Below are 71,076 nucleotides of genomic sequence, written 5' to 3'. Positions count from 1 at the left end.
TATTCATAAGCTCTTTTATGCAACTGTGTCAAGCTATCCCACCTCATAAGCCTTGCATGACCCTTGGTGTCCTTTATTTCTGGTTTTGACGGGTAAGTCTAGCTAAGTACATTCTCGTACTCAGGGTTTATCCCACCATCTTGCAGGTGGAGTTCTCGACCTGTTGATGATGGTGGCTAATCACCGATGGGCTCGGTGATTCTATAGTTACTTCTCATCTATATGCTTTTGTCGGATGATGTCACTTATGCTAGCAATATATTTGGAACATATATTATTGTAATCTTTTGAAAGCTATGTTGTTTTCACTAATCGGTTTTGAAACCCAAACTTGTACTATTATTTGTGAATTCATTTGAAATATTATTTTCCGCTGCAACCCTGCGTATGTGATGTGTATTTGCTTAATCACGCGATCTTGGTTGTGATGTTGATTTACCGAGGTCTTTCGGGACACTCGGCGGACTACCGGGTTTATATGAGTGAAAGTATGTGTGTGTCAACTTGTTAGCGGGGACAGCCGTACTTGATCTTGTATAAATTGGACGGTTCTGTTACACATGATACTAGCGGCATGGGTCATAGGCGAGCTAGTCCCCTCCTCTTGTGCCACCTACAGGTTGTCATGGACCACTAGAACGGCGAGAGATAGGCGGTCATATTCATCACCTTTGGCTTGAAGAAGCCGCCACGCCTCGGCAAGATCGGTGTGCAAACCGGTAGAAACTTCCTTGGCATCCAACCGTCGGGTCACCTCGACTCCAAGATCCATCTGGCATGCCTTGGCCTCCAGACATGCTTCGTCGCACTCTCGGGTCATCCGCTCGATCACTGCAGCATCCTGGTTCGCCTTCTCCTGCAACGTCGCGGACCTCTCCTCAGCCTTCAGCTTGAGGTCCTGCTCTGTCTGTAGCTCCGCCAGGAGCTCGCTGGCTTTGTCACCAGCCGTGGCATTCTTCTACAGTAGCTCATCTCGCTCTTTCAGAGCCTGGCGATCTCCTCCTCATCCAGTTTTGTCCTCGCCGACAAGTCCTCAAACATCCCATGGGCATCCTCCGCGTCCTAACGCGCCTGGACCTCCCGCTGCTGGGCGGCAGCAAGCTACACACCCACATCCCCTCGCAGCCGGGCCTCCTCGACAAGGCGATCCCATTCTGCCTTCTGTTCGCGGAGTAACTAGGATTCGTTCCGACTACGAGCAACATAGACCTAAAAAGATGACCGGTGTCAGAAACACAAAAATACTTGGAAAGGAGGAAAATGAGGAAGAACGAGCAAATACCTGACTAGTAGGAATGACAATTTCACATAGGGCCCCTCTGACCTGGTCTAGGGCATTCATCATTGTCGAAAGCCCGAAGTCGAGACTTTCCCGCTCCATGCTCTCGGAATGGTCGTCGAGCGTAAAAAGGGCCAATGTTGGGTCCTGAGCGTTCATCCACTGAAGCGGCGGCTCACCCCGTGCAGGGGAGCGGCTGCCTCCTGACAAGGGGGGCAGGGGCGGCTCCCTCCTGATCCTATGTGGCACCACCGCCACGCTCGATGACCCTTCGGCCATGTTCGCCTCCATCCGGCCCACCTCATCCGCCACGGCCTGGGCCTCCAATGGCATCAACTACGCCACCCCCTCGAACGCCATCATGGCAACATCCAGCCCCACCAGGCTTGGTACGGCCGCGGCCACTTCCACCTGGGTCTTCGATGGCACGGACTGCACTGTGCCCTCAGGCACCACCTCCGTTGGTGATACCAGACCCTCGGCCGGCTGTACCACGCTCGCCACGGAAGATGCCACCTGCTCAGTAACCACTGAAGGCATGGGCGCCACCACAGGCACCGTCGGATCAGCCAACACGGCTCTGACATCGGCACCACTCCTGCCCAAAACAGGGGTGACGCCAGGCAGCACCATCCGTCCCGCCTAAATGGCGAGGCTCTTCTTGGGCGCCAGCCCTAGGGAGTGGCCCATCCGTAAGAACCTACACAAAGGTAAAAGCCATTAGGTCAAAATAAAAAAAAGAGAGGGGGATGAAAACCAGGGAATCAGTGGCTTACACTGACGCCTTCAGTCGGTGAAAGCGTTTTGGGGATGGATCCCTAGATCCCTGCCCCGACTTGTCTGGGCGGGACCATTTCGAGCCTGCCCCCTGCTCTGAGGCAGGGGGGGTTCATCTCCACCATCTCATGGGGTACGGCACCAGAGCCACTCCCCTCCACCGTCTCATGGGGCGCGGCACCAGAGCCACTCCCCTCCACCATCACCTTGGGGTCGGCGGTGGTAGGCCCGCCTTCCTCCATCCACCGATCCCCGGCCGGCACACCGTGCGAAGCAGCAGACTCTCTGGCCTCCACCGACCTCACTAATTCACTTCCCTCCGCGTGGAATGGGAAGGGTCCCTGCACGGATGGGTGGACACTTGTTAGCGTGTCCTTGTCCTCCAGGACGCCCTAAGCCCATGACTCTAGAGCCTCTTCGATAAGGCGCCCAGTGTACCTCGGTAGGGTGGCACTCACATCATCCCTGACATAAAACCACTATGAGTGCCATCCCTTGTTAGAAGTCGCCAGACGCATGAATGGGTAATCCTCGACCGGGTATGGCGTAGATGAACACTGGTGCATCCCATCGGCACGTTCACATCCTTCCCCCCAATCTTCCTCTTTGACAAACTAACGGTGAAGAAATACCGCCACAGATCAAAATGGGGATCGATCCCCAGGAAACCCTCACATAGGGCAACAAACGCCGCCATATATTGAACCCCATTGGTAGTAAGATGCTGCAGCTCCACCTCATAATAATCCAGCAGCCCCCAAAGGAATCTATGCATGGGTACCGCAAATCCCTGCTCATGGAAGATGGCGAAAGATATGACATACCCTTCGGGCGGCGCCGGCTCACCCTCGTCGCCAGGTAGCAGCCACTCCTAGACGATGGACAGTGGACGGAGAAGGCCACGGCGGACGAGGCCCTCCAAACGCCGAGAGGTGATGCTAGATCTGCCCCACAACTCCATTAAAGCGATTGGAGAGAAGGTGGGCACGAGCTTGACGGCGGCTACAAGGTAGGCGCAAGCTTGATGGCGGCTGCAACATGGACGCGAGCTGGTCAATGATGGTGGTGCGAGCACAGGAGGCTAGGGCGATTAGTGGTGGATGTTTCAGACGCAAAGGCAAGGGAGCAAAATACAAAACCTTAGGGGCGAACCCCGTGGTTTTATAGGGGCGACAGACGTGAGAAGGGCAACCATCCGCCTCGATCTCTAGGCCTGCCACGCGCACTGCCACGTCACGTCGTGGGACACGCGCCCGCAGTCCCTATCCTCTCCCACCAAAAATCACGGTGGATGGTTCGCCTTCCCCTGGCGAATCCGGACTCTCTATCCACCTGGGAAATGCAGGGCACGAAGACTTCTTCCTCTTTGGCCCACCTAGGGCCCAGAAGCTTGGCGGCTGGCCCAACTGAGGATGGGTCCGCGAATGGTCCGAAATCAAGGACGCAAGTATTACCGGATCTCGGTCCATGGTCAAGCCCCAGTTAGGTCAGCCCTGAATGAGATCCCCACGAATGGGATACCACGACCTCCTTGAAAAAATATCTAGTTGATGAAAAACTAAGTCCTTCAGCCTTACCCGCGAAGGGTCCAATACAACCGCCGAGCGACCCTACTCACCCGAGGGCTCGGGGGCTACACCCATCGGGTGCGCTCGCGCGCACCTTCCGCCAAAGTAACTTCGGCGAAATCAAGAACACCCCCTAGGTGATTCTATCCAAATCACCCAGAGGCTCAGGGGCTACTATCGGGAACCTAATACTAGGGTACCCCAGGAGGTGGAACCAATAACCATCGAACGTTAAAAACTTCAGGACGGATAAGGGCGCCGCTACGTTCCTTGCTCGAATGACAGAAGTTTGGTTTCGTCTCGCCCGACGCCTTTAGGCTAGCCTCGCCCCACCCGAGGGCTAAGGACTAGTCTCCACCTCCGCCCGATGCCTTTGGGTCAGCCTCGCCTCACCCGAGGGTTAAGGGCTAGCCTCCGATCCGCCCAACGCCTTCGAGATAGCTCTGCCTCACCTGAGGGTTGAGGGATAGACTCTGCCTTGCCCGACCCCTAGGGGGTGGGCTCAGTCATGCCCAAGGGATAAGGACTGGACTCTATCTCACCCAACGACCGAGGACGAACCTCGCCCCATTCGATGTCCAAAGACTGGTCTTGTCTTACCTGATAACTTCTCCTTCATTCCCTCATGATCATGGGCACGGAGCAAGATTAGACGTTCAGGTCAACCGCGGCTTCAAGGACCATACCCTACGCCCCGGCAGGAAAGGTACTACCAGGGAACGACTAGACGGGTGCTTTAGACCCTTCCAGGTGCCGCAGAGCCCAAAAGGTATTGCAGGAGCGTGCTCCTCACCCTGTAGTGTTGTAGGCGCCGCCTTCAGCTCTGGGACACAGAACCTGACAAAGATATACAACAACCACTACACTCTAGAAAAAGGTTTGCGATCTCCACGAAGGACGGACATGCCATCGCCATGTTATGGACCCAAGGGAGTGGTGCCTGCTTCCTGACCTCTCGGGTCCACCAAATCAAGGGACCTTGCCCACAGCGCTACTCCAGACCCCGACCCCGTGTCCCTCCGACAGAGACTCATAGGAGCCAGGAGGCATGCGGAGCAAGACTAGGCAAGGTTCATAAGTCAAAACCACTATACTGCAGCCCATCCTACATAGGGCAGTATTCTGCAGACATCCTGACATTCTATAGGGGCATCAACAGTATTGTAGGCGCTTATCATCCTTCGCACTCATCAGAATGAGAAAAGAGGGCTGGGTAGATGTGAGCCATAAGACTAGGTAGAGTATGTATTCTAAGCCCTCACCCTTATAAAGCCAGCCCCTTCATCTATAAAAGGGGATGTGCTTTCTCCAAATAGAGGGATCGAACAACACGACACACAGACACAGTCAAGCTGCTACCAAGCTCTTGGCCTCCTTTTAACCCTTCCATCAGAGACTTGGGACCTGTCCCTCTCTCGATCGTTTGTATCCCCTATTATGAACCATTCACGGTGCTAATAACACGAGCAGCAACAAACTGGACGTAGGGATATTCAGCCCGAACCAGTATAAATCTTGTGTCCTTTAGCGCACCATCCGAGCCTAACGCACATTACTATAAATTTACTTGCCGGTGCTTGTACGAAACACCGACAATTATCCAGCCATTCTATGGCCCTGTTCGCTTGTCTTAAAATTCATACTTTTTAACTTGTTTTTTTAGCCAGAACAATGTTTTTCTCACAACAAATCAGCCGGAACAGTGTTTCAGCTTGTTTTTTCAGCAAAGCGAACGGGGCCTATGTGAGCACATGTTCTACTTTCAAGCAAGAGTTGAGCAAATAGTTCCATTTCATCACCTTTCATCTTTCAGTTCTTAGTATGGTGCTAGACTGTAGACAAGTCGTATTGGAACGCCGATGATTCATGAATAAATGTACCTAGCTGGGTATCCCGAAACACACGCCCTGCTTGTACTCTAGGCACAAGCAGGACCAGCTCATCATTCTTCTATCACGGGGTCTAGGTCTCCGTCCAAACTTGGACTCCAAGCCCCCGCTCTTGAGTCCCAGACTCAGTGTGGTGCTTAGATCTCCACCATCCCTGTCTCCAATCAGTTAGTCCAGAAAGAGCCGGAACCCACGACAAGAGAGCAACAAGCCTTCCCTGCGCCCATACCCAAGTATGTGCTTAGGATAATAAGTCTATGACTTGCCTAGAACCCAATGCAATGGTTGGTCCTTAACTGACACAGACAGGGAAAAAGTGTAATCAAGCTATGCTCCATTGGCCACAGAACACAACCTCTTACACCCACCAATACCCATACCATATCCCTGTCCAGTCTTCATTTTTCCTTTCCACCATTTATCATGAGTGATCATAATAATCACCTATTGTGAGTAACGGCAGGTTACTCACGCTACCAAAATCCTGAGTATAGCAGCTACTCGACCTATACTAGTAGGACTCATAGGTAAGTGTATCTATACATGTAGTTTCCATAAAATGTATGTAACATAAATGCATATCACATATATATATTCTATGATCATTCAAAAATAGGGGTTATGCACCGGGGCTTGCCTTGGGCAGGCGGTGTGTCAACAAAGTCAGCAACTGATGGCTCCAGAGCTCCCTCCTATACGAGAATCTCTTCCTCGTACTCCTTAATTATCTTCTCATAGTCATGTTCGCCCGTAGACACGAACTCTATCAACTCGTTATCTACATGCATGAAATGATGATGCAACACTTAGTAATACGGCAACAACAACTCTTAAAATAAAATACAGCTATCAAGCTACTAAGCTAGCTCTACCAACTGACATGCTAAGTTGCCTATTTCTACCACTAAGAGGTATGAAACGTTGCATGTATTGCCTTAGCAACTAAATTCATTCCTATTCTTAATATCGCTTTACTCTATATGTGATAAAACCAGAAGTACTAGCTACTCTATTTATCAACCTATTCTAAGGCTTCAAAAATTACAGTGAGTGCCTAATAATGTCATGAGTCTACTGTAAAATTTTTAGAGCTAACACTTCTACCATTTCATCATGAAAATTCATTCTCTAAATAATCCTAATAACAACAAGCATATTACAACAATTAAAGTAACCCTAAAGATACCACAGAACTGTATGAACTAAATACACTAAAAGCTAGATCATGAATTTAGGAAACTAACAAAATTTACTTTGTGATTTTTGGACACTTACATAATTTTATACTGATTATCTAAGATCAGTTCACAATGTAATTTAGAAAAGCATTAACTAATTTGTTAGAAAAGAAAAGGGCAAAATAGCACGGCGCGGCCCAACGCGGCTCATCCCACTCCCGCGCAGCGCGCGCACGCGACTGCCAGTGTGGCCCACGCAGAGCGTGGCCCAACTGCGCAGAGACAGCCCGCAACGTGAAGGCCCACACGCGCCGATCATTTTGTGAAAACACCCTTAGGCTACCTGGTAATGGCGTGAGCACTAAGCACACTATTCCTTCAGTCTACGAATATGCAAAACAGTCCTTGCAACACTCTATCTTCACATCAGGGGGTCCCTGACCTGGCCGCGCACGCTGGTGCGGCGGCCGATGGCACCGACGACCCCCGCCGGGCAACCAGGACCCACCCCGCCTTATCTAAGGAGCCGGTACTTGCCTAGGTGCGAACGCAAAACATTGGGTGATGAAAACGTGAGCCAGGACGTCGTAGTAAGGTCGGACCATAGCGACAGAGCTCCTACAACAAAACAGTGACGATCCAGTGAGCTACAACAATGTCGAAGCTGTAGGGGTAGCTTGTGAGCTCAAGGAACTCACCACAAACCCAGTCGATGTGGTGGTTTGGTCGGAGGCGGGTCGAGTCCAACTAGCCGCGTGCGCATGGACGGTGCGGTGGTGCACCGCGGTGGCAAGACCGCATCAGGAGCATCTAGGAGATGGCAGCAACTCGACGAGGGTACGTCGAGTGATGGGTGGGTCGAGGCAAGACTGGCGGTGCAACAGATTGACGCAAGCAGCTCTAGAGTCTGGGCTTTGCCGTCGACGCATGCCGATATGGTCTTATCGACCTAGCGGGAAGAAAGCTCCAAATTGGAGCATGGCACGGCAAGGATCACTGCACGGCGGGGTCGAGTGGCTGGCTGACTACATAGCAAAGCTGTGGGCAAGGTTAATTGGACTGAGGTGACTCCATCACGTCGAATTGAAGGTGCGGGTCCGGCGACCATGACGATAGAGGAAACAGGGGGAAACAGACATGGCTTGGCTCATCGTTGCTATGGTAGGACATGGCTGTCAACTCGTAGTTCAAGCGCGCACGTGCTATAGGCCGTTGGGGGATCAATGAAATACGCTCAGGAATTGTTGGCCGCACTGCCATAAATACAAGCCGACGGCGGCTCGGCCATGTGCGTCGTAGTGGCTGGCACTGGACTGGGGAGGCAGCAACGCAACATCACAGCGAGCGCAGATGTGATGCAATGGCTAGGCGGGGCAAGCCCATGTGCATGTAGACATGAAGATCGACAACAGCAGTGAATGTGCGACGGTGATAGCGCAGGCCGCACAGTGATAGGACGACAGCACAATGACGTAGGTGAACGTGACGCAAGCAGTGCGGGCGCACGTGGTGACCCAACACTCGTGATCGTGGCTAGCAGCAGTACGACGACACAGAGAGGTAGGCGGCAGCAGAACGGCTAGGGCCCGCCGGCCCCAGTGTCCCGCCGAGCACGACGATGGGCGTGAGGGCGTGCGTGAGTCACTTGCTTGGACGTGGCAGCGGCGATGCGGGGCCTGCACAGTGGTGTGCGCGCACGTCGAGCAAGCCAGCGCTGCAATGCCGAGCCAAGGCATGGTGACCGTGCCCCGATGCTAACACCGACCGGAAACATGCCATGCACGATTTTTAAAGCACCCCAAAAATCAAATCCATTACTTCAAACGGCGAACCACCTATTCTATAGTCAAGAGGGCATGTTAGGCTATCAAGACCAGCCATGAAACCACACCACTAATTAATCCAATTCGCCTACAAAAATTGCCACACTTGGCCTCGTCAAATCGTTCTCCGACATAGGAAATTCGACTAAGTCTAGATCGAATTCGCGTAAAAATCGATTTCCAAGCTATTAATCATGCAAGCTAGTGAATTCATTTCTCGATCGCAGGTATTTCATTGTCACCTACGAAGTTTGTACCACAAACTTTATTAAAGTTCCGTATATGCGTTCTATAGCATTTTCGCTTAATAAAAATTGATTTAAAACCCTAAGTAATATAACTTGAGGTGATCCGGTGAGTGGAGGCCGGCGAGGTATGCCGCCTCCCTAGCTCTTCCCCTTTCCCCTTCTCTTTGATTGGATCTTGCTTTGTTCTTCTCGGATCTTGTCTGATTGGGGTTTAGGGTTAGGGTTAGGTTGAGTTAGGGTTAGGGTTTGAATATTGTTCTTCTTCCCCGAGCTGTCTATGCGGGTTAGGGTTAGGGTTAGGGTTCGAGCGGCGTTCGAAAACCAAGACCTCTTTCCTACTCTCTTTTCTTCACCCGATTAGGGTTTAGGGTTCGATGAACCCTCTGCCTTTCTTTCTTTCGATTCGAACCGGATCTATCTCATCTCCTTCTAAATTGCTACTTCCCCTACTGGATCTACGCCTAGAGCAGCGGCTTTGATATCATTGTTATGTTCTTAGGATCATCTAGGTGCAGATTGGAGGGTGAATACATTACTGGCTTAGTTCAATTCGACCTATAACATGATACAGAGAGGGAGACAGTGAGAGAGAGAGGTGTAGGAGATCTCTGACCATTGGGTTTGGAGGAGCATGATCCGTCCATGGCCATGTCGGTGATGTAGGGCGTCGGGGAAGGAGAAACTGAGGAGTCCGGCGGTGGCGTAGACATCGGGTGGCGCAGAGGCGGCGGTGGACTTCCCGTCGCTGGCAGCATCCCTCTCGATCGGTCTAGGGTTAGGAAGTAGGTGGGGCGTCCGTCGGCTCAGATGAACTTCGTATCATGTGCCCTGGCCCCCACCTCACTCTATATGGTGCTGCGCGACGGGGGCCCACCAACCTTGGTTTGGTTGGATGCCCCCGATCAAGGCACTGAATCAAGGCCCGACTCGACCGTTGGGCCGAATCGGATGAGATCAACTCTAACACGGAGCAGTCCGTCATTCCACCGGGCTCCAGCGTCTCTCCTTAGCGCGGCGACCATGGTGGAGCAGGTCAGATGCCTTTGGAACCCCTTGTTTCGGCCACTGGGTGAGCTTGATTGTGGCAGATCCCATATCGTCTGGTATAAGTGCCCGTGTAGTACGCAGCCTTGTGGCTCGATCTATAGGCCGATACGCTCTTTAGCGACGCTATTGATTGGAAACGCAGAAGTAGAAATTGAACTTTCACCATAAGAATGGTTTGGCTGCGTGTTATCATGCTATGAAGAGTGTGGACTACGTGAATCTGCACTAGTCCAGACGTTGGTTGGGTTCCAATCTTGATATATGATCTGATGGGTTTGATTACTGTCAGTGCTAAACATCTTTTTCTCTTTTGTCTCTGCAGACGGAAAGGGCTTTCTTGAAGCAGCCCAAGGTGTTTCTCTGGTAATATTCAAGCGCTTATTTCTGACGCGCCTTTGTTTCATTCATTCAATTTTGGATGCGAGGCTTATGAGTTGTTTTGGAATTCAGTTCCAAGAAGGCCGCCAAGGGGAACAAGCCTGGCAAGGGAGGAAACAGGTTCTGGAAGAACATTGGCCTTGGTTTCAAGACACCCAGGGAAGCCATTGAAGGTCGGTATTTCTTTTCTTCTTCAGCCAAGCCGCTGGTGTTTATATTGGCTTGTTAGCTCATATAAAGCTATGGACTAGGTTAATGATTCACCAGTTCAACAATTCTGGCTGTTTCAACTTGTATGTCTCTTAGACATAACTACATTTAGTCCATTCTTAAATTATGATCGATCCAAAAACTTAGACATAAGTTATATTAAGGCTTTCAGAAAAATGCAATATAATTAGATTTAGGGAGTGTTCGGCTGGTCTTATCAGCCAGCGAAACTGGCTTATAAGCTATGGTATAGTATTTTTCTCTCTCAAAAAATCAGCCATACAAATCAGCACCAGCGGCTTTACAGCTAGCCGAACACTCCCTAAGCTTTGCAAATTGGGAATGGAATTCAATAGTAAGTTATAAATTATGATCCCTGTCTATAGCTATTAGGGCATCTCCAATGGTAGGAGTAAGTGCTAGCTCTTATGCCATTGCATATTCGCATCCTATGTGTCCCCACATGTTACATGTAATGTGTTCTTTATTCTATACATTCTCATTTCACCTATGCAAGAGAGATGGAGTAGGCGTGTCTTTCTTGCATTGGGGCGTGCAAAAACATCCTAGCTCTTCTCGTGCTCTAGCTCAAAGGTTTTTTGGCATCTCACTCCGTCACGTGGCATTGGAGACGCCCTTACAACTACTACATAGAAATCAGCTAGTTTATTAGACGGTTAAGTATGTTGCCCATATACCGACGATGTTAAAAAGGAAGCTTGTCTCTCTTGAACAATCACATTGGTGACCTGGAAGCTTTCACCTTGCTATGTTTAAAAGCTTATACTGGTTAAGTCTTCCTTGTATATTTGATGTTATTCATGCCAAACTATATTATATTATTATACATCACTGCTAGTGTGAACTCTTATCACATGCTCCATGGTCCATTTGTTGGGTGTATGCTCTGAATATCGAGGCTAATGCAATTTGTAGTAATTTTAGATGATGAATCTCTCTGTTTGTACGTGTAGCTGAGGCTGTCACATTTATTTTTCATTTCGACAGTGATGAAGTGATTACAGTTTTGTTTCAAGAAAGTTGTGGTAACCTTATAGGTTGTTTTAGGTGCTTGATTTTAGATGGGCTCTATTAATTCAGTTGTGATTTATATTTCCCTTATTTCTTTGTTGTTGCAGGAACCTACAATGATAAGAAATGCCCATTCACTGGCATTGTGTCTATCAGGGGTCGCATCATCGCCGGAACATGCCACAGTGCTAAGATGAATAGGACCATCATTGTTCGTAGGAATTATCTTCACTTCGTCAAGAAGTACCAGAGGCAAGCTAACATTCATTATTGGCCCAAGTTTGCTGATTGCCTCATGCCTTCATGCTGTCTGTTTGCTAACTGACCATTTGTTGGTGTTTGTGTAGGTATGAGAAGAGGCACTCCAACATCCCTGCGCACATTTCACCATGCTTCCGTGTCAAGGAAGGAGATCATGTGATCATTGGCCAGTGCAGGTAAAACTTGCTTTATCATTCCTGGACCTGCTTTTTGTAACGTTGTTACCTGGATGGCATGGTTTCTGAAATGCAATTGGCAAAGCTCAATATAATTTGTCCTACTGTTTGACATGAAATATCTATCTTGGCCCTTTTGGCACTCTGCTCTATTCGAATTTTTTTTTTAATTTTAACCCTTTTTTAATATAATTTTAAATCTACTGTCGTTTTTTTAACTAACACTTTTGGCCACGCCTATTGTCCTGGCGCGGCCAAATGCCTGTGCTGCGCCATACATGGTGGCGCGGGCCGCCCAGGGGGGCCGCTGACGTGGTGGGTCCTGCCGCGCCACCGACCATGGCACGGCAATGCCGCGCCCTTATCTGTGGCACGGCAGGAGCAGATACATACCCCCCGCGCGAGCCCGGCCGCCCGACGCCCGAACGCCGCCGCCGCCGCCAGCGCCCGCGCCCGCCCGGCCTCGCCTCGCCCGCTCGCCCACGCCGCGCCCGGCCACTCCTGCCGTGTAGCACCCTAGCCGGCCGCGCGTCAAGACCACCCGCTCCTAAGGTACCTCCCTCTCGATTTCATTTTTTTATTATTATGTAGTATAGTTAGTATTTTTTGTATCTACTATTAGTATCTTTGACCAAATTTATATAATAGCGTACTAATATTTATGAAACACAATATGTACTATTACATTAAGCATGGAGTATACTTTCGTAATAAACTTATTAGGAGATAGAAATATTGATACCGTTTATTTAGTTTTGATCAAACTTAAACATATTTGACTACTCGAGAAGCAAGATGTGTATTTATTTTGAGCCGGAGAGATTACTTGTAATTTTAGAACCAAAGTTTTATATGGATTGATTATGTATTTATTATCTAGTATAGTTAGGATTTTGGGTTTAGAGATTTAGGCTAGTTAGGTTAGTGAATTTGTTTGTGATTTGTTTGTGAACTTACTAATGTTAACTTGAATTTTGTTAATTTGAATACTCTAATGCTTTGTTTATCAATTTGTAATAGGATGGCCCCTCCCACGCAGCACCCGTTGTACCCCATTCTAGAGGTGGAGTACGACGACCAGCACCGAGCACACATCTTGAGTGACAACGACGTAGAGGTGTCATTGCCTCATTTGAGGCCCCGCACTCACACCAGGGCGCATCAGTGGGACGAGCGTTATACGCCGTACATATAGCGTATCGGCTTCTTCGAGCTTGTCCGTGTTGTCAACCACGGTCTTCCGCCCCTTGATCCAGCAGTACTTACTGCAGCTGTGGACAGGTGCGAGTGCATTCCTTGTACGTAAACTTTCTTGTAACAAATTAGAGGCAATTAACAGTCGTTCTATTCTTATAACAGGTGGAGGCCTGAGACCCACACGTTCCACCTATCGTGTGGCGAGATGACCTTGACGTTGCAGGACGTCAAGGCTATTTTAGGCCTTCGGTTGGGGGGACTTCCAGTGACAGGGATAGTTGACAACGATCACTGGAGAGAGCTGGTGACTCAGTTTACTGGTTTTCTTCCACCGGATGACGATGCTTCCAAGAAAATAAGTGAGTAATTCAAGCCTATTTAATACTTGCATTGCTTTACAGTTGGTATCGGGTCTCATTTTCTTTGATCAATTATAGGAAAAGTTCCGGTGTTTCGTCGTCCTGGATCACAGAGCGCTTTGAGTACTTGAACCCACAAGCTGAGGAGGCACAGATCGACAGGTTCGCTCGAGTGTGGCTCTGGCACTTTCTTGGTGCTTTCCTCTTCCCAGACACCTCGGGCAACACCATTAGCTGGATCTTCCTTGACATACTTCGCCAGCCGTGGGAGAACATAGCGGGGTATAGCTGGGGCAGCGTAGTCCTGGCATGGACGTATCGACAGTTATGCGTTGCCTGCCGTCGCACCTCAGGACATGCGAACCTTGGGGGTTGCTCCTACCTACTCCAGGTTTGGTGTTGGGAACGATTACCCGTTGGGAGGCCCCTTAATAATGGTTTACCGGTAAGTACTTTGGTTCATTATATTCTTCCAGGCAGTTAGATATGATGAGATTATTTGTTGCTAATTCATTATCGTGTTCAATGCAGCAATGGAACGGGCATGATACACTCCCTGCAGCTCTGTATATCTGGACGGAAGCACAGTTAGTTAGAGGGAATGCGTGGTGCAAGTATAGGGAGTATACGAACGGTCTCAACATCCTAACACAGCACCAGGTTATGCTCTCTATACTATCGTAGCAGTGTCTTCTTCGATGTACACTATACCACAACCTAACACAATTATGAAATTTTAGGTGTTTTGGTGTCCTTGGGATTCTCCGGAGCTCAAGGACTATCTGAGTCCTGTCACTAGGGACGAGTCACACGAGTATCGTTGTGATGTCCCTCTTATTTTCTTCCATGTGGTCAAGATTCACTTGCCCATCTAGGTCTGCAGATAGTTTGGAAGAATGACAGGCTACCCACCACCACTTTACTCCACCAATCAAGTATTGCACGGGTGCGTTATCGATTAATAACAATGCTACAATTCAGAGGTGTGTTTGGTACAACTAATATCGTTTTGTTGCGGGTTTGACCACAGAAAGAGGTACAAGACCAAGGATCGGTGCGTGACACACAGCTCGTACATCCATTTGTGGCAGACCAGGGTACCACATGTGGTCCTTGCGGGTCCTCCACACGACCAGCATACCTTCGATGAGTACCTGCAGTGGCTTCACAGGTCTACGAGGACACATATCAAGCCTCCGTACACTGACGTGGTGATTGACGAGGACTCGGAGGAAGATGTCATTGAAGATGTGTACAACATTACCACTAGGGAGGACACACAGCTACAGAGAGCCCCGCTTCAAAGATATGTGGTAAGATACTTGAGTGGTACAATTTGTTATCCTTTTGGTATTAAGTATGTATACTAAAACTGTCCAACCACGTTTCTGTACTCAGGTGACACAATTGGCAAGGCTATCCAACGAAGCAGCATTCTGGCTTCACGAGTCTAGAGGGCAGGGGCCAGGCGTTCACGCAGCTTTTGTGGAGGTAAACATAAACTTGTCCGTTTCGAAAATATGTCTTTATTGTATATGCGTTTGGCTAATGAACTAACTTTAACGTCTATTTATGCAGAAGGTGAAGAAGAGCTGCAGGAAGCTAGCTCAGAAGTTGAGCTGCATGGACACTCCTTACAAGGAACCGCCACTCCCGCGCGGTCAGGTGGCATGTCTTCAGCCTCTTTGAGGACACCAGCCAGCTCTTCTCAGCCGATGACGCAGGGTGCCACTTCCACGGTGCGTACACCACCACATCATAGCACTAGGAAGGACCCTACAACTGAGGACGAGGAGGAGGAGGATGACGACGACGACGACGATCCCCCGGGCTTCCACGGACAGCATGGCCAGTGGGACGAATGGCCGTAGGACGATATCGGCATGTCTCAGCTAGGTGGTGCCCCGTTTGGCACCCAAGGAGCCTCACAGGTACTAACAAAGATAGTTTGTTTCAATACGTATGCTCCATGAACTAACAATCATAAAGAATTATAAGTAATCGTGCGTATCATATACCTGCAGGGTACGAGCCATACGCACCGTTGATGCGACCATACCGATGTTGGCTACACTCCCAATGTGTTGCCAACAAATCCAAAGAGACAGAGGCGTCCGAGGGATTTTTACACTCCTGGGTCTTAGTTTGTTTAGGTCAAACGAATATTGGCATCCGAAACTTGCAGGGTTATTTGGTTATGTTATGTCAAACTTATGTCAAAACAATGAATATGTTATGTGACAGCTTGTCAATTTGCTTCTTATTTGTTTCGTTGAGTCGTGGCAGTACTGCCGGCGAGATTAAGTACCCTGCGTTTGGGAACTGGCAGTCCCGGCGTATCTGGACACCGGTGGCAATTTTTCATAATTGATTAGTTAAAATGGTGCATAACCGTATTATGAAGACGAAAAACTAATCATTGGCTTATCAAATTCTCTATTCAGCCATGAAAAAAACTCAACAAAATACGGGCGCGACGCGTTTCGATTCCATCCAGGTAGCTCAGGCCGACGGCAGGCGCAGCGGCCAGGTGGTGTGGCTGCTCGTGCGGTATGGTCAGTCCGGCCACGCCACGCAATAGGGCGCGGCACTGACGCGCTAGGGTCGGTGGCGTGGCACTGCCACACCATGGTTGGTGGCGCGATAGGACCCGCCACGTCAGCGCCCCCCCCCCCCCCCCGGCCGGCCCACGCCATGTCAGCCCTGTGCCGCGCCACCATGCATGGTGCGGCATAGGCATTTGGCCGCACTAGGGCAATAGGCGCGGCTAAAAGTGTTAGTTTAAAAAAACGACAGTGTTAGATTTAAAATTATATTCAAAAAAAGGTTATAATTAAAAAAATCGCTCTATTCTGTAAATGTACTTATGTTGTACTGTTTTAATTTCAGGTCACTGTCAAAGACTGTAAGGTTCATTGTGTTAGACTTTGAATAGAATATATAGGCATAGAACTAGTATGTCTACTTGCTATTGAATAGAATCATGAACCCTAGAACATCTACTAGTGCAGTAACAGTAGGTAGAACAAGAGAAAAAGGGAGGGGTACAAGATGGACATGTCAAGCCTAACACCGCAGAGGGAGTCGATCCAGAGGCGTCGGCCATCTCGTTCGTCGGTGAAGTCTGCGCATGGGCAGTGACGTTTAGGGAAGAGGTCGATGAAGTCGTCGACGTCGGTGGAGCGGGGCGGCGCGGCTGGTGGCTTTCCATCACTGGCTATGCCCCTCTAGATCAGATTAGGGTTTAAGTTTCGGTGGGGAGTTCAGCTCAGGCGAACCTCGTGTCTTGAGCCGTCGGCCCCCATCTCTATTTATTGCGCAGTGTGACAGAGGCCCTCTAGCCATAGTGGGTTGGGCGCCCCCGATCAGGGCGCGGATCAAAGGCCCAACTGGGCTGTTAGGCCTAGTTTGGGATTAGAGATCAATCTAATAATCTCCCACTTGATCTTCTACCATCTTTCAATTTCATATCATTTACTTTTGTTCATTCTATTACAGATTAGTGCATAGAGCATGTTTCATCGTCACAGTTAATTGCCGATAGATTTAACAGCTACAACACACCACTCTATTCTAAAATAGATACTTAACTTTGGGCCTTCTTTTGTCCAGGAATTATAGGCTTTCCCTTAAACCTGTGCCGGCTACACGTTCTCTGAACATGTTGGGTGGTAAGCCTTTTGTAAGCAGATCCGCGAGCATCTTTTCGGTACTTATATGCTCAAGACTTATGACATGATCCCGGACTTTATCTTTCACAACATAATACTTTATATCAATGTGTTTGGCAGCACCACTTGACTTATTATTGTGAGCATACTGTACTGCCGAATTATTATCGTAGTATAACTTAAGTGGTCTATAGATGTCATCAACCACCTTCAAACTGGGTATGAACTTCTTTAGCCAATTCACCTGCCCCGTTACCTCATAACACGCTACAAACTCGGCATACATTATGGACGATATAGTGACGGTTTGCTTTGAGCTTTTCCATGAAATAGCTCCTCCTGCAAGAGTGAATACATATTCAGACGTGAATTTTATATCATCTCCCGCATAATTAGAATCTGAATATCCCACGATATGGAGTGAATCAGATCTTCTATACGTCATCATGAGGCCTTTCATTCCTTGCAAATATCGCAAGACTTTCTTTACCAATTTCCAGTGTTATATTCTAGGATTGCTCTAGAATCTACCAAGTAACCCGGTAACAAATGCCAAGTTAGGGCGCGTACATACTTGAGCATATTGCAAGCTTCCGGCAGCTGAAGCATATGGAATCGCTTTCATTTGATCGATCTCATATTGGTTCCAGGGGCATTGAAAATCCCCATATCTGTCGCCCTTGACTATAGGAGCAGGTGAGGGACTACATTTATGCATACTGAATTTCTTTAAGATCCCTTCTATGTATGCCTTTTATGATAGTCCTAATACCCCTTTACTTCTATCTCGGTGAATCTTGATCCCTAGAACGAACGAGGCTTCACCAAGATCTTTCATATCAAATTTTGAGGACAAAAACTTCTGTCTCTAGTAGTAGACTGACATCACTACTAGCAAGTAAGATATCGTCCACATATAGGACAAGGAAGATAAACTTCCCATTCTTAAACTTTGCATAGACACAATTGTCCTCAACATTCTCTTTAAACCCAAAATCCCATATTGTCTGATCAAACTTCAAGTACCACTGTCTTGAAGCTTGTTTTAATCCATAAATGGATTTCTTTAGGCGGCATCCCATTCGTTCTTTTCCTTCCATGACAAAACCTTTTGGTTGTGCTATGTAAACATTTTCCTCCAAGTTCCCATTGAGAAATGTCGTCTTTATATCCATCTGATGTAATTCTAAATCGTAATGTGCCACTAATGCTATTATGATTCTGAAGAAATCTTTACATGAGACTGGAGAAAATGTCTCATTGTAATCAATCCCTTCTCTTTGTGTAAAGCCTTTTGCCACAAGTCGTGCTTTATATCTCTCTATATTTCCTTGAGAGTCAAGTTTAGTTTTGTAGACCTATTTATAGCCTACTGTTTTGGCTTCTTTAGGAATTATTTCCAAGTCTCAAACTTTATTGGCATTCATTGATTTCATTTCATCTTCCATGGCCACAAGCCACTTTGATGAATGATCACTTCTTAGGGCTTCTTCAAATGAGGTGGGATCATCCTCCATTTGAAATTCCTCAGTATTGTATACTTTATAGTCAGCGGGAATAGCTGATTTTCTAACTCTTTGAGACCTTCTAGGGGCCTCCACATTTGGCACATCTTCTGTTTGAGGCTGTTGTTGCTCCCCCTCATGCGTGACAATAGGTTCTACAAGATTCTAAAGAACAGGTTCCTCATCATCATTCATTATTGCCACATATGGAATAACAACAGGTGCTGGCACCATAGTATCTTACACTGTTGGTGCAGCGATAGCAGGTAGTGAGAAAAATGGCTCATGAATCATCAGAGTGGGCGCATACACCCGCTTCTCTTCAAAGTCAATTTCTCGAGCTACCATGCTCCCCCTCATCATTTCATCCTCTAGGAAGACAGCGTGTCTCATTTTCACAAACTTTGTATGTCTGTCTGGATAGTAGAAATGAAAACCTTTTGACTTTTCTAGGTAGCCAATGAAATAGCAACTCACTATTTTGGGATCTAGCGTCCCAATATTTGGGTTAAATACTTTAGCCTCAACAGGACTCCCTAAAAGGTCCTTGTGTGGTTTTGATAATTGAGTGACAACCTAGGTAGACTAATTGTGTTTATGTGAGATACACAAGTGATTAGTCCACAAATACATATGTGTGAGCAACATATGTCATGAAGGTGAAAATGGCTTGGAGATATTGCAAAGCTCACACATGTGATGATGAAGGAGCTCATTGCATATGAGACATGACATTGAGTCATGTGATCAAGGTGGAGAAGATCAAGACAAGACTTGGCTTGATGGACCGATTGCAAGCGTAAAGGGCAAGTCAGAGGCTTTGGAGCGATGGGCCGCATGACGGTGAAGCTTAAGCAAGACTTGGTGCCAATAGATGATGGCAATGGTGAAAAGCAAGTGAAGTCAAGATCGATGAACCAATATGATCATGTGATGATATGAAGTGGATCATATCATTGCTGATCATGTTGGTGCATGTGTTGCATCGACATTGGAGGAGATAGAATGGAATGCGCAAGGCAAAGGTATAACCTAGGGCATTTCATTTCACCGATCATAGGTGTGTAGAGAAGTTTATGAATGGGTTTAGGATAGATAGCCATACTATCAAGAGGGGCAAACTTATTTGCATATCGGTCATCTAGTGTCACTCGAGTGATCTAACCTTGCATCATTGCTAGGATTGAGTGGCGTGGCAAATTGAGTGGCTAATCCTTTGGAAAAATGATTGTAAAAATGCTAACACACATACACATGGTAGTGTACACTTGGTGCTATTGGCACTTTTGCTAAGGAGATGAAGTTGGAGTTGATATGGATCAACTCGGTGATGAAACGGAGGTGAGAAAGGTCCCACAGAGTGGATCAGACTCTGGTCACGCAGTGACCGAAAGCTAGGTTCCAGCGTCCAGTTAATGGTGACAGACAGCGTGCAGGCGTCGATCATCAACCGGACGCTGGCGCTGGAAGTGACCGGACGCTAGTTGTGTGCGTCCGGTCAAGGTGACGTGTGGTGATGTAGGCAGAGCAGAGTAGCTGGAAGTGACTGGACGCTGGTGCTGCATCCGATCGTGACCGACCAGACGCGTCCGATCATGTCTGGTACCTTACTGGAAATGACCGGACACTGGGTGTGGGGGTATGCCCCCCCCCGGTATCCTCAAGACAAGACATGGGCTGCACCATCAGAGGTGGCTCGGCCCACAAGATCAAGGCATGCACGGTGCTGCTTGGCGTGCACCGCAAGACATTATATAGTACCAAATAGGATACTTACCTTGTAACCTTGCTCCTCCAGACTATATAAGGAGAGGCAGGGGTCCCCTAGCGGATAGGATCCATCAAGATACACAGATCTATCTACTACATCTCAATACAATACACCAAAGACATAGGACATAGGGTATTACATCGATCAGACAGCCCGAACCTATCTAAATCGCTATCTCTGCGCCTTGTGTCACCATCTGGTTCCTGATTACGTGCACCCCCATCGACAAATCTACCATCGCGGGATGCCCCTCGGTGGACTGCCGACGATATTCTGTCGACACTAGGGTTGTTACGTCTGGTCAGTTCAAACTGCTGCGTCCGGTCAACAGATGACCGTTGAGATTGGGCGAATAGCATTTGAAGCAGGGGACACATGGCATGCATCACACGACCGAATGCTGAGGTCCAGCGTCCGGTCGATCGGACCAGAGCGTCCAGTCGTCCCAAGTTTTGCCCAGTGAAGAGGTAACAGCTAGTTTAGCCTGTGGGGCTATAAATAGAAGGTGGCCTCGGTCATGGCTAGAGTTAAGCACCTTAAGGGACATTGTGTCCATGCTTGTGGGTGCTTTAGAGCCCTCCATCTCACATATGCTTGATAGTGATCATCCGATTGTGTAAGAGAGCGATTCTAGTGCGATTGCATCGTGAGGTTGCATCGAGTGGCACTAGGTGATCGAGTTGCAAACCGGTGGTGCTTGTTACTCTTGAAGGTTGCCACCTCCTAGACAGCTTGGTGGTGGTCTCCGTTGAAGCCTGCAAGAAGCTTGTGTGGTGCTCTGGAGAAGAGCTTTGTGAGGGGGCATTGTGCTCGCCCCGTGGTAGCCACGAAGAGCAACTCTAGTTGAGCGTGTCATTGAGCTACCCTCATGTTCGGGGTAGGTTCTTGCGGTGCCCAACATGTGGGCTTGGCAGGTGATGCCAATTAGCCACCGAACCACCAAGTGAGTGGTTGACACAACGGGGACGTAGCGTGTTGGCAAGCACATGAACCTTGGGAGAAAATCACCGTGTCAACCTAGTTCTTCCCATTGGTTAGCAATCCCCTTACACAAGCTTGTGATTACTTTTATATGCATTGTGCTTGTGTAGTTGCTCTTGTAATTAGTTGGCTTGTGTAGCTCACTAGTTACCTTCTTGCTTGTGTAGCATAGAAGTAGCTCCCTTGCGTGGCTAATTTGGTTTGTGTAACCTTGTTAGTCACTTTGCTTAGTTTGTGTAGCTAAGTATTTGCGCTCTCTAATTTGGCATTGGTTGCCTTGTTATTGAGCATTGCTAGTGAGCTTAGTTGGCTTTATGCTTGTGCTTACTAGCATGTGTAGGAGCTCCCTCATTGCTTGAAATACTAGTGGCATAAGTTTGTGTGACCTTGCTTTTAGAATTGGTTAGATGAGCTCTAGTTAGCCCAGCACCTTTGTTGCTTAATTAGAATCTTTGCAAGGTGCTAGAGAACATTGATAGAGGGGTGTAGTCTTAGCTAGATTGATAGTTTTAATTCCGCACTTGTTTCGGTTAGCCGACGCGATTAAGTTTTAGAAACAACTATTCACCCCCCCTCTAGTCACCATCTCGACCCTACAAGTGGTATCAGAGCGAGGTCTCTCATTTGTGGTCTTCACCGACCCGAGAGGATGGCGTCTAAAGGGCTAGATGTTTGTGAGACACACATTTTTTATGGCATAAACCTTACACTTTGGAAAAATCACATGCTTGATCATTTTCGTGCAAAGGGACGTAAATTTTGGTGGATTGTCACTAGTGGTCTCACTCATATCTTGGACCATAGAAATCTCACCAAAGCTCAAAGAGTTCTCTATAAACTTAATACACATGCTTGTTGTTTTCTAATGGATGCATTGAGTTTTGATTTGATGAAACAAGTAAACTACATGGGAACCACTCGTGAGATATGGGAGTCCATCAAGCGCACCTTCAGTGATTCCTCCATATGGGATGATGGCAAATTCAAGAAGGAGGATGAGCCCAAGAAGGAGGTGCATGAGTGTGTCGAGCATAGCCACAATTCGGTAGTTGTGGAAGATTGCTCCACCTCATGGTCAAGTGATGATGATGATGATCACACCACAAGATCACTTGACAAGGGTGATGACAATGTCACAAGTGTTGCAAATGATGATGCTATCCCATGCACACTTGATCATGATGTTGGTTCATGCTCAAGCCATGATGATGATGCTACTACAAGCTCTCCTATGACACCACATTGTTTCATGCCACAAGGTGACACAAAGGTATCAAATGATAATGTGGTTGATCATGTTGATTCATATGATGAGCTTGTTAGTAGACTTGCTAGCATAACCATGTCTTTAGAAAATGAGAAAGCTAAAACATTGAAATTGGAAAACGAAAACTCGTTTCTAAAGAACTCTTGTGAAGAATATAAGAAATTACTTGATGCTTTCAAATCTTCACATGATGAGCTAAAATTGAATCATGAGACACTACTTGCATCTCATGATGAATTATTAGAACAACAAGCTTCTCTCATTAAAGTGTTAACAAAAAAAACTTAAAATAGTGAGAGCTCATCACATGGGTCAATTGATCAATCACATATTATTGCTAACCCTTATGATGTAGGCAAGAAGCATGTATCCACCTCTTGTGATGACTTATTAGATATGCCATGCTCTTCACATATAGATGCTTGTTCTACTTCTATATCTTGTGAGACTAACCTTTTGAAGGAGAACAATGAGCTCAAAAATGAAGTGAAGAATTTGAGCAATATGTTAGAGAGGTGCTACAACTCAAAAGTCACCTTTGAGCACATGTTGAAGACTCAAAGAAACTATGGTGACAAGTGTGGCCTTGGCTTCAAGAAGAAGATGACAAAGGGCGAAAGAAAGAGAGAAAGAAAGATGAAGAAGCTACAACAAAGAAAGCTCTCTTATACCATGTGCTACCGGTGTCATGAAGCGGAACATCTTGTAAATGGTTGCCCCAATGAAGAAAAGCTCAAGTTGAATAAAGAAGAAGAGAGGCTAAGGCATGTAAAGTGCTTCAAGTGCCGCACTTGGGGTCATCTCACCTCTATGTGCCCAACCAAGCAATTGGTGAAGCAACTAGAAGAGCCTCGACCAAAGCCACAAGTTGAGCAAGAGAAGACACCCCAAAAGCAAATCAAGATCAATCATGAAGATGGTGGTGACTTGATGATGAAGAAGAAGAAAACAAGAAGGGGTGGAAGGCAAGGCATCCAATGCAAACTCAAGATGCCAAGATGATGAGCAAGAATGAAGATGAGAAGAAAGATTATGCTCACATCAAGTGCTTCAAGTGTGGAAGTATGGGACACTTTGCCTCTAAGTGTCCTACCAAGCTTGAGAAGAAGGCTCAAGCAATCCATGAGAGGAAAGGCAATGAGAAGCACCACATGAGCAAAGAAGAGAAGGCTCAAGCAAAGAGAAAGTGCTACTCATGTCGGAAAAGGGGACACATGGCACATTCATGTCCCCTAGATGATATTTCTAAGCCTATTTCAATTGTTGATAATAATGTGCTTAGAAAGTATGATAATGGTACCTCTATGGTTGCTATTGCAAAATATCCCGCTACTCATACTAAGGTGTTGCCTAAGTATGTTGCACCTAACTTGAGAGGACCCAAAATTGTTTGGGTAGCATCAAAAAATGGATGATTGTTTGTAGGTACCATCGGCATTGGAGGCTTGGTTCAAATGATATTCATCTTGTTGATCATTTAGTTGAAAGCCAAGTATTGCTAAGTGATGATCATTATCCCAATGCCATGACAAATTGAGTGAAGTCCAAATGTGCTACAACATACAAGTGTCAAATTTAAGTTGTTGGTGATTCATTAGATATATTTAATGGTTTGCAAACAATTGAGTTGAAGCTTGCAAGTTGGATGATCATGAGCCAATCAAGGTATATCTCTTGTTGATCATTTCATTTGGGTGCGTATGAGTTGATTGAATTGGATAAATATGCAATGTTGCTTGCTATAAGTTGATTGAATGGATAATTGATTAGTAATCAAGGTTGGATTGATTTGTGTTGGATAAATTCATCAGATGACTTTTAGTAAGTGGTTTAAATGGATATATGTCTTATGGAAGTATTCAAATAAGTTAGTTTCAAGTTTGATTCATATTTGATGAAGTATAGCTCAATTGTTGAAATTTGTCCTATAATTGAGAATCTGAGCTAGCTGTGATCTTAGCCATGTTTAAGTAATCAAAACTTATTAGATTGGCATAAAAATTGGTGTACATGCTCTAGACTTATGTTATAAGATTCTGTATAATTTTCATGAGGATTGGATAAGAAATACTTTGGTTTTGGAGTGGATCTTGTCAGCTATAGTGCAGCAGTTTTCAACATGTAGCAGTGATGGAAGAATTGAAATCTAGTAGCAATCTAGAAGTCAAATGAAGCTCAATTTTTTAAAGCTGCTAGATAACTTAGTTATTCACATCTCCACCAAATTTCGTGGCATTTGGATTTGTACTTTGGGACATATGCATTTTTCTTTGAAGAGTACAGAATCTGCTAGAAAAGTGACAAATATTGGATTGATCTAGAGTCACTTTGATTGAAAGGTCCTCAAATTGGAAATATGTTTATAAGTAATTGAGGCATATAAGTTTAGTTTTGAGAAGATCTAGAAGCATGACAAGCAAATATTATAAGGCCATTTGATTGTGGAGTGTACTTTGCATACTTTTGGTACTCAAGATGAAGATCAAGATTAAACTCAAGTTGAAGATGAAATTTAAGTTCTAGATATGATTGGAGATCATTTGGTAGAAAGAAAAGGACTTAAAGAAGGAATCAAGGTTACTCATCAAGTTAAGTCCATCACTTAGATCAATCAATCAAGTTATTTCAAGTGAGTGTCAAGGATGGTTTTTTGGAGAGAGGTCACTTCTCCCTAGTGTAGGGGCTTACCGCCTATGAGTAGGTAAACCAAGTGTGGTACTTGGAAGGCTAACATGGAAGTGGTGATCCGAGGAACATTTGAGATGCTTAGTTGAAGCAATCAAAAGAGTTGATCAAGAAAAGCAAGCAACACCCAAAAGAGAGCTAGTCATAATATTTCAAGTGGTATTCTCACATTGATGCTCTCATGCAAGCATTGATCAAAAGATGAACCAAGCCAACCACAACAAGAAAGTGCACTTGATCATAAGTGGTATTCATTTCATATGGGTGAAGAATAGAATTCAACATGGTATCTATTGGTCTTCACCAAGCTTATAATTGGACTTCACATTGCTATTGGAGTAATGAATTGGAATCTATATGACTATCCTCTACTCCAACATAGCAAAGGTATCATTGTAATGTGCATGATCATTTCATCCCTTACTAGTATGCGGTTAGTGCATATAGTACATGCTTCATAGGATCATGCATAACAAATAAAATGTTTAAATTCATAACCTACCACTATTGCTTGAATTATTACTTGATCTAGTGGTTAGTATATGAATTTGTTCATGAGCTAGTGATCCTAAGTACTTGATCTAATTTGAATTGCTAATAAGTGGCAAGTACAACATTGGCAAGATAACTCTTGCAAGAGGTGTGAAGAAGTGTGTCATTGGTTCAAACTGGACTTGAAAGCTTAGGCAAATTAATTTAGTTCAAGTTAACCATAGAAGCTCATGATAGTGATAAGAGTACAGGCACAAGACAACAATGCAAATGGATATCTAGTTCATTTGTTTCAAGTGGTATCTAGACTCAAGCATTTCATCAAGAATCTACAAATGATGTCAAGATCAACTCACAAGTGATATCCTATAAGTGGTACTCATGAAGATAGCAAATGTTCAAGAAATGGTTTTTATTGATAAATCCAACAAGTGGTTCCATACTAGAAAATTCCTTCAAATGATGTCATATCTACACATGGTATCAATCATGCAAGACGATGGTTCCACAAGTGATCATCAAATAAAGAATGCATCCCTCACCTACAAGAGCTCAAGTGTATCAAATGGATGACCCATACTATCACATAGGGGGAGGTGTCCCACAAATTGATCTCTAGAAGCCCTACACAAGATACAAGTGGTACAAGTTACAAGTGGTATCTACAAGTGGTGTCATTCCAACAATCAAGTGATGTCCATCAAAAATGCAAGATTCAAGCATCAACCATCTACCACAAATGCATACCTTTGCATTAATGAGAAGCACACCTTTTATGGAAATTAATGTCAAAGGGGAAGAGATTGTACAAAGATATGAAAGCCTTAAGATTGAGATTGTACAAGGGGGAGAGATAAGATATAAAAGCTCAAAGAAGTAGAGGTTGGACATGGACATGGACATGGACAAAGAGGGAGCAACATTGAAGAAAAGAGATAGATCAAAATTCTTGGACAAGAGAAGCACACAAGTAGGGGGAGCAAGCTCATGAACTTTGATTGATTGCATTTGATATGTGCATATTCATGTGCTTGCTTGCATTGCATAAGCTTTCAAATTCAATATGCATGCTTGTGTGGTGTATGCTAGTTGTAGAACTTGAATGATGATTTGATAACTAGCATGCATAGGATGATAGCTAGACACTTGGTATGTTTTTCAAGTAAAGCTAGTACCTTGCTTTTAATGTTGATCTCACAAGGTATCTAGTGCTTTTATTTCCAAGTGATATCTAGCTAACCATGGTGCTAAGGATGAACTTAAAGGTGCAACTCCGGTTGGTACACGCTTCAAAGGTTTATTCTATACACCTTAGCATCATTTGGTAGTAATTACTCTTCCACAATTTAAATCTATGCATATGTGTGAGCTTTAAAACAAACACTCTAGCACATATGTAGGGGGAGTAATACTACCATTTCGGGTTTATGGTACTTGTCCAAAATCATTTTCACATGGTAAAATTGTTTGGGCAAGCAACATGAATCCAAAAGAGCTTAATTTCCATATCTTTGTAGAGTTGTCATCAATTACCAAAAAGGGGGAGATTGAAAGGTCCTTGTGTGGTTTGGTAATTGAGTGACAACCTAGGTGGACTAATTGTGTTTATGTGAGATACACAGGTGATTAGTCCACAGATATATATGTGTGAGCAACATATGCCATGAAGGTGAAAATGGCTTGGAGATGTTGCAAAGCTCACACATATGATGATGAAGAAGCTCATTGCAATGAGACATGACATTGAGTCATGTGATCAAGGTGGAGAAGATCAAGACAAGACTTGGCTTGATGGACCGGTTGCAAGCATGAAGGGCAAGTTGGAGGCTTTGGAGTGATGGACCGTGTGACGGTGAAGCTTAAGCAAGACTTGGTGCCGATGGACGATGGCAATGGTGAAAAGCAAGTGAAGTCAAGATTGATGAACCAATATGATCATGTGATGATATGAAGTGGATCATATCATTGTTTATCATGTTGGTGCATGTGTTGCATCGATGTTGGAGGAGATGGAATGGAATGCGCAAGGCAAAGGTATAACCTAGGGCATTTCATTTCACCGGTCATAGGTGCATAGAGAAGTTTATGACTAGGTTTAGGATAGATGGCCGTACTATCAAGAGGGGCAAACTTGTTTGCATATTGGTCATCTAGTGCCCCTCGAGTGATCTAACCTTGCATCATTGCTAGGATTAAGTGGCGTGGCAAGTTGAGTGGCTAATCCTTTGGAAAATGATTGTGAAAATGCTAACACACATACACATGGTAGTGTACACTTGGTGGTGTTGGCACTTTTGCTAAGAAGATGAAGTTGGAGTTGATATGGATCAACTCGGTGATGAAATGGAGGTGAGAAAGGTCCCACAGAGTGGACCGGACTCTAGTCATGCAGTGACTGGACGCTGGGTTCCAGCGTCCAGTCAATGGTGACAGACAGCGTGCAGGCATCGGTCATCGACCGGATGCTAGCTGTGTGTGTCCGGTCAAGGTGACATGTGGTGATGTAGGTAGAGCAGAGTAGCTGGAAGTGACCGGACGCTAGTGCTACGTCTGATCGCGACCGACCGGACGCGTCCGATCATTTCTGGTACCTTACTGGAAACGACCGGACGCTGGGGTTGCTGCGTCCGGTCAGTTTAAGCTGCTGCGTCCTGTCAACAGATGACCATTGAGATCGGGCGAACAGCATTTGAAGTAGGGGACACATGGCGTGCATCACATGACCGGACGCTAAGGTCCAGCATCCGGTCGATCGGACCAGAGCGTCCAGTCGTCTCGAGTTTTGCCCAGTGAAGAGGTAACGGCTAGTTTAGCCCATGGAGCTATAAATAGAAGGTGGCCTTGGCCATGGCTGGTGTTGAGCACCTCAAGGGACTTTGTGTCCATGCTTGTGAGTGCTTAGGAGCCCTCCATCTCACATATGCTTGATAGTGATCATCCGATTGTGTGAGAGAGCGATTCTAGTGCGATTGCATCGTGAGGTTGCATCGAGTGGCACTAGGTGATCGAGTTGCAAGCCGATGGTGCTTGTTACTCTTGGAGGTTGCCACCTCCTAGATGGCTTGGTGGTGGTCTCCGTTGATGCCCGCAAGAAGCTTGTGCGGTGCTCCGGAGAAGAGCTTTATGAGGGGCATTGTACTCGCCCCGCGGTAGCCGTGAAGAGCACCTCTAGTTGAGCATATCATTGAGCTACCCACACTTTCAGGGTAGGTTCTTGTGGTGCCCGGCGTGCGGGCTTGGCGGGTGATGCCAATTAGCCACCAAACCACCAAGTGAGAGGTCGACACAACGGAGACGTAGCGTGTTGGCAAGCATGTGAACCTTGGGAGAAAATCATTGTGTCAACCTAGTTCTTCCCGTTGGTTTGCAATCCCCTTACAAAAGCTTGTGATTACTTTTATATACATTGTGCTTGTGTAGTTGCTCTTGTAATTAGTTGGCTTATGTAGCTCACTAGTTACCTTCTTGCTTGTATAGCATAGAAGTAGCTCCCTTACGTGGCTAATTTGGTTTGTGTAACCTTGTTAGTCACTTTGCTTAGTTTGTGTACCTAAGTATTTGCGCTCTCTAATTTAGCATTGGTTGCCTTGTTATTGAGCATTGCTAGTGAGCTTAGTTGGCTTTGTGCTTTTGCTTACTAGCATGTGTAGGAGCTTCATCATTGCTTGAAATACTAGTGGCATAGGTTTGAGTGACATTGCTCCTAGAATTGGTTAGGTGAGCTCTAGTTAGCCCGACACCTTTGTTGCTTAATTAGAATCTTTGCAAGGTGCTAGAGAACATAGATAGAGGGGTGTAGTCTTGGCTAGATCGATAGTTTTAATTTCGCACTTGTTTCGGTTAGCCGATGCGATTAAGTTTTAGAAATGACTATTCATCCCCCCTCTAGTCGCCATCTCGACCCTACACTCCCCCACACACATAAGTGGTTTTGTGAGGGTACTCTTCCTGTCCACAACTCATACGGTGTTTTGAGCACCGACTTACTTGGTACTCTACTGAGAATATGAATGGTGGTTTTTAACGCCTCCATCCATAGGCTCAACGGTAAGGTGGAGTAACTTATCATACTGCGCACCATATTCATCAGGGTACGATTGCGTTTTTCAGCTACTCTATTCTGCTAAGGTTCACCCGGTGTAGAATATTGGGCTACTATGTCATTCTCCTATAAGAACCTTGCAAAAGGTCTAGGAACTTGGCCATATGGGGTATGCCGACCGTAGTACTCCCCCACGATTGGACCTGACTATCTTAATTTTTAAATTGTGTTGGTTTTCAGCTTCTACCTTAAATATCTTAAATTTATCCAATGCTTCTGTTCTTTCTTTAATTGGATAAATGTAGCCATAATGGGAGTAATCATCTATGAATGTTATGAACGAATCATAACCATCCACACTCTTTACAGGAAACGGACCACAGATGTCTGTGTGAATAATCTGTAAAATTCATGCGCTTTGTTTGACATCTTTCTTAATTTTCTTTACATACTTTCCTTTTATGCATTCTCTGTATTGTTCTAAATCTGAGAACTCTAATGGAGGAAGAATATCATTCTTAACTAGTTTTTCTATTCTCCCCCTCGAAATATAGCCTAAACGATAGTGCCATAATTTTGACAATGCATCATGAGCTCTCTTTCATTTTCTGTTTACATCCGTAGATGAGGATACATTCTCATTATCGCACGCAACATTCCTATCATCGTATACAACATTCACATCATCACGTAGTGATAACAAATAAAACTCATTTTATAAGATAGCAAGACCAACATGTGCATTATTAAATGTTATCTTACATTTGCCATTTCCAAAATGGCAATCATATCCATCAATGTCCAAGCATGAAATACTAATCAAGTTTCTCTGTAAAGAGGGAACATAAAGAACATCTCTAAGTAAAAGTGTGAAGCCATCAGCAAACTCTAGAGAAAGATCGCCAACAGCTTCGACATCTGCTCGGACTCTATTTGCAACTTTAACGTGTTTTTCTCTTCTTTGCGTAGTCCTCGTCGAACAGAATCCCTATAAAGAATTAGCAACATGAACAGTTGCACCTAAGTCAATCCACCAAGTAGATTTCAAATACTGTACATAATGGGATTCATTTATGAACGTAATAATGTTCTTACCTTTCTTTGCCATGATCATCTTTAAGTAGTCGGGACAATCTTTCTTATAATGTCCTATTTTCTTGCAATAGAGACACTGGTCTTTCTCTACTGTGAACTTGTTCTGCTGAGGCTGATGCAGCATGGGACCCTTTCCCTTTGGCTTTGAGGAGGAGTTAGCATTATTATTCTTTTTCTTGTTATCTTTCAGATAATTGATAGTGCCACCATTGGCAACTTTTATTCTCTCCTCCTCTTGCACACATATAGCCATGAGCCTTTTCATGTCCCACTTCTCGGACTGTATATTGTAGTTGACAACAAAAGTGTCAAACTCTTTTGGCAAGGAAGCAAAAATTAGATGAATAAGGAACTCTTCCTCGAGAGCTAGATCCATTGATTTTAGCTTGGATGTCAAATTGCTCATCCTTAGTATGTGCTCTCTTATGCCACCATTTCCAGAGTATCTCTTTGTCACCAGCTGCTTTATTAGCTGGGTAGCATATGTCTTTGAAGAGCCAGTGAACTGACTCTTTATTCTATCAAGGTACTCGGTGATGGTGTCACACTCTAGGATTGAGCCCACAATTGTAGGTTTAATCGTGTTCTTTATCACAGCCATACATTTTTTGTTGGCAGTGACCTATTTCATATGCTCAAGGTCATAGGACATCTTTTGGGATGCAAAATCTCTCTCTGGTTGCCCAAGCGGCATCAACCTCGTTTGTCTTCCTCACCGGTGCCACAGGCTTAGTGGGACACAGTGAGGTGACTATCTAGTCCACCTTAGCCAAGATGAAGGCCATGTCAATCTTTTTCTTCCACTCCATGTAGTTGTTACCTTTTAGAGTGAGGATCTCTTTGATACAACCCATCAAGTTGTATCCGCCTAAAAACATAATTCATAGAGTGAGAACATAAATATAATAATAACAATTGAATGTCTTAGTTCCAACGTTCGTTAAAATTAAAACATACAATTGTCCTCTACACTAATTCTACATCACCGCTGAGCAAAAATAGAATTAATGCATAACAAAACTCATCATAATATTATCATTAATCAACGTTGGTCAGAATAATAACAATATTATAATAAGCTAAAAAATATCCATTTTTCAAAATTAAATTCTCCCATTGGTTCGAATTTAATAATGAAAATAAAACTTTAAAATACGTAGCGGAAAAATGAACTCATTTCCTTGAATTTTACACACAGGAAAAATTCATTTTTCTGATTTCTTTTGAGCCATTTTCCATTTTTCAATTTTACTGAAAAAGAAAAAAGGAAAATTGGGCTCTCTCTTTACTGCTCTAGGCTCGAAGCCAGCAATTCAGCTCGGCCCACCACCTCTGCGCGGCACCCGGCCGCACCCAGGCCGCAACGTGGGCCTGGACCGGCAAAGTGCTGCGCCCGCGCGCGCCCACCTGGGCCACGAAACGGCCCGCTCGATCTGAGCCGTCCGCGCCGATCCGACGGTCGTCCGCACGCGTCGCTCGATCAAAAACACAACGGCAGTGGCTCCCCTGAAAACCTTAACCCATTCAGTTCACTCTTCTCTCTCTCTACGCCGCGCTCCTCTCTCCTCCCCGCAGCGCAGCCGTAGCAAGGCGAGTTCGAGCGAGTAGACGATGGAGGGCGAGCAAAGCCTCGGCGCCGTCGCCGGCCCCCTCGCCGGTGAGCGCGCTCCCCAGCGGGTGAGCGCGCCGCCGTCGAGCGGTCTTGCTGCGGCGCCCCCTTGGCCAGAGTCCGGCGAGCAACGCCCTCGGCTCGGCCTTCTTCTCTCCGTGCGCCGGCGAGCCACACTACGGCGGTGTCAGCAGCGGTCAAGGCAGGCCTCCCCTTCCCCTTCTTCCCCTTCTGATTTGTTCTTCTCGGATTCAACCAATTGGGGATCTAGGGTTAGGGTTTTGGGTTAGAGTTAGAGTTAGAGATTCGCTCTGTTCTTCTTCTTCCCGAATTGATTTTAGGTTTTAGGGTTCGGTTTCGAGTGGACTTGAAGTCGAGCCCTCCTTCACTTCTTCTTTTACCCAGTTAGGGTTGGGGTTAGTTCACTGTTCATCTTCCTCGATGGGTTAGCGTTCATTTCTCAATTAGGGTTAGGGCTTCAATCCGAAAACGGATCGAACCCTCTGTTCTTTTCTCAGATCCGAACGGATCTAATCTGATAGGCTAGATTTATACCCAAATGAGGCTCTGATACCATTGTTAGACTTTGAACAGGATCTATAGGCATAGAACTAGCATGTCTACTTGCTGTTGAATAGAATCATGAACCCTAGAACATCTACTAGTACAGTAACAGTAGGTAGAACAAGAGAAAAAGGGAGGGGTAGAAGATGGACGTGTCAAACCTGACACCGCAGAGGGAGTCGATCCAGAGGCATCGGCCATCTCGTTCGTCGGTGAAGTCTGCGCACGGGCAGCGATGTTCGGGGAAGAGGTTGATGAAGTCGTCGACGTCGGTGGAGCGGGGCGGGGCGGCTGGTGGCTTCCCGTCACTGGCTGCGCCCCTCTAGATCAGATTAGGGTTTAGGTTTCAGTGGGGAGCTCGGCTCAGGCGAACCTCGTGTCTTGAGCCGCCGACCCCACCTCTATTTATTACACAGTATCACAGGGGTCTCCAGCCATAGTGGGCTGAGCGCCCCCGATCAGGGCGCGGATCAAAAGCCCAACTGGGTCGTTGGGCCCAGTTTAGAATTGGAGATCAATCTAACACAATGTGCTCAAAGTCATACCCGCAGGTTCAAAGAGATGAGTGCATCGGCCGGGGCCTGAAAAAGCTTTGTTTAACTTTTTTGATGCTGCCTAGCTTTTTTTGGTATCTACTATATGTGTACACAGAATTCTACTTGAATTACATCCAGAGCTTGAAATCGTGAAAATTTCATAACCATGTGTCTCATTGCTTAGCAGGGTTATTTGGATCAGTACCATTGCAACTTTTCAATCCATTACAATTCACCATTTTGAAGATGTGTCATTATAATTTAGCCTCAAATCTGCCATTTTATACGCCTTTTATGATCTTAGGCCCACCTGCAACACTAGATAATTTTGTACAGACCAAGATACCCTTGTCTCATTCCTTCTCTCCGTCCTCCTTCAGCACATCTCCAGCATGAACGCCATAGAGTCAAGCTTCATCGCCATCCAACCTCCCCCGTCCCTCCAGCAGCACGTTGGCGCGGCGATCGTAAAGGTGTGCTTGTAGCTCGTGCGGCAGGACGTCAACTTGATCCCCGGCCAGTTCTCATACTGATTCAGTCATCGACGACGTCTGCTCCACCCTCCGGAAGATCAAAAACCTGCTGTGTCCGGCCGCGACGCGGCCTGCCGTGCCTCGTGGCGGGGTGCTCGGCCCCTGCGTTGGCGCCCTGCCACACGCGGCGCACGAAGCCGTCGAAGTCTGCGCGGCCGAATGCGCACGGGGAGACCATGGTCGTGGCCCGCCGCAGAATCCGCTTGCCGGCCGCCCCGACGCTGAGCTTGCCAGGCGAGCGACCCACCCACGCTCGTCAGCCCTGCGCTCGCCAGCTGCTCGTCCTACTCCTTGCGCCCGCCGGCCGCCAGCCTGCTGCTGCATGTGCTCTGGATCCACGAACAGCTGCGTCGGGGGCAGACGTGCAAGAGCCCTAGGTGGTCGAGCTCGCCGCCCCAGCCGGCCGGCTTGTCGCTCCCCGTGTCAGCCTCCCTCCGGCAGCCATCGCACCTCCACCTCGTCCTCACTGACCTGCAAAATGTTTTCTGGATCAGTAGTGATACGTTTGATACCTTATGTCATCCATCATGGCTTTGTCAGCTTTGCCGAATTCCAGTAGGCTAGTTGTGTTGGGCTGGCCGCATCATGCCGCAATAAAATCCCCTCAGATGAAATCCATGCTCCATGCTACCTTGTATAGTGAATGAACTCTGATGACAGCAACTTGAAAGTGCTTGGCGGACGCAAGCGGTGAAACCCAAGGGGCTGTTTGGTTCTCCACTAGCCAACTCTCTCTGGTGCTCAGGGCGTGTTTGCTTTGTAACCTGGAAAAGTTGCCTGCCCAGGCAAGGATCTCATGCGTTCATTTTCCTATGCCTGCGGCTGAGCGAGCTGCCTGGCCATAGTAACCAAACAAGATTTCGAGCGCCTGGGGCTCGAATGCGTGCCTGACGCTTGTGTTACGTGCGACGGTAAATTTTAAGTAAAATCATATGAGCCGGCATCCAGAGATTAAGATGTTGGAATCATCGACATACAATTTCGGTGCTTGAAACAATACTCACTATGCTTGTACATGACATGACTGTTACAAGGAAGCCTACAAAAGGCTAAAAAGAAAACAAATCGCATGAGGGGGGAACACTCTTGTACAAGATTTGTCACACCTACAATTGTCACGGTACAAAATGAGGCCTCTAAACTAACTCAGAAGAAACTGCCTATGCTGTACCGACTACCCGGATATGGAACGGGGATCCTCGACACAGTATAGGTTCATCTGGTGACTCTGCCTTTGCGCGAGCACGAAGAACGTCTGTGGCGTCGATTATAACAGAAGCAGCTTGGAGCGAGTAGTCACCCGGTACGAGGAAGTACATGCAAAAAGGATGTATCAGCCTCTTGCAACGGTGGAACTTCCAGGTGTATATCGCTAAGAACACCTACACAGAAAAAAGAACGTTAGTAGTGTACCAGACATGGACGCTGAATACTGCTTCAATGAATAACTTTCCCTGTTAAAGTATAAATCCAATGCCTACTCAATTGCCCCTAAAGTAAAAAATCTTTGATCATGCACAAGAAGTTGCCTTCTGTAGCATTGGTCATTTGCTGTCCTCACAAAACCAAAAATAAATCCAGATAGCGATGGAACGGAAAAATAAAGATAACTCACCAGCCCAGAGGACAGTTGCACTATTTTCATCGAAGCAATTCTCTCCTGCAACATCTTTGCATGAAATGCTAAGGTTCATCTGAATAATTTCCTTTGTGTTGTTGCGAATTTGAACTTCCATATGGGTCATTTCATGAGCAGATATAGGATCTTTGCACCTCAGAACACTGCCAGAATCCTTTGAAGAATCATCATTGATCACAGTTCCATTCTTAGCAAGTTTAAAGCTAAACGTCAGAGGATCTGGCAACAGTATGTCCATTATAGATGCTTGTAATGCCGCCTGGATAGCATCTTTAATATTCAGCTCACCTGAGCTATTTCTCCCAGAGTGCCATTTCACTTTTATTTTTGAAATCAGGTTGTTGATAGACGCATTTAGCTCTGCCTTGGCATTCCTTTCTGCTACGGCGGCAGCCCTGGATCCAAGAGGTTCATCACTACTACTTTCCTTTACAAAGAAGGAAGCATCAAGAACAGGCAATTTGAAGTTCTCAAGAGGTATGAGAACTCTGGCAGAGTAGTCGCGATCAATTCTAGTTTTGTGACAAGCAGCATCGCCCTCTGAAATTACTTCTTGATCCACATCCGCGTCATCCAAATGTACAGTAACATCAACATCAAAAACGACATCTGTAGGATTAAAAAGCTCAAGTTCCAGAAGGCGGAGCCCCCAGCTTCCTTTATAGGGATCGATCTTCAATAAGTTAATGTCTTTGCCACTGACAGGTTTTAAGTGTGTTTCAGTAAATCGAGCAGGTATTTCCATGGACAACAGGCGTGCTCTTACAAGACGCATGCCCTGCACAACACAGATATTCAAGGGAACAACCAGGCGTCTTCCAGGTGGAAGTGAAACATCTCCATTCTCAAGACTCGCAAGCAGGACCTGAAGTGCAATATACAAATTTAGTCAAGCTACATAATGACAATACTTTTGCCTATGTGACAAGGGGTGCATCCGTGCATGTACATCATATACAAATTTATAATGTGCAAAGCTCAGAAGAATATTGCCTAGCAGTAACCAAAGACAGACTAAGGTGTAATCAGGTTGGCTGTTTCAAAGCATTAATCACAACAAAGAACACCTACAGCAAAAAAATGTCCATGGGCTAGAAAAATAGAAAGCTAATTTGTCCAGGATGAAAGAACAAAAGGGGCCAGGTGCAAGACCAAGAGAACGATAGGAACACCCATGAAGCAAAGATGATTAAGAATTGCCGCTTACTAGCACCATGTGAATAGTATCCAAACAGAAAGAAGGCAACTGTAAACTGAAAACAACTATTGCTATCTATGCTTCAGATATACTAATAAAAATATGAAAATATAGAGGCACTAATTCACAACAGGAGGGATTAACAAATATTTGCAAATGTCTAATTGTAATAGGTACATTAACAGAACTACAGATTTCACCATTGAATGTAAATATAGATTATGAGAGGAGCTGAATATTAAAGGATGACAGAGAATAAAAGAATGTGAAACTGATGACCTACCAGCATAGTGAATATCCAATAATGGATTGATTCCTTCTCTTGCTATTCTCCTTGAATTTGCAGGAGATCTACCGCCATCTGTTTCCAAATCTGCTGAGCTGAGATGCCAAGCTCTTAGTGTTACGGCAAATGTCACTTCTCCACCTGGTTTAATAGGGAGCGCAGATTTCCATGTGCTATGGGCAATCGAAATAACAGAATCCTGATTCTTCCCTAACAATGCAACATTTGCTTCTTCAACTGGCATGGTTCCGGCATTTGTCAGTGTTATCAGAACATCACGAATTTCTCCTTCATAAAGAAGAATAGAACCATCTCCACCCACAACATTGGCAACTAACAATGGCAGAGGAGGAACAACAGAAATGCTAGGAAAGTTGACACTCTTAAACTTGCTAGAGCCACAGCATCTGAAAGGATCAGAAAGGACAAGCCCTTGTGCAGCTCCAAGGAGCAAACAATCGACCTCTTTGAATAGGTGTTCTGTAATAACACCAAAGCAATGAACAATGCACCCAGGAATTGATATTTGTCCGACTTTTGTTGGAATACCAGATAACAAAACTAATTTTGAAGTGTTAGGTGGAAGACTAACGCTAACTGGAAAGGCATCAAAATTCCCAGAATGAACAGAGAGATAGATGCTCTCCACAACTAGGTCGAAGCTGCAAGGGTTTGCTAACTCAACCATGACTTGAACCGGCTCCCCCACAATCCAACTAACCTCTTGCTTGGAAGTCCCAGAAGCTCCTGCTTTGCTGAAAGGAGTATAAATGAAAGGTCCTGAAGGACCTGCACCGGTCCACCACTCCTTTTTATGTGGATTCCGCTTTACTATATCCCTTTGAGAAGGGTGAAGCGGGAAAGAATGCAACCTGGAAAAATAACATAAGATAAAAAAAATCCCAGAAGATAGTAAAGATTAATTTTGCCATGAGCATCTTTCAGTCTTAAAAGTAGTTCCAACAGTATTTATTCTCTTTTTCTCTCAAATATAACAATAAGATAATAATGATGAGCTTAAGCATACCTGATAAAAGGAAGACATGGATCGGCACAGCGTGTGCCCTGTTGGAAGCTTGTCAGCAGAGTTTGCAAGTGAGCTTGCTAGGCCACTCTGACCAGCTGGTGTGATGAGTGGGTAAAAGGATCGAAGAAGACGAGCTGCAGCGCTCCATGATGAGAGTGGATCAGCGGCCCGGATTGATGACATCAATATTTCTCTTAGAACCACCATTTGGAGGGTACTCCATTGTGACTCAAACAATGACACTATAGACTGAGCGTGCACCTTTCCAGAATCAGTATTGCCAGCACGAGGTTCCTTAAGAACATAAGCATTGCAAATGAAACATGAATCCAACAATATTTAGTATATTTATGCACGATGAATTGATGATTGATTCTCAATATGCTGCAACTGCACAACTACTTTGTGATCTCACCTTGGACAAATCATGATTCATTTTCATAGTCTTTCGGCTTTGGACATGGTATGCATTTGTAGTCATAGTTAGAACCTGCATAGCACTCATAGCAGCATATGCATTGTCTTGCTGAAGGTACAACTGTGCAACTTGTCTTGAAAAAAAGGCCGCCTTGCGCTTATAACCAAGTGTACCAAAAAGTCTTGCGATTTCAATATATAGTATGAGCCGGTCACTGGCATCAATCAGAGCCTTGGCACCATCTGCAGCTCCCATTAACAAATCTGAGACCTCCTTGGCAAGTTCTTGCCTGATAAATGAAGACACCGGATGACTTCAACATAAATAGAATATACTTTGACACAACCTCAACCTCATATCATTGTATGAGGAACTGTTAATAAAGCACGTGAGAGACTCACCTGCACAAGTATCTTGCCAACTTCAAGGCAGCTTCAAGCTCAAAGCTCACAGGTGAAACTCTACACCAAAGAGAACAGCTACAATGTTAGTGCGTTAAGTAATTTTTTAAAGTAAATAGCTTGTTATAACATGCCACACAGGATTCCAGTTCCCATTGTTAATAAAGAACTATCACAACAGGGGGGGAGGGGGAGAAGGGAAAGGAATGGAATGGAGAGGGCAAAGAAGACACAAAGTATACTCAAGGGCAAGATAGGATGTAACATCCTTTAAGCCCTCATGAACTCTCTTCAAAACCAAAGAGAATAATGGCCAAGAAAATTTAATACAGGAATGCAACATGAAAGAAAGAACTATTATAGAAAACAGTATGATCTCTTCAATATACCAGCAGCTCAAGAAAACAGATGAAATACTTCAATCCTTTGTGTAACTCAGAAGAAACAAAATGAGCTTATGCAGAATGTAATAACAGAACTAAAGGAGGAAACTGCCATATGGGACAGAATGACATGCGATTCACATAAAGGATTAAGAAAGAAAACAGCACCCCTGAAACAATACCTTTGAGCATTATCTTGTAAAGTGGCTCTTCTGTATAGCTGGATAATGGTGTAATAGCGATATTTGACTTCATCCTCCAAAACAGGATCACTTTGGCCCATCCTATCTACCTGTTCATAAGCAGAATATAATCACCTAAAATGGTCATGAGAAGATTACCATGAATCTCATGCCAAGTGAGATTTAGAAATAAATGGAGACATTTTCAAATGAAATATTGATACGCGGCTTATCAAGACGAATAGTTGAACCAGAACGACTTTATGCGAAAGCTTACCACTAATGCGCAGACACTACCCTCAAGGGCTCCAGCATGCCAGAAAACATCACCAGTCAGTCTTGTAAGCTCTATAGCGGTGGTGTAATGTGCATTAGCGTCCACAGGCGATCCAGCCAAGAGGCAATAATCTCCTATTATCTTTTGCGCACGACCCAGCCTTCTTTTTTTAGCCTTAATTACCTAATAAAAATACAGAAAGTATGTTGTCGTGTATAAGTAATACAATCTTGGGCCATTTGCATCATCAACATACACTGGTCAAAAATACTTGGAACACCTAAAGTATGAACCTCCTCTGAGCCAAGACTGGATTGTGAATCCAATGGGGTCTTCAAAATAGTTCCTGTGGATTCTGCACGCAAGACCCACTTCTCAAACTCCATCAACAAAGAAGCAGCAAGATCTTGGATCATTGTAAGCATATGAAGTTCCAGTGATTGCTGATCAGAAGGAGGGAACATAATAATATCGTCCCTCTTCTTCCCCGACAACTATAAAAAAAATACCCAGACAACAAGAGATTGCATTAGAGCATCAGGTGATCAAACATGACAAAACTAGATGTGTAATGTGTTACAACATGGGTACAATATTTGTTACTGTTTGAGATAGGTTCAATCAGATTACACAAAGAGGGAATGACTAAGCACAGTAGTGAACACAAGACAGGCCTTAAAATACTAGCAGAATGCAACGCAAGTGAAGTGAGCACAAAACATAGCCTAACACCCAGTCAGCTATAGTAAAATCCAGCCCTCAAGCTAGAATTGCTTTAGTAGTGCAGTTTAGATTGTCGGAGCAAGGGTCAGATGGGATCACACAGATCTCATCCAAGTATTCAGGACACTTGGAAGCATCTAAGCTATCGTCAATGAGCGTGCCATCGCCATTTACAACACGTACTAGAGAAAATGAGCATTCACGAAACCCAACGATCCTCGCACACGCAGCGTAGATCGCCGAGGTGAGATCTACGGATGATTGAGTCAGCGATTCCTAACACTTTGGAAGACACGCCCGCGACAGCAGCAGGAACGTACTTGTGCGTCCGTGGGGCAGAAGGCGAAGCACCGGTTGGCGAGCGCAGACGGGTACGACCGTGCAGCGTCTATGAAGTCCGCCGCGACGCGGTCGAGGTCGGGCGAGGACGGTAGGTGGCAGATGCCGATCACGGCGAGCACCTTGCGCGAGGACTGGAAGTCCTCCCAGGGCGAAGGCACGCAGCCGCCGAGCACGAACTTGAGGCGGAGGCACCCGGTCTCCCAGGGCTGGTGCTGGAAAGGGCTCTTCTGGTGCTCCGCGTAGTAGGTGCGGAGCGAGGCGAGGTCGACGCGCGCGTGGCGCGCCACCAGCGCCGCGTACTCGCGCAGGCGCGGCGGCGGGATCGGGCCGCCCACGGGGAGCACCGCGACGCGGATGGCGGAACCGGACTCGATGCTCAGCCCGGGCTCCATGGCCGCCGGTGGCTCGTCCCCCCAGCCTCGCCTCGGCTCACCTCGCTCGCTCCGGGTCGGGAACGGCAGATCTGAGTGGCTCGCTGATGGAGGAACAGGAGATGCCCGGCAGGTCGGGAAGAGACGCTTTGCGTAGTGATGAGGGGCCTCGAATCCGATTTGATCCTTCGATCGATCTCACTTGTGGCTGGACCATAAGTTGGGCCGAGACTAAACGGTGGGTGCCTGCAAATCAAGCCCACAAATCACTAAAAATTCCATCGAGAAGAATCGCTAGAGATTTTTTTTTTTCACAAGCTGTCCCGATAGCATACGCAAGATTCCAAGAATAGCCAAGTGACAATGCAGGTGTATGCCCTGTGTAGACTGTGGTGAAGTCATCTGACTCATTTCATGGAAGGTTGCCGATGAATAGCTAGGTTGTTGCCATGTCGAAATGATGTGGATCTCCAAGTTCAGCAAGGAGCCAAGGACCATTTGAAACACACGAGCAAGTTCACATGAAACAGTTTGAAAAATACATGATTCAGAAACAACAATAGGAGGGAAGCAATCATGCAAGGGAATTGGATTCTATGGTTCCAACTACGGATGGAGTATCTCCTTCAGGAATGGCAAACGCGCTCAGGGCAGGTCGGGGGAGACTGCGGGAATGCAGCACGTGTTTTCCCGCGTCTTTCTCGTCTCCGCTCTTTCCACTATTATTATGAACCTTCCCGACAGAGCCGGCTCGACCAGGCGGTCAATGCGATTTGCCGACAGCTATAGCTCCAATGCTCCATGCGCATCATTGGATCTCCTTAAGCCATTTCTCGGTAATCTCTCGATTACCTTCACTGAATGTTCTGTTCTCGTCAAGGTAATTTATTCAGGTGCTGTTCCTTGAGGTTGCATTGCATAGCCGAATTGACCTGGGTCCGATGCCGCCTTGGAAGGGGCCAAGAGGAGGGAACGCGCAATCGGCATGAACGGACCAACCGGGTGAGGAAACGTTGCATGGCAAGGTCATTTTCGTTTTCGGTGAATTACATGGACATTGCCTTCCCAGGCGGCTTGGAATAACCACATCTACCTATATATACAGCACCTCGCTAATTGCGTGATTAGAATGAAGCAGGACCTAATTGACTGCCTCTCTCAAGTTCATCTGCATCTATCGCAGCCTTCTTTGGGGCCAATTCCTTCGTTTCTTGATTTAGAAATAGCACTGGCTGGTGCTCCTCGTGACTCCGATCCTGGTCTGAAACCTTAATCAAGAACAGGTGATGTGTTCTGTGACCTCTGTCAGTCTGAATGTCCATTCAGGTATTCTCCGTCGGTCTGAATGTTCCATGTTACATTTTCAGGCCATCTTTCGCATCACTTATTATTATCATCAGGTTTCAGTGCCAGTGCGGACCATGGATGAAGAAAACGATAGCTCTACGAAGGTAAGCGGTTCCATGAAATTGCCTGGAGAATCATAACTTCGTATTCCATTGTACACAGTCTCATAGTCTGCCCTGTCCAGTCACACTGTATGCTTCTTCTTTTTTCTTTTGCGCAGAGCATCACAATGGAAATGAAAGTATACATGCATTGCGACGCTTGCGAGAAGAAAGTGCGCCGTACCATCAGCAAAGTCAAAGGTGAGGAAGTTATAAGAAAATTATTACTTCAGGCTTCAGCAGTTCAGCTTGCTTATGTGTCGGTTCGTGCTCGTAACGACGTTTCATCATCTCTCTCTCTCTCTAGGCGTCGAGACGATAGAGGTGGACAGGGAAGAGAACAAGGTCACGGTGACAGGAGATTTTGAGCCTGAGAAGGTGGTGAAGAAGATCAAGAAGAAGACCGGGAAGAAGGCGGAGATCATGGCTCCCGAGGAAAATGAGGACGAGGAAGGCAACGGAGAAGAAACTTACGTTCCTTACGGTGATCCATTGTTGTACCCTGCTGATGCAGATGTCCCCGATGAGTTTCAGAGCTATAGACCGGAAAGATGGAACTTCCATTACTTTGATGACGAGAACGCACAAGCGTGTATGGTAATGTAGCTTCAATCAATCAGTTGAATATGTGCCTTATGTATATAGTTCATATACAGTATATAGTTCATATACATGAAGAATGAACAGATACTCAACTGGCCTATTAGCTCAGTTGGTTAGAGCGTCGTGCTAATAACGCGAAGGTCGCAGGTTCGAGACCTGCATGGGCCAATTTTTTAAAAAAATTGTTTTTTTCCTCTCTGGCTAGTTCTTTTTCAACTAAATAAGTTTAAATTTTGTTTCTTCCTCTCTGGCTAGTTTTTTTTTTGTTTTCAACTAAATAGGAAAAATTTGGGCAAGCAATTTCTCCGAGTAGTTTTCCTAGAGGTAGTTCACATGGACAAATCCTTTTTTAAAATTTTGTTTTTTCCTCTCTGGCTAGTTTTTTTCCAACTAAATAAGAAAAATTTGGGCAAGCAATTTCTCTGAATAGTTTTTGTAGAGGTAGTTCACATGCACAAATCAGCTCAGAAGGGAAAAAGTAACTAAATAAGAATAATTTGGGCAAGCAATTAAAGCGAAAGCAGAATAAAATTGCACATTCTGAAGCTTATGTGATGATGCTTATACTGCAACGATCATTATCGAGCACGAGTTATGTGACTCTTTCGGCCTTCAGGTTGCAGCTCCCACCATGGCACCATCTATGAGAAAACAGAATGCTCATAATGTTACACAGTTAAGAGCTAATTTCGGGACTGACTAGATCCTTCTTTCTGGACATAAACCCACATAAATAAATATACCAACATGACAACAACAAACAACAATTATATCCTGAAGGTACTTCCACCAGATTGATACTATAATTCAACACTCTTTGTACATCCTGGTATCCAGATTTGAATTTTGTTTCTCCAACCGTTCGGCCTCTAATCCACATCCACAACACTAAATAAAATGGCATTCAACAGTACTATGAAAAAATTCTGATATCTAGGCAGCAGCAAGCTAGTTACATTTGTAAGGAAGCTGGAACTATAATATTGGGACTCAAAAATAACTATGTTGCCGTGGAAACTGGTATTACATAGACAAATATTACTAGTGGATCCGTACAACTAACTCCGGTCGGTTTGGCTTGGCTGCAAGGCGTAACCCATGCAGCTACCAGAAACCTGAAAAAGAGAAAGAGATTCAGAACTAAAGCTGTCACATGCTTGTGGCTCGAGAATCCTGCCAACCCAGTTGCCGAGCTCGCTGTTCCCACATTGCTGTGAGTTTCTTCTCCTTTGAAATTGCTGCCTCAGATTGCTCCCGAGCTTCCTCACAGGTTTCTGTAGCTGCATTACACTTTTCTGCCTCTCGCTGGTATTGAGTAGCCTGTCTTTTTGCTTCGACAAGAGTGGCGTTCATGTGGTGACTATGCTCCTCAGCTACAACCTGCTGCAGCTTGAGTTCCTCATTAAGAAGATCGACGAATTGCTTCTCCATCTCTTTGGCAAGCTCAGGGTTGTTTTTCCCACAATCTGCATATTTCAATACGAATGTTACAGTTTTGGTCCAGTTAACATAATATCTTGATAACAACAATAACAAGGTCAGGAAATTGTGCATTGGAAGAAAAGGGTAGATATAGTAGAAAACAATGCAAAGAACGCGATTCAAATATTTTGACAATTCCAGTTCTAGAAAACTGGGTAGCTAACTGGCTATGAGATGCAGGAAGCACAAGAACTAAGGCCCCGTTTGGCAGAGCTCCCAGAGCTCAGCAGGAGCTCTGCCAAACAGTTTTACAGAGAGAAGCAATTCTCTGTTGATTCCGTGAAGTGATTCTCTAAAATGAACTAGGAGGCTGAGAGCTGAAAAAAGTAGTTTCTCCTGATTCTGTGAAGTGATTCTCCATCATGATTTCAAGAGTTTATGCTAAAAAATCAAAGAGAATCACTTTCAGCCATAGAATCACTTCTCTCAGAGAATCAGCTTCCTTAGAGAATCAGAATCAGATGGAGCTCTAACAAACAGGCCCTAATTGTGCAGCAACATGAGAAAGATTTGTGCAAACTTGATGAAGCAAATATACCGTCCAAATGAGAAGTATGTTGGTGAAAGAATTATGTGCAAATGCAGACTTGACAATGACAGTGCTAGCTTCAAATTTGCATTGCCGGTACTTAGTAGGATGCATTATAAAGTAAAGCTATAATCTTCGCATGTCCAGGAACAGCAGCAAGCAATACATGCTAAGTTGCAAAATGCATGTTGATGGAGTGTCTAAACAGTGCCAAATCTGGGTGGATGGAAGAACAGTCTCTGGGCTTCATTGGATGTTATGAATGTCAACACATACTAATGATCACAACTAACTTTCATCTATGCTATATTGTTAGGGTAATAGCGTAATGCCAAAGACTTATGAAATACAAAACAAGATGAAAGAAAAGATCTTTTTTTCTCAATAATAGGATGCTTTTAAGAAGCCTATAGTAGGTCATTCAGTAGAGCGCATCATTAGACCAATATCTGCAGTTTCGCACCTAATTATAAAATCCAACTCTTTAAGATATCACAGCACTGTTTCATAACATACTAGATAAGCTAGCTTTCTAGTGTTCACCCCCTGTAGTATTCATCTTTTCTTTTCACATAAGACAATTTGGGGCTAAATGATTAAAAGAATGAAATTTTCAGAAAAACAAATCTGACACGTAATTGTACTTTCATTTCATAAGAACTGATTTGCTCGAGCATTTTTGTAGAGTGAAGAATAACCCAAGTAAAAGATTCCATAAGGTCTATAAATCACCCTGTGCATCATCATAGTGACTGAACTACTGAAGGCAGCAGATAAAGCTCCTTCATAAACTGAATTGTTCAGTTCAGCAAGAAAACAACACAGTGATCCACGACAATTGCTGTCATTCTTTGACAAGATAACCACTACACTCGTCCAAATATGATAAGAATACTGGAAACCCATGCCTCAATTTACAGAAGTGTGAAGGAAGGACCAAACCTGTTATTGAGAAGTTGGCGAGCCCTGCAATGAACACAAATTCCTGTCAGTAATGCGGACATAGGCACATAGCTGCAACAGGGGGTTTTCATCATAGACAATTAGACAGCAACTAAAACTAGCTTATTTGTTGCCCATATGCATGCGTCAGTTGTACCATAATTCATACAGTGACACAGAGTCACATGTGCTACGGCGTTCATCTGATGACCCTAGTCCCGACCAAAACACTGGGTTTTTTTTATCTAACGAATTATGGGTAGCATGCGCGCCGACACATACCAAGCGAGGGCAGTAGCAAGATCTGGTAAGAGGGACTGAACAGGAACAGCTCACCTGGGGCGATGGACTTAAGGGAAAGGGGAGCCGGGCAATCGCAGCTGCAGGGAGGGCACGACGGGGAGGAGGCAGCCACCGCCGCGGTGGACGCGGGGGAGGAGGAGAAGCCCTTCTTGTAACGCCAGTAGAAGGCGGGGCCGGAGACCCCGAGCGCGGAGGCCACGGCCAGGATCACCAGGCACCAGCGCCCCAGCGCCGCCGCTGTCGCCGCGCGGCGCCCCCCGCCGCCCACCATCAGTCCTCGGCCGTGGACGCGCGCGCAATGTGGGTTGGATGGGAGATCGCCGCCCCGCCGACTGCGCCTTCGCGGAGTCGCTCGGCGTGTGCGAGTCAGTGAGCGTGACCGCCCCTGATTTCGCCTTGTTGTGGCTGGCTGGGGCGCGGCGCGGTGGTGGACTGGTGGTGGGGGCTGGAGTGGTGAGGGGAACACTGGAACAGGGGAGTGGGGTGGGGGAGCGTGGGAAGTGAACTAACCGCGGATGGGCGAGGGGTCGGTGCGGAAGTGCGGTGCGGAGGTGGAGGGGAAAATGGCTGGTGCGCGCGGGGTTCCCGAGCGGATCTCCGGCAAACGACAGGGCCGCGAGGGGGCTATGGTGGAGTGAGCTTGGCAGCCTGCCACTAGCCCAGTATCGTGCCGGTCAGCTGGTCCGTGTGGACCCAACTTAACGTTACCGCGCATGGACCGGGTGGCGTTAGGTAAGCTAAGCTAGACGTCCATACGAGTGAGTATGTGTAAAAAAACTAATAAGACAGCTAGTGTTTTATTTATCAGCTAAAAATTAGCTTTAACACAAATAATCGACTTGGCAAAAAAAAATAGCTGTAGAGCTAATAGCCTGATAGTTTTATCTGTGGATCCGAGCCTTACATATCGGGCCGCTAGCCAACTCTCGTGTGTCACGTTTGAGTTCCGACCCTTACAAAGATTTAACGATAATGATATTGTTCGATCGTCCGTCCCTCCGGATGGACCGAGCCGTCCGAGTCACCAACAGACTCTGCCTGCACTTGCGCATAGCCCCCGTCCGCATATGGCTTGTAGCCTCTCGTCCACAAGTTCGTAGCCGTTGTTCTCTATTCTTCCAAAAAAAAATCACCGCTGCGACTGCCATGGCGTCCTCCTCTCCTCTCCTCCCCCATGGATCCAGCAGCGTCGTACGCCCCCAACTACGCTCCGCAGCGCCGTGGGCCAGCGAGCGTGCTCCTCCCCGCCTTCTACCCATCCTCCACACACCCCACTCCCTCCCTGGCCGGCGGCAGCGTCTTCCTCCCGCCACATCGACAGCTCCTTCTCCACCCCCGGCGTCCTCCTCCCTACCCCGACGGCTCCTTCCCACACTCCCACACCCCCTACACACACCGGCGTCCTCCCCCACAAAGGAGCTCCCGACGCCCTCGGATACGGCGGCCATGGCGCTCCCCATGCTAGGCTCTCTTCTCCCCCCCCCCCCCCCCCCCCCACCATGTTGCAATTATATCTTTCAATTGTTTTAGACGCTTCAGAGGTATGTTGTAGTTAAACCATATGGATGTTGCAAAAATAGATCGGGGGATGTTGCATATGTTGCAAGTATTTCAAAGGCATGTTGCAAGCATTTGTTCAAAAACTTTCACCTCTTTCTAGATGTTGCAATCGTTTCTGATCTGGATGTTTTATAAGCTTCGCACAAATGTTGCAATAACATGTTTCAAATGTTTCAGTTGCTTCAATCTTATGTTGCAGCAGTTGTTCCACGTTGTTGCAAGTGTTTTATTCGAGCGTTGTTTCATATGCTTTATGCAGATGTTGCAATAATATGTTTCAAATGTTTCAGCTGCTTTAACATAATGTTGTAGCAGTTGTTCTGTGTGTGTTGCAAGTGTTCTATTCAGCTTTTTATGTTATTCGGCCGAGGGGGGACGAGCCGGACAGACGGGCGTGTGGCTCAGGGCCTAGCGGACGGAAGTGTTGGAGGCGGCGAACGCAGGTGTTGCGGCCAGGGGGAAGCTGGGGCATGCTCGTCGCGCGCGTGGGGCGGATGCGGCGGGCTACGAGGCTTGCGGACTGGGCCGGGGGGGGGGCGCTGGCGGCGTGCGTGTGGGTCGGGCGCTAGATTAGCCGAAGATTTAAATTAAAATCATGAGTGCAACTACACCTTTACATCACTCCTACTCGTTGAGATTCCGTGATGCTACAATCAAAATCAAGTCGTAAGTTTTAACGGTAGTTCGGTACCAACCTGAACCAGCCAGCATGAGGCTACGCTCACGCGATGCTGGCCCGGCCAGCCTTCCCGTCAGCCTCTGCCAGCCGCCGTAGCACAGCATCGTCACCAGCGCCGGCGACTGCCTGGCGCCGCTGCACTACGTCGATGGTGACTACATGGTCGCGTGGTATTTTTTCAGTGTGGCTTAGGGGTCTTGTCATGAACAATGAAGCTGACGGCGTCAATGCCAGTTCGATTCAAACCAAACACTTTTGCCACACACATGGAATAAACTTAGCAAAGTTTACACGCTGGTCTACGCATCTGGATCTCACAACACATCACACATTGCTATTGTCAGATATCAACAGCACGGAAATGCTGAGCCGCAAACACACATCAAGGCTCGAGCTCAAGATAATAAGAAGGCTGATATGCCAACACCAATAAGACACCACCACCCTAGGCTCACTAAATCCTACTGGCCTATCTATAATATATCACGCCGAAGCGCATCGTAGCTCACATTACCATTCACATGAAACGAACATACACCAACCTTGATTAGGATGGGCAATGCAACGCTGCAGCCGCACTTGCAGAGTATGGCATTGTACCAAGTCCAAATGAACGCAGGTATTGCCCATCAAATAATTCATTGGTCGATTCGCACACCAAGAATGCACTGTGCGAGATGAGTCAGATACGGCTCCGCCTGTGAACTGTTACTCAATGTAGGAGCAAGACTCTGGAGCTCTGAATTGAACGCTGCTTCAAATTTCCTGCAACAAAGACCAATGTGATGATGTTATATGATACTGGGCTGGAATTTTAATCTCGTCGCTTCAAGGATAGATAGAGATGCTGGATACGTACAGGATCGACTCTGACATGACAACATTCTCTGATGCTAGTTTCAGCTGCTGGTCTCTGTCCTGTGATTTATTTATCTTTGATCTTGACTTCCCAGACTTTGATGTGTTCTCGGAGTTAGTGACATCGATGGATGGCATCAAGAGCTGGATGGAAGTGGCATACTGAAGGCATAAACCTTTCAGCTTCTCAACTTTCTGTGCATCCAAATAAATACAAGAATAAGAATTGATTCTTTCAAAAATCTTGAATGATACTTCCTCCATTCCAAATTTTAAGTCGTTTTGACTTTTCTGGGTTCATACCTTTTGCTATGCACCTAGATATAGTATACTATGTCTAGATACATATACATAGTAAAAACTTTGAGATCTAAAAGCCAAAATGACTTACAATTTGAAAGAGAGGGAGTACTAAGTAAATCTATGAACCAAAAGTTATTGTTTTATCTTCTTTTCTTTAAGTTTTAAGAAAAAAAGGTCAAAGGACACACCACAAGGAGTTCAGGCGACAACAGCAAGCATTCTTTTAGACACTTCTGGAGGAAGAAATCATGGATCTGGATAACCTGCAAGCAGTATTAACATCAAAGGTAATGCATTCCGGACGGTTAGCATTGCAGATTAATTTTAATTGCAAAAATATCCCCCTAAAATATCAAATTGTAAAAAAAGTGCAAAACCTCATCTATGCTCCTTGCTGTTTGAAGGCGGTCATGCATCAAATGCCAATTTGGTTCAAGAACCTGGGGACCAAATGAATAGCTTAGAACTTGCCCAACATGTATGGTTTACCTCAAACGTTAGATAATGCATGGTGTCATCTGTGGTTTAGCATGACCAAAAGAATAGTTTAGCATGCTGATATGTATGGTTTACCTCAAATGTTAGATAATGCAAAAGGCTATTTACAAACTTGAGCATGCTACGACAAAGAATTGATGACCGTAAAATTGGTGTCCCTAGAATCTTGACAGACCGGAATACCTGTCCAAGAGTTAATATCCAGTCAAAGTTGGCATACGCAAAAATGTTAAACTGATTTTGCAGGAAAAAAAGGGTCCATTCATACTTGTTGTATTTGCCATGCTGCACACAGCTGGCGACTAACATGCTTGCAGTGGAACAATAGGCGAAAGATCAATTGGTATTTTGTCAAAGCCTTCCTTGAAATTACAAGAGATAACGGCCACTGGACCTGCAGGGTACAACAAGTATATCATTTCATTATCACAAGACAAACATGAGGAAAGTTTTAAACAAACTATTAAAATAGAAAACCTTATTGCTAAGGCAGAATGTTTCCAAACCCGTGATGCTTAATTGCATTGACTGATCAACATCTGCTGCAGCTGCAGGGTAAGCACAATCCAAGTCTTTCAGAGTGGCCAGTTTCTTAAGGAGGGAACTTCTTTCCTGTTGAACACAGATGTAAACAAAGATGATAATATAAAACATCATATAGTATGACCAGATCCAGATAATATTTACCACGCAGCAGATTAATTCCTCATGGCTTGGATCTGAAGCAGCTGCAGTACTCCGCAAAGCAATGTCAAGCAGAGACTGCCGTGTAAAATGAACAAAGAAAGCTTTATTAAAACAAAAGGAGAACCAGCTTTTTCATAATCAGAGTTGACAAAAAATCTGCTTTTGTCATGGCACAAACACACAGAAAACACATAGTACAAGACAAACCTGAAGTTTTTCAGCAAATATTTCTTCTGGTTTCTTTGTAAGCTCCTCTCGAGCAATATCCATAAAATGAACCAAAAAGTCACCCTGTAAACTAGATAAAACAGATAAGTAGCTCAAGAAAAATCAATATGGATGATCAAAATCAAATCAGGAAACATGGCATTCATTATCAAGGGCATTGTAAACAGCTAAGATACTCATAATTTCATACTCTCTCCGTCCAAAATGGAAGGTGTTCTGATTTTTTCCTAAGTCAAACTTCTTCAAGTTTGACCAAGTTTATACAAAAACATAGCAACATAAACAACATTAGATTAGTTTCATTAAATCCACCACTGAATATCTCTATAGTATATTTGTTTAGTGTTGAAAATAATTTTCTATAAATTTGGTCAAACTTGAATACTTTTGACCTAAAAAGACTTTACACTTTGGAACATAGGACGTAACAGAACATAGAGATTATTTTCTGAATTTTAAACTGTCTCTACATGTTATGCTAAAGCATGACACTCAAGTACACATATGAAGTAATAACAGAAAATATAAAGAGTAAATATTCTCCATATTTTCAGCATACTTGGTCAAGGAGTAGATAGCGCTTCAGGGATCGCAGTTTCCCGATGAGATCATACTGCACATTTAATTTGATAAATTAGTAACCTAGCTTATAAATGAACAAAATGTAACCCCAACTATAAAACAGTGATTACCTTATCTTTCATCAGAGTCAACAATTCACCACTTGCAAAATCATATGCAGATTTTATACATTCAAGATATTGGTGGCTTGAGCCAAAGCTCATAAGCTTAGAATTGTCTGACAAGGAAACCTAAATAAAATATCCAAAGTAATTGTGTGATTTTAAGTAATCGAGGCATACTACTAACATGGTATTTAAATATTTAATGATTTTGATTCAAAAAAAATGAATCATGTATACCTGAACATTGTGCCCACATTCTCTCATAACATTAAGATACTTTCCTGTTGTAAGAATCATTGCGGCAACATTCGTAAGGAAACTAGGAATTCCTTCTTTTAGGCTGTATCGTTGCTGCCAATATTTGGCATCATAATCTTGAGTGAGGCTCTCCTAGCGAAACCAAAAGGAAAGGAAATAAACCAAGCGCTTGGTTAAAATAAGATAAAACTAGACTCGACATGTTAGGCTTAATATGATGCAAACAGTAAGATACGAAGGTCCAAAGATTTAGAAGACAAAGGGTACCTTCTGCAGAGATTTGTTTTCAGCAATGAAGAATTCACCATAAGGATCGTCTATAACTCCCTCATACACCCACCTAATATGGACAAAAACAAGTTCACATAATAGCAAGTTACTTGAACCTTTATTTTTTCCCTCTAAACACTAGGACTCTAAACAAGACAAGATGATAATTAGAAGATGTGTGTTGACTTCAGCTAAAACGTGAAAGCTAGCAAACGGTTGAAAAGGTGCATCACTCATAAGACAAACAAGGAAAGAAGTAATGCACAATCATGAACCTTTCTAGCATCCTGAGGTATGCTCCGCTTGCATATTCTGTCATCTTCTCCAGTAAAGACCGAACAGCACTATCACCACCCATCGCCTTTGCCTGAGTTGAAGGATATGATAGATGCATTACATGTTTAAATAAGTAATAATGTGAATTCGGGAGAACTAAGCTCTGAGAAAAATGTGAAGTAAGAAACCAGTCCTATTGAAGATCTATAAGAAAATTAAAAACTGGACAGCTCCATTTAGCTTAGATTTACAGTAGGAATACGGGAGAAGGGAGGAGGCACAGAAGGAACGGTGTGTAATCTCAGAGGAATAAACTCATTGTGAAAGAGTACCTGGCTTTGAAGTAGATTAAGTGTCGCAGAACCATTAGTATTGTTGAAGGTAGCCTTCCCCACTAGAACTGCCAGTGCATTCAGTGAACTCATCATCCTCTGCCAAAGAGAAAACATAACTTTTAATGCTAAAACCAATAATCAAAGAAAGGCAAACTGTAATAAAAGAAAACTCACCTGACAAAAGAACCATAATCCCTGAACAGAAAGCCTTCCAAGACGGAACTGGTGCTCCAGTTGAGCAACCATTGCCTGATAGTCCTGATCATATATTTTATAAAAGAAACTTGGTGACTATGTGCAAAGTGCAAAATTTTCAGATAAGCACCATACAGAAGTACCAACATAGACCTTCCCTGGAAGTTAATATATAGTGATTTTAGAAAGTCAATGTATTATCAATGGGATAATCTCAGCAACGATACAATTCGTTAAAAAAAAACATGACAGGATAGAACAACTGAACTCTAGCACATGATACAGCTTTTTTCATATTCTTTCTGGTTTTGTTGCCTTTTTCAAACAGAATAGCTTGCAATCACATATCGAAACTGAGTTCTACAGGGCTGTGGTTTTGGTTGTGATGGCAGAAAGAACTGGGCAACTGGCTAGTCGCCCACTCTCTGGAGGCTTTGACTGCTTTTAGGGTTCTTCTTGCTTGCCAATTTACATCTGCCGATGCCTATTACATAGAGCTGGCTTCAATCAAACAAATTAGCAAATTGAGATAACAAACCAAAAGAATTATGTCTATGCTAACAAACCAAGAATTATCTGTAGGAATAACAAAACAAATAGCTTATCTCCTAAGAAACACGCCGCTGCACTCTTGCCACATGGCAGATAAGCTGCCTCTAGTCCTCGGCCCATAGCCCATAACTCAATGCTCTCCTCGAGAAGTGCAAATCACAAATGTTAAAGTACTCTACATTCTCCTATCAAGAGTAGAAGAATACGTCTTCAACATCTGCACAATTTAGCTCTAACAAGAGCATAGACGCCTCATTTTTTTTCTTTGTACAGATAGTTGTTGTACCAGTAGGAATGCTCTTAGAGCTGCAGCCAGAGCATGGTTGACCAAACCATTCTTGAAATGTGACCTGGACTCCACAAACTGGCTGACCAACACATAATCCTCACACAAAGGGAAAATCCGGCGAGTCAATTCCTGCAAGAGAAAGATCAGTAAAGTGACAACCATATCATTTATTGTATGTGTGATCTAATGGACACCACACTTAGGTCTACCTGGAGGGCGAGGTCCATCGAAGAATCAATTTGAAAGACAACATAGCCCTCCTTTCCACGAACTCTCTTAATAGAAATATATCGTCCCTCAATACCCACCAGAGCTGATAGCAAATCATCGATAACCAAAAGCTCCTACATTACAATTATATCAGCAACCCTGCACAAACTTACATTTTGCAGTTGTTCTGTGAAAGCTACATAGTTCATATATTTCTAACAGCAGTAAAAAAATTAGGCCAATAGTAAGACCCACGGAAGAGCAGAACTATATAGTGATGATGTTTCACAATGTCATATTTAGACCAACATTTTGTAAACCTGAACCAACTGACCGACCATTGGGCTCCAAATGCAATTCAAACTAAAAGAATTGACACTCAACCAAAATTCGCATACTTGTAACATTTCTCAAACTATTTGCAGAGCTACACAATGAGTACTTGACCCAGAAAAATGAAGCGAAGTCTAACTCAGCATGATTACACTACTAAAAGGGAGACATGACACATGATTTACTAAGCTCCAGGAGGCAGGCAATGTCAAAACTAATACTCAGGAATCCCCAGCACAGCAGCAGCAGGATTCAAATCCTCCCTACCTGAGATCCAGCAATTTAAATTCACAGGTCGATAATAAATACAGACACGTCAAATCCTATACTTAGCTAATTCCTCAAATTCAAACCCCATAACCCTAAACCCTAGCTCCAGTTGGACAGTTGGCTAAAAAAAATCCACTTGAAAGCTCAACTCCACTAGTTGACCTCCAGCCCGCTTACCTGCACCGATACTGCGTACGATCCGATGACACTTCCGGTGCCGGCGCCGGTGCCGCGGCTGCAGATTCAAACCAGTTCCAGGCATCAGAAACCACCGCGAACAGCAGAATCATCGGATTATTGCGCCTAAACCGCACGAATTCCACCGTAGTACCTACCTGAAGGAGTCGAGGGAGAACGACTTGGATCCGGGTCCCTGCGCCGCCGCAGCTGCCTTCGCCTCCTGCCAGAGCGTGCGAGGTTCTTGAGAGGGGTGTTGAGGTGGTAATGCTGGCAGTATGCGATAAGGGGCATACCTGGTGGAAGCGTCCAGTGAGGTACGGTCGCTCCAGATTCCAGCGCGGGGTCGCCGGCGCGGGATCCATCTCAGGGAAGCGGGTGGAGCGTGTGAGCGTGGAAGAAGGAAGCAGCAGCTGTGGGGGAAGAGGTTACGGGGCGCCCGGGGGGGAGGCGTTGCCGCCTGCGGGGAACGGCTGCAGCAGTTGCTGGGCCGCGCTTGCGCCAGCCTGAAATTCGACTTTTCAGGCCCTTTGGAATGCAGGATTTTTGTTTCTTCTTTTCTGTCTTTTGCTATGAAAAAAATGAACGGATTCCTCTGAAATTCTTATACATGTAAAAGTCCTACATTCAAAAGGATACATTAATTCTATATATTTAAAATTCTTATTTTGCTCACTCAATAAAAACACAATTTTTTGGCAATGAAACAATCGTTTAAACTAAAAATATGTAGAATTTTAACTAGCTGCCGTCAAAATTGGCAGAATTTATATTTTTGTGCCACGTACCAAAGAAATATAAATTTCAAATATGAGCTTCGATGGATACAAATTTTATTTGAAATTGTAGAGATCGATCACAAAGTTATTCTTTTTTTCATTAGAAGAGATCCACTCAACCACCACTCCTATGGTTACAAGCCGCGGTGGACAAGCATCTCATCACCGCTACCCCCTCCTTTCTCTTTGGCTTGGTGAAACCCCAAATTTAGTTTCCATAATTAACTGATAACTAGTGGACTAATGCTTTCAATGAGTTATGAATGAACTAGTTTCCACACGATGATGAGCAAGGCTAGGAGATGGTGGAGGTGATCTCATATGAAAGAAGGCTCACACTTGGAGAGAAGAAGGAAATAAAAACAAGCTCGAAGGCAAAGGTATATACTAGGGGTTTATGTCACTACTCCACCTGGTGAATTAAGTAGAAGTGAATTAGAGCGGTTGACGCGAGTATTTACCCAGAAAATTCATGATCTTATCGGAACGCATACAGATGTCCCAGCTCCTGACATGGGGACCAATGCACAGGTAGGCCTAATATAACACCCAAAAAAAATGGCGCGTATATTGACTATTGACTGAGTTGCAGAGCACTCACCAGAAATGCCCGATGGTTGATTCTCTGCAGCACCGGAGAAAAGGCCCTACGGGAGTTGTGTGTGAGAATTTCAAAGACGTCATTGGAAACCCCAGTGGGGAGCACCAAGTTATTCGTTGACTTAATCAACTAATCATCCAAGAGGTTCATACCAACAGCTAGTTTGGCTGAGTAGAGGTTCTGCCTCTAAGGAGCCACCAGAAAACTTTGACAGTGTCCTCATTAGGAGCACTAGAGAGTGTGTGAAAGGTCCTAATATAACTAACGAGGGTGAATAGCCTATTTAAAACTCTACAAGATCACTAGAGCAATTTGATTAGCATGACAAATGGCGAAATATAAATTTGTTCTAGCTCTACAAGGGTTGCAAGCCACCTACCCAATAATTTTAGTTGCTACTATCTCTATGTACAAAAGCATCTATGTCACTACTCACTAAGAGCTCTCAACAAGGCTACACTAAAGAGCTCAACTAGATAAAACTAAGCTAGAAAGCAAGCTCTCCATTCCAGCTATGCTAAAGAGCTTGCTACAACTACTTTGCGGGAAAGTAATGGAGTAAGTAAGGTGATTATACCGCCGCGTCGAGGAGTGAACCGATCACAAGATATAGACAATTCAATCACTGGGAGAAATACAATCACACAAGAGACACGAGATTTTTCTCCCGAGGTTCACTGTGCTTGCCAGCACGCTAGTCCCCATTGTGTCGACCAACACTTGGTGGTTGGACGGCTAAGAGGTGTTGCACGAACCTTATCCACACAATTGTACACCGCAAGAACCTACCCACAAGTGAGGTAACTCAATGACACGAGCAATCCACTAAAGTTACCTTTCGGCTCTTTGCCACATCAGAATCACTGGAGCCGGCCACGAACAATCACCAAGACGTGTCGAAGCTTCTCCGCTACTCCAAGCCGTCTAGGTGGCGGCAACCACTAAGAGAAACAAGAAATCCGCAGGCACAACGATCCCTAAGTGCCACTAGATACAATCACTCAAGCAAATGCACTTGGAATCACTCTCAATCTCACTATGATGATAAATCAATGATGAAGATGAGTGGGAGGTGTTTGCCTAGGCTCACAAAGATGTCAAGTATGTCAAAGTGCCAAGAGAGTGAGCCCCAAGGCGACCTGAACACTATTTATAGACGGCCTCACGAAATAAAGTCGTTGGCTATGCCACGGGCTAATCGGACGCTGTGACCGGACGCTGCCCTGCGTTCGGTCGAGTGAGTTTGGTCACCCGATGGTTGTCACGCATCCCCCATTTGAACTAGAACTGCCCAATCTCAACAGTCAAAACTCGATCACTCACGTGTTAAGTTGTGACTAGACTCGCTAATGGAAACGATCAGACGCCGCGCCACCAGAGTCTGATCAACTCTAGTAAGGTTCTAGAGCGGATTTCTGCTGACCGAACGCGTTCGGTCAATGGCGACCTGACGCTCCCTAGTGTTTGGTCCACACTCCACCTCTCTGCGCTGGCCTACGAAGCTAATGCAGTGTACATCACCGATGACCTGACGCGGACCCTGCGTGTCCGGTCACGCTAAAACGCCTCCTCTCAAAAAGTGACCGGACACGTCGGTGAGGCCTGGGTAGCGTCCGATCCATCCTTCACGCTCTCGGCAGAGCAGTGCCGCCACCTATAATTGATCGGACGCGCCGGGGTGAGTTCGGTCACCCTGTGGCCAGCGTCCGATCAAGGACTTTCATCACCTTTTCTTTTTCTAAGTCCTCAACTGCTTCGCCCTTGTTTTCAGCTTGCTAACCACAAAGTGTAGAACTTGTGTGCACATGTGTTAGCATTTTTTAAGCATTTTATAAGGGTCAAAGTTAGCACACTAGGTTTCTAAATGCACATGCAAGAATCATGTCACCTAGTGGTACTCGATAACTGCTTAGCCAAAGATTTCCCCTCTTTATAGTACGACTATCCATCCTAAATCACTCACACCCTCTATGGTGTCTTGAGTGCGAAACAAAAACCTATCTTATATCTTTGCCTTGATCTTCTCGTTTTTTGTTTTTCTCTTTCTTCTTTTCCAAGTTAAGCTTGATCACCATCATCTCATGTCCATCTTCAACTCCATGGACCTCATCTTGCTCCATCACTTGGATTGAACCACCTTGTCTAATTCACACTCTTAGATCAAGGTTAGTCCTAGGTTTCATCAATTATCCAAATCTAAACTAGAGCTTTCAGTGTGCTAGGCCTAATATGTGGATATGAAACCCTGACCATTGGATCTTCATAGATTTTTCTTCGATGGTGTTTCTCCATTGGTCATCGGACTTTTCCACTAACCTCGCAAAAATTGTTTTCAGCTAGCCCCATGACTCTATTTGGTGGGAGCCTATATATATGGGGTGTGTTTGGGCCCGGGGGCTATCTTTGGCCATTCTAACTGATACACATAGTCTTGGAAGAGACTATGCACCCTTTTCCACTCACTTGTAACACCCTCGGTGTTACACCGTAAATCATTTACTAAAACTTCTCATGAGCATCATGTTTATGTGTTAATGCATGTGATAAAGTGTGTAGATCAATTTCTGTAACTCGAAACGATCAATAAAAATGCGAAACAAAAGTTGATTCAATAGTCATGTTATATCACTTAGGGTTTAAAACTATTTTTTATTGAACAAAAATACTATAGAACATGTATGTGACACCTTAATAAAGTTTGAAATGTGAGATTTGTAGATGACAATGAAATACTCGGTGTTGAGAGATAATGTTGTTAAGTACTATATTCAATAGCTTAAAAGTGCAACTAGAAATAGAAATCCATTTAACACTTAGAAAATTTCATGAACTTTTGGAAGGTTAGGCATTGTGATGTTTAGCAATTTTTGTAGAGAAATTAGGTTAAGGAGTAGGGTAGTATTATGGCTTGTTTTAGTAGCCTAATATACCCTCTAAGGTATAGCAAAAGTGGTTTAGGGATTGGATCAATGGTTTAGACGTTTCGAATGCTTTAAAATTCATGCATGACACTTGCTTCGGTTGCCTAGCCGAGTGTGTGTGGTCACCATCGCGCGGAGCCTCGGTGTCGCTGGGCTCGGGCGTGCGCTCGCACACTACCGCACGTGGCCGGCCATGACTGCCCCGTCCTGGCCGGCCACAGCTGGCCATCTAGCCTTGTCACGTGGTGCTGTCGCCACCGCCAACCCGGTGCCCTGGCTGTTCTTTCGCGCAGACGTCCCGTCCCGCTACCGCGCTATGTCGCTATCACTCGCCGCGTTGTGCTACGAGCCGCCAGCCACTGCTGCTCCACTATCCCTACCGCTCTACTGTGATGCCACTACTGTTGATACTGTGTCGTGATGTGCATGTCCCCTCGCTACGCGCATGAGGGCTTGCCCCTCCTCTACTGCTCGTACTGTCGCTTTGCCATTTATGGCGCAGCAGCCCCGCAGGCAGTGCCGGTCGGTGGCATGCATGTGTTGTCCATAGCAGCGACACGTGGGTTGGTCGAAATCATGATGAATGCATCCTGCCAAGGCCAATCAGGTCGAGCTCCGGTTCTCTATTTGCTCTCCCCACCATGGCCGACTAAGCCGTGTGAGTTTATACGGCTAGGAGGAGTCATCTTGGGTCATGGTGTCGTGTCTCTAGCGCCGCCATCAAGTCCTCTAGTTGACCGTCCCCACCCTGCCTTGAATGGCACCTCGCCGAGCTCTAATTTTGGAGTTTTGCCCCTGCCACAGCGCCATTAAGACCTAGCCCGCCACCACCATAGGCAGCCACCAGCTCACCGCCTCAAGCCAAATTGGTTGCACCACCCGACCCACCTTGCACCCCTTCAGAGTAGTGCCGCCACCTATAATTGATCGGACGCGCCGGGGTGAGTTCGGTCACCCTACGGCCAGCGTCCGATCAAGGACTTTCATCACCTTTTCTTTTTCTAAGTCCTCAACTGCTTCGCCCTTATTTTCAGCTTGCTAACCACAAAGTGTAGAACTTGTGTGCACGTGTGTTAGCATTTTTTAAGCATTTTACAAGGGTCAAAGTTAGCACACTAGGTTTCTAAATGCACATGCAAGAATCATGTCACCTAGTGGTACTCGATAACTGCTTAGCCAAAGATTTCCCCTCTTTATAGTACGACTATCCATCCTAAATCACTCACACCCTCTATGGTGTCTTGAGTGCGAAACAAAAACCTATCTTATATCTTTGCCTTGATCTTCTCGTTTTTTGTTTTTCTCTTTCTTCTTTTCCAAGTTAAGCTTGATCACCATCATCTCATGTCCATCTTCAACTCCATGGACCTCATCTTGCTCCATCACTTGGATTGAACCACCTTGTCTAATTCACACTCTTAGATCAAGGTTAGTCCTAGGTTTCATCAATTATCCAAATCTAAACTAGAGCTTTCAGTGTGCTAGGCCTAATATGTGGATATGAAACCCTGACCATTGGATCTTCATAGATTTTTCTCCGATGGTGTTTCTCCATTGGTCATCAGACTTTTCCACTAACCTCGCAAAAATTGTTTTCAGCTAGCCCCATGACTCTATTTGGTGGGAGCCTATATATATGGGGTGTGTTTGGGCCCAGGGGCTATCTTTGGCCATTCTAACTGATACACATAGTCTTGGAAGAGACTATGCACCCTTTTCCACTCACTCGTAACACCCTCGGTGTTACACCGTAAATCATTTACTAAAACTTGTCATGAGCATCATGTTTATGTGTTAATGCATGTGATAAAGTGTGTAGATCAATTTCTGTAACTCGAAACGATCGATAAAAATGCGAAACGAAAGTTGATTCAATAGTCATGTTATATCACTTAGGGTTTAAAACTATTTTTTATTGAACAAAAATACTATAGAACATGTGTGTGACACCTTAATAAAGTTTGAAATGTGAGATTTGTAGATGACAATGAAATACTTGGTGTTGAGAGATAATGTTGTTAAGTACTATATTCAATAGCTTAAAAGTGCAACTAGAAATAGAAATCCATTTAACACTTAGAAAATTTCATGAACTTTTGGAAGGTTAGGCATTGTGATGTTTAGCAATTTTTGTAGAGAAATTAGGTTAAGGAGTAGGGTAGTATTATGGCTTGTTTTAGTAGCCTAATATACCCTCTAAGGTATAGCAAAAGTGGTTTAGGGATTGGATCAACGGTTTAGACGTTTCGAATGCTTTAAAATTCATGCATGACACTTGCTTCGGTTGCCTAGCCGAGTGTGCATGGTCACCATCGCGCGGAGCCTCGGTGTCGCTAGGCTCGGACGTGCGCTCGCACACTACCGCACGTGGCCGGCCATGACTGCCCCGTCCTGGCCGACCACAGCTGGCCGTCTAGCCTTGTCACGCGGTGCTGTCGCCACCGCCAACCCGGTGCCCTGGCTGCTCTTTCGCGCAGACGTCCTGTCCCGCTACCACGCTATGTCGCTGTCACTCGCCGCATTGTGCTACGAGCCGCCAGCCACTGCTGCTCCACTATCCCTACCGCTCTACTGCGATGCCACTGCTGTTGATACTATGTTGTGATGTGCATGTCCCCTCGCTACGCGCACGAGGGCTTGCCCCTCCTCTACTGCTCATACTGTCGCTTTGCCATTTATGGCGCAGCAGCCCCACAGGCAGTGTCGATCGGTGGCGTGGATGTGTTGTCCAGAGCAGCGACACGTGGGTCGGTCGGAATCATGATGGATGCATCCTGCCAAGGCCAATCAGGTCGAGCTCTAGTTCTCTATTTGCTCTCCCCACCATGGCCGACTGAGCCGTGCGAGTTTATACGGCTAGGAGGAGTCATCTTGGGTCATGGTGTCGTGTCTCTAGCACCGCCATCAAGTCCTCTAGTTGACCGTCCCCACCCTGCCTTGAATGGCGCCTCGCCGAGCTCTAATTTTGGAGTTTTGCCCCCGCCACAGCGCCATTAAGACCCAGCCCGCCACCACCATAGGCAGCCACTAGCTCACCGCCTCAAGCCAAATTGGTTGCACCACCCAACCCACCTTGCACCCCTTCTCACTGTGCGCACCTAAGCCATACCCCTACGGCTGCCATCACGGTGCTAATGTGGCCGTGCCACCACAGCCCGCTGTCACGCTTGTCGCGCACACACGACCAGGCTTACTCGGGGCGTCTTCAGCCAAGCCACCGCCACGGGTAGGTGTGTGGTGACTGGTGAGTCGCTGATACTCACCCACTATTTCTATCACCTCTTTTATGCCAAGGCTCACCAGAACATGGTTGCCATCGCCGCAGGGTGCCCGCCGTCGTGGAGAGGCCATCCTACTATGTCTCGACTTGTCCCACCGCTGCTCGGAGTTGTGCGTCAGCCCGTAGGTAAGGGTTGACCCCCTAGCTAGGTCTGCGCGGGTCCTAGTTGACTGACGTAGCAGCTCAGTGTCGACCAGTGTCGTGCCGATGAGCGTGGAGGCGTCGGGGACCTCTTCGATGCGAACACGAGAGAATACGAGGGCTTCCTTGCAAAGTCGATATCTATAGGAATAGTACGCGTAGGGTTTGCACTAATGCCTAGTAACGCGAGGGCGTTTTTGCAACAGTGCCAACGTGCGCGGGCTACCCCCGTCGTGGGCTGGCTCACATGGGCCGCGTCCATGTGGTCGGCCACGCTGGTCTCATCGCCTTTTCTTTTTAAGCAAATTAGTTAAATGGTTTTCTAATTACATTTCTGAGCTGATCTTTGGTAAATTATATAAAATTATGTAGGTGTCCAAAAATTATGAAACCAATCTTGTTAGGTTTCTAAAATCATGACCTATCTGCTAATGTATTTTGTTCACTTAGTTTCATAGAATTTTCAAGAGTAGACTAATTAATTTGAAGCACTAAAAATGGGTAAAACATGAAATTGTATGAATTATTGCGATGAATTGGTAGTAGTACTGGCCCTAAAATTTTTACAGTAGATTCCTAATATTATTAGGTGATCACTGTAATTTTTGTAGCTCCATAATAATTAGTTTGTTAAGGTAGCTAAATGAGACCTAGTTCGAAAATATATGTTGAAATCAATAAAATATCGAAACACCTAGGGATTTTATAACTAGAACATTGTGGGAAATTAGCGCCTAATTCAACAACTTGGATACGTGGTCTAGTACGTTAGTCGTCAGAGCTAGCTCATTAGCTTGCAAGACATAATCATATTTTAGAGTTGCGGATGCCTTTGATTATTTATGTCCCTGCGTTGCCTCCACGTATTTCATGACAGGAGCGATGTTGGATCGTGGAGTCATCGGGAGTAGCGGAAGTAGATGGTGACTTGATGATCATGCAACCAAGATGAAAGCTAATTTGGTTATATCTTACCTAGGCAAGCTCTGGTGCATAACCCCTATTATTTTGTACTTTATTTTATGCTTGTGCATTAAGTTTAAGGAGTTGAATGAAACCCACTTGCATATATATATCATTATCCTATAAGTTTTACTAGTATGACTGTGGGGGTTATAACCCCAGGTACCCACAGCAAGGGACATGGGCCACACAGATAGGGATGGTCTCGCCCACAAGATTCAAGACTTACGGCGTACGACACTGCTCGGCGTACACTACAAGACATCTAGAAGATTTGATTAGATACTACAGATATTATAATCTAATACTTGTCATATAACTGACTAGGATATTTTTCTTGTAACCCTACCCCTCCAGAGTATATAAGAAGGGGCAAGGGTCTCCTAGTTGGCTTGCCCCATCCCTCAAAACACACATAAATCATACGATATCCAATACAAACCAACAGACCACAGGAGTAGGGTATTACGTTATGCTCACGTCCTAAACCTATCTAACTCTTGTGTCTCTATTGCCTTATTATTCTTAATTACACGCACCTCTACCGATCAATCTACCTACATGAGATACCCCTCGGAGAACTACCGATGATATTCTATCAACAGTTGGCGCGCCAGGTAGGGGTGTGTGTGCTATTTTCATAATGAATAAGATGGCACACTTTTCAAGCTCTTTGTCCTCTCCAAAATCTGGCTAGATCTTTATGGTTGGATCGATCTCTTGGGTCATCAATGCTGACAGAGATGGAGAGATCTTCAAGCTAGTGCAGATTGATTCTGCGCTGACCACACCAACGCCTGCGACAACAGATTTGATCTTAGAACCACCTCCGAGGTTGTCTTCACCAACAACTCACCGCCTTCTACCCTGCTACTCAAGGAAGCAGGTCAGTAATGATGATCTAATCGCATCCATCGATCAGGTCGGCCAAAAGCTCATCGACTGCCTCTCCCTCATGGAATCAACTCTAACCACTCTGGTTTGGCGACAACCACCTTTCGGTTCTAATCTATCAGAAGTCGATTGGCAAACTCTAGGGGATACGGCCACCATCCATTAGGATGTCCTAAGGGACAAATTTGCTGACTAGATAACACCATACGCCACCGACCAGATGTTCTGTCTAAAGCAAAGTCACGCTTTAATATTTTTCTAAATATTCCCCAACCTTTATATATCTCCATGATGTTTCTCCGAGCTGTTTTCTCCATGTTTGCTCTCCAAACGATTTTCTTTCATGTATACCATCTCGAAGATGACATACAGCTAAGTCTAAGGCAAATCCCTGAACGATCATGTTGATGCTCGGATATTTCCAGAGATGGCCCTACCTCTGGCTTCTTCCTACATATGCATGAGCGCCTACCCTCTACGTTTGGGGTGGTCGGTAGTGCCTCCTTAGCGACGCCCTACTCTTCCTACACGCACAGGGGCTCCACGCTCCGCGTTATGGTTAGCAGGCTAGCTAGGGGTGGAGACTCAGCTACACACTAACTAGTTGGATGGTTTATATTAAATATAAATACATCTTCAGAATAACACTAAGTGTTCACACCAACTGATCGTCGAGCTGCATACGCTATTTTATCATCATTGTTGATTCTTCTCCGGAGTTTATATATTTTATTTTTACATCATGTACTACCCGTTCTACAAATTTGTATTGCAGGATCATCATCTAGGTGGTTGGACCACCTGGTACTCGGACTTCTCTACCGATCAACTGGTCGGACCGCTAGGTTTATGGACTTCATTGCCGACTAGTTGATCGGACTGTTCGCCGGTCACTTCTACTCAATGCTCACTTCACCGCTGACTAGTTGGCCAGACTATTCATTGCTCGCACTTTATCGTCAACTATGCTAGGGGCTTACCAGCTAAACTGGGGACTCCTCAGCATTTGGATTCTTCGTGCAAGAGTTGCCAGCTAAGGCTGGGGACTACCTTGGCGGTCGGGTCTTGCTATGTTTTATCGGTGTGCTATCAGCTTGCTCCATGCTATTCGGATCAAGGTGCTAATCTTAGGCAGCACATTTGGGTCTTGATATGCACATGTCAGATGTTGTCAACAAGCTTTTAGATTTATTTTCTTTGACCCTGCTATAAGATTCATTCTTCATCTTCCAGCAGGCTCGGGGACTAAGTGGCTACACTTCACCTAGCGATGAATTTACTGCTCTTTTGTTGATTTACCCTTTTTATTGACTAATCATGGATGATTCCTCGCAAACGGAGTCTAAGTGGCTACACTTCGCCTAATGTGGAGAATTTTTAAAATTTTATCTTGAGCCCCTTACATCCTTCTGCCAAGCCTTACTTGGCTAAGTCTGAGGTCTCCTAACCAGTTAAACTGGTTAGCATTGACTTTCACCACCTAGGTCACCAGTTAAACTGGTTGGCTTTGACTTCCACTGCTTGGATCTCCAATTAAACTGGTCGGCTTCACATCAAACTGGTTGAACTTGTTCAAGATGGCGCTGTTCAAAGAATACAAGGTGCTCGAGGACTAGCTGTGGGGGGTATAACCCCAGGTACCCATAACAAGGGACATGGACCGCATGGTCAGGGACGATCTAGCCCACAAGATTCAAGACTTGCGGCGCACGACACTGCTTGGCGTACACTACAAGACATCTAAAAGATTTGATCGGATACTACAAATATTATAATCTAATACTTGCCATGTAACCGACTAGGATACTTTCCTTATAACCCTACCCCTCTAGAGTATATAAGGAGGGACAGGGGTCCCCTAGTTGGCAAGCCCCATCCCTCAAAACACACGCAAATTATATGATAACCAATACAAACCAACAGACCACAGAAGTAGGATATTATGTCATGCTGACGGCCCAAGCCTGTCTAAGTCTTGTGTCTCTATTGCCTTCTTGTTCTTGATTACATGCACCTCCACTGATCAATCTACCTTCGTGGGATACCCCTCGGAGGACTACCGCCGATATTCTATCGACAATGATAGGATCGTGTAGATTGCTATGCTATAGGACTCTAGTAGAAGTCGAGTGATTGCCTGTCCCTCTCGAGAGATAGGAAATATATTATTGTGAAAGCATCTAGGCCCCTTGTTGGGTTTTAGTGATTAATAATAATACAAGATTACTATAACTAACGTGTGTTTTACAGAGGCAATTAAGTTAGGTCATGGTAATGGAGATCAATTGGGCAATCAAGGTGGTCATGCCCCTACGATGGAAATCATTTCGATTTTCAAAGGATGGACGACAAGTTTAAGGATGACTAGTTCTAAGTGTCGATTAGAGTTGGAGTGACACTTAGAGTAGTTTAAGACTTTGTTTTCCTTTGGCTGTACTATTAAGGGGGGTATGGACGGGTAGCTTGACCTAGATGAGTCTAGTGAGTTAGGTGTGGTGCACACTTGTTAAAACTAGCACTAGGTAGCTCCACAATAGCCCTATGATCCTATGGAGCAAACTTCATTCACATATGTTCAAGAGTTGGAAGTGAATGGAGGGTCAAATGCTGACCAGACGCTGGCTCTAGTGGGACTGGACGCTGGCCGTAGGGTTCGGTCAGTACATTTGATCAAGGAGATTGTGTTCGGTGCGACCGGATGCTGGAGTGGTCAAGTGACCGGACGCTAAGAGGCAGCATTTGGTCGACTCTAGTAAGGTTCTAGAGAAGGAAATATGCGACCAGACGTGTCCGGTCAGTGGTGATCGGACCCTGCCAGCGTCCGGTCAACACTTAAACACTGGTGTGCGGGTTGAACTGATCGGAGCGTCCGGTCACCCCATAGAGGCACATAACAGTTCATTTTTTAGGCTGCCTTATAAATAGAAGCTCCACTCGTATGTGGAGTCACTTTTGCTCATTCCAACAGCTAAGAAACACGTTTGTGAGTGCCAAGAAGAGCAAGGTCCTAGTGTGGTGATTGAGATTCGTGAATCCAAGAGAGTAGCCTCATTAGTGAATCAAGAGTAGCAAAGTGTGCATCCACCATTCTCATTAGGCTTCGAGTGGTCAAGTGAGAGTTCGTACTTATTACTCTTTGTGATCGCCATCACCTAGACGGCTTGGTGGTGATTGAGAGCTTGGTGATCACCCGGTGGAGCTTGTGGGTGACCCAACTCAAGTTGTGAGCGGTTTTGGATGATTTGCCACGATGGAGTGTCGAAAAATCAACCTGTAGAGAGCACTTGATCCTTGTGCGGATCAAGGGGGAGCTACACCCTTGTGCGGGTGCTCCAACAAGGACTAGTGGGGAGTGGCGACTCTCCGATACCTCGGTAAAACATCGCCGCATTTCTCTCTCTATTTACTTTTAGCATTTACTTTGAGCAATTCAATACTTGTTTTTACATTCATAGAATTGCCATGCTAGAGTAAGTTTGGAACATAGGTTGCAAGTCTGTTGTGCGTTAGATTGGTAGAAACACTTTTTTAGGCACAAGGGGTTAATTGGGCTAACCGTAGGATTTAATTATTGCAAGAAATTTTAGAATTAGCCCAATTCACCCCCCTCTTGGGCATCTTGATCCTTTCAATTGGTATTGAAGCCTCGTGCTCATGTTTTTAAGCTTAATCGCTTAGAGCAAGATGTCTCACGGGGATGGACCTCCTCCTATCTTCGAGGGAGATGACTTTCTATATTGGAAAATTCGCATGGAGGCGTACTTAGAAACTCTAAATGTTGGTATTCTTAGAGCCACCTCACAAGGCTTCCCAAAACCTCAGGATGCTACTAACTTACAAGGCGATGAGGTTAATTATGAAAAGTGGAATGCAAAGGCTCGAAACATCATCTTTAGAGGCCTTTACAAAGATGTATTCAACCGCGTAAGGAACCACAAAGATGCCCATGCACTATGGTCAGACATTTGTGTGCTCCATGAGGGAACCAAGAGTGAGCGTGAGGAACGCTATCATCTTGTAATTAAAAAGCTAAATTCTTTTGAGATGCTTCCCAAAGAATATGCTAATGAAATATATTCACGTTTAAATGTCCTTGTAGAGGAAGTCAATGGGCTTGGACTTACTCAAATGTCACCATCCGATGTTGTGATAAAGATCTTGAGTGTCCTCCCCATTAACAAATATGGGCATATTGTGACCGTGCTACACCAAGGTGATCTTTCCACCACTGCACCGACACAAATCTTGGGAAAGATCAATGCTCATGAGATGTACATGCATATCACGCCATAAGATGGCTCATCCTCTACCAAGAAGAAAGAGAAGGACTTAGCATTCAAAGCTAGTCAAGATAAGGGCAAAGCAAGACTTGAGTATGAGAGCTCAAGTGATGAAGAAGATGAAGATGAAAATCTTGCTCTCATGGTGAAGAAAGCCACCAAGATGCTAAAGAAGCTAAACAAGAGTGGCATCAAATTTGACGGCAAGAAGAAGAAGTTCTTCACAAGCTCTAGAAGAAAGCCAATCTCTGAAATGGATTGCTTCAATTGTGGTAAACTTGGTCATCTAGCACATCAATGCCCCAGCCCAAGAAAGACAAGTTCAAGAACAAGAACAAGGGCAAGAAAGATGACTCAAGTAATGAAGATGAAGATGAGAAGAAGAAGAACAAGCCATACAAGAAGAGAGATGGCAAAAAGAGGGACTTCCACAAGAAGAAGAAGAGTGGAAAGGCCTACATCGTCGGTGATTGGCTCATAAACATTGATTCATCTAGTGGATCATCCAATGATGATAGTGACAATGAGAAGGTGGCCGCCATTGCTATTGATCTTTCATCTTCACCGCCACCATCGCTATCATCCTCTACACACCTATGCCTTATGGCCAAGGGTGAATGCAAGGTAACTAATAATGATGATAGTAGTGATGATGAGCAAGCTAGTGATGATGATAGCGATAGCGATGATGATGATTCACCTTCATATGATGATCTTGTCAAAATACTAAGAAAATACACTAAGATCATTAGAAAGAGTAGAGCTAAAAATGAAAAGCTTGATGCTCAAAATGATTCACTCTTAGCAAAATGTGATACATTGGAAAAGGCTAATGTTGAGCTTAGAGAAACAAATGATGCTATATCATCCAAACTCAAGGTGCTCAAATCTTCTAAGAAAGAGCTTAAAGATAAATATGATAAACTTGAGTGGGTGCATAGTGAGCTCATCACTAGCCACAACAAGCTAAAAGATGAATATACAATTCTTAAGATCAATCATGATACTCTTGTTATTGCTCAAGAATTTTTACCAAATGAGCCACATGATGCTACTAACCATGTTGTTAAGATTGATATAGCTACATCATATGATGATTTGATTGATGAGAGCATTGAGCAAGGATCTAGTGGCAAAGGCAAGCAAGTGGTTGAGTGTAATGACTATGATGAGTATATCAAGCTCAAGAGTGATAATGAGAAACTCAAGAAAGATCTTAAAGAGATGAAAAGCCATAACACCATTGTGCTAGAAACTCTTGATCATGATGAAGGTTTGATCCTTGAGAATGAGAAGCTCAAAGAAGAGAACAAGAAGCTCAAGGAAGAAAAAAACAATGATATTCTCAAGGAAGAGAACAAGAAGCTCAAGATGGAGAAAGAGCATCTCAATATGGGATTGAGCAAGTTTGCAAGAGGCAAGCATCTCCAAAGTGAGCTACTTATGAACACCGTCATGAAGATGGATAGAAGTGGCATTGGATATGTGGCAAGTGTAGAGAAGAAGAAGGCTCAAGCTCAACAACAACAATCAAAGCCAAAGCCAAAGACAAAGAGATGTTTTGAGTGTAGACAAGAAGGCCACTTTGCTCATGAGTGCCAAACTCCACTGCCACAACCCTTGCCTAAGCATGCTAGACCCTTTGCCTTCAATGCTCACTACATGCTTAGAAATGATTCTAGTGGAAAGATGAAAGTCATATTCTTAGGACCCCCTAACAAGAATAGGCCTAAGAAGATTTGGGTGGCTAAGTCACTTGTTGAGAAGGTGAAGGGCCCTCAACAAGTTTGGGTTCCTAAAGTTTAAATCTCTTGTGTGTAGGTGAA

General features: G+C 45.2%; 5 protein-coding genes and 1 non-coding gene across 7 annotated transcripts; 3 read left to right on the top strand and 3 right to left on the bottom strand.

The window, feature by feature from the left end:
- Positions 1-10,119: 10,119 nt before the first annotated feature.
- Positions 10,120-21,156, top strand: LOC136495923 (small ribosomal subunit protein uS17-like; the record flags this gene model as incomplete). The annotated part of the gene is made up of 7 exons (XM_066491706.1): positions 10,120-10,172; positions 10,260-10,360; positions 11,537-11,681; positions 11,777-11,866; positions 16,312-16,341; positions 20,004-20,016; positions 21,124-21,156. Coding segments are annotated over 7 exons (465 nt in total), but the record flags the coding sequence as incomplete, so codon positions are not given.
- Positions 21,157-35,130: 13,974 nt separating this feature from the next.
- LOC136496845 (trafficking protein particle complex II-specific subunit 120 homolog) lies at positions 35,131-41,558 on the bottom strand. Its single transcript, XM_066492607.1, is given in 12 exon segments — positions 35,131-35,510; positions 35,512-35,555; positions 35,789-36,677; positions 37,283-38,168; positions 38,324-38,361; positions 38,363-38,617; positions 38,739-39,030; positions 39,143-39,202; positions 39,708-39,817; positions 39,985-40,167; positions 40,278-40,478; positions 41,028-41,558. Coding segments are annotated over 12 exon segments (3,549 nt in total). The 5' UTR covers positions 41,442-41,558; the 3' UTR covers positions 35,131-35,333.
- Positions 41,559-42,565: 1,007 nt separating this feature from the next.
- On the top strand, positions 42,566-43,493 carry LOC136495376 (copper transport protein ATX1-like). Of its 2 annotated transcripts, none has more exons than XM_066491319.1 (4): positions 42,566-42,703; positions 42,788-42,871; positions 42,988-43,069; positions 43,176-43,493. In XM_066491319.1, exons 2-4 carry the CDS (start codon positions 42,842-42,844, stop codon positions 43,472-43,474), a joined length of 411 nt encoding a protein of 136 aa, XP_066347416.1. In that variant the 5' UTR covers positions 42,566-42,703; positions 42,788-42,841; the 3' UTR covers positions 43,475-43,493. The 2 variants fall into 2 exon arrangements, with proteins under 2 accessions (XP_066347416.1, XP_066347415.1); XM_066491318.1 differs by having other exon boundaries at positions 42,573-42,746; positions 42,821-42,871.
- A 72-nt stretch (positions 43,494-43,565) lies between these two features.
- TRNAI-AAU (transfer RNA isoleucine (anticodon AAU)) lies at positions 43,566-43,639 on the top strand. The gene has a single exon. It is a non-coding gene; the product is annotated as a tRNA-Ile (tRNA).
- Positions 43,640-44,250: 611 nt separating this feature from the next.
- Positions 44,251-47,325, bottom strand: LOC136496468 (uncharacterized). The gene is made up of 3 exons (XM_066492150.1): positions 46,761-47,325; positions 46,425-46,448; positions 44,251-44,937 (listed from the first exon to the last, which is right to left on the bottom strand). Exons 1-3 carry the CDS (start codon positions 46,996-46,998, stop codon positions 44,621-44,623), a joined length of 579 nt encoding a protein of 192 aa, XP_066348247.1. The 5' UTR covers positions 46,999-47,325; the 3' UTR covers positions 44,251-44,620.
- Positions 47,326-49,205: 1,880 nt separating this feature from the next.
- LOC136496467 (gamma-tubulin complex component 2-like) lies at positions 49,206-55,862 on the bottom strand. Its single transcript, XM_066492149.1, has 21 exons — positions 55,688-55,862; positions 55,550-55,614; positions 55,392-55,449; positions 54,611-54,745; positions 54,399-54,530; positions 53,540-53,623; positions 53,363-53,461; positions 53,030-53,121; positions 52,752-52,824; positions 52,464-52,616; positions 52,233-52,352; positions 52,100-52,153; positions 51,520-51,603; positions 51,313-51,387; positions 51,103-51,237; positions 50,894-51,019; positions 50,701-50,808; positions 50,505-50,567; positions 50,316-50,390; positions 49,826-50,019; positions 49,206-49,731 (listed from the first exon to the last, which is right to left on the bottom strand). Exons 1-21 carry the CDS (start codon positions 55,754-55,756, stop codon positions 49,605-49,607), a joined length of 2,121 nt encoding a protein of 706 aa, XP_066348246.1. The 5' UTR covers positions 55,757-55,862; the 3' UTR covers positions 49,206-49,604.
- Positions 55,863-71,076: the final 15,214 nt, after the last annotated feature.

Source organism: Miscanthus floridulus, chromosome 12 (assembly GCF_019320115.1).
Source record: "Miscanthus floridulus cultivar M001 chromosome 12, ASM1932011v1, whole genome shotgun sequence".
Lineage (NCBI taxonomy): Eukaryota > Viridiplantae > Streptophyta > Magnoliopsida > Poales > Poaceae > Miscanthus > Miscanthus floridulus.
This window is presented reverse-complemented; position numbering and strand designations above follow the sequence as displayed.

Excerpts from the sequence above, each read along its gene's own strand:
- LOC136495376 (XM_066491318.1), top strand. Across the intron at positions 42,872-42,987 it reads AAAACGATAGCTCTACGAAG|AGCATCACAATGGAAATGAA; the intron begins GTAAGCGGTTCC and ends TCTTTTGCGCAG. Across the intron at positions 43,070-43,175 it reads TACCATCAGCAAAGTCAAAG|GCGTCGAGACGATAGAGGTG; the intron begins GTGAGGAAGTTA and ends CTCTCTCTCTAG.
- LOC136496467 (XM_066492149.1), bottom strand. The coding sequence starts at position 55,756 with ATGGATCCCGCGCCGGCGACCCCGCGCTGGAATCTGGAGCGACCGTAC. Across the intron at positions 54,746-55,391 it reads CGTACGCAGTATCGGTGCAG|GAGCTTTTGGTTATCGATGA; the intron begins GTAAGCGGGCTG and ends ATTGTAATGTAG. Across the intron at positions 50,568-50,700 it reads TGCATTATCTAACATTTGAG|GTTCTTGAACCAAATTGGCA; the intron begins GTAAACCATACA and ends TTTGGTCCCCAG.
- LOC136496468 (XM_066492150.1), bottom strand. The coding sequence starts at position 46,998 with ATGGTGGGCGGCGGGGGGCGCCGCGCGGCGACAGCGGCGGCGCTGGGG. Across the intron at positions 46,449-46,760 it reads CCTTAAGTCCATCGCCCCAG|GGCTCGCCAACTTCTCAATA; the intron begins GTGAGCTGTTCC and ends TGTTCATTGCAG. Across the intron at positions 44,938-46,424 it reads CGCCAACTTCTCAATAACAG|ATTGTGGGAAAAACAACCCT; the intron begins GTTTGGTCCTTC and ends TGAAATATGCAG.